Consider the following 72,089-nt stretch of genomic DNA (forward strand, 5'->3'; position numbering starts at 1 on the left):
TAACGAGCTTTCATTACTTAAATAAGACCAGAAATAAGCACATAATCAATAAATTCAGGAAGGGCATCAACCCATTCCCTCAGGCATACAATGTGTGGCCAATATATGCGCCACACTATTCGCGGACCTACGAGTAAACACAATTTGCACAAAATTAAAGTTCTTACACAAAATAAGACAATCTAACACAATAGTATGAAAATAGCTATCTTCTCGCTCTCCTTTGCAAGTATCAACAAGGGTCTTCGAATCTGATTCAAATATGCAATGATCAAAGTTTAAATCTTTGACCCAAAAAAATGCTGATTACAAACTCAGGGCCTCAGCCTCTCGAATCTGCCAATCACCTAACATCTGACCACATCGAGCTTGCATGAATTGGCATGTTGAATCCCGAACAACAACCCCTACACCAATAGAATCATCAGGCAGCATAGCAGCGTCTATATTGATTTTGTTCTAGCCTGCAGGTGGTGTACATCACCTCCATACTCCAGCTTGACTTTGACTCATACTTCGAATATTATTTTCATAGGCCTTTCTCCAATCTGTAATAACCCCAAAATTTTGGATTTTTTGTAACCCTTATGAATAGTGATTTTGCTGATTATGCTGAATAAGAAAACTTTTCATGCCACACTATGTAGGGGTTCTTTTATTGATATTCTGAGATCTTATTAGTTTTCTATGTGGTATATAAGTGTATGTAAAGATCGTCAGAATTCAAATTCGAACACTTTGATTATTCTCGAAAATCCACCAGATACAGAAAGAATTGAGTATAAGGTAACATGATAAAAATGATTTAAATTCAAGGATTTTAAGAGGGGATCATAAAAAGGAATATAAAATATTGAGAAGGGTTTAGAGGAACCCAAGTAATAAGATCCCGGGTATGATCCCTCAAACGATAAACGAGAACGAAAGTTAAGCGAACCGTATAACAGATCAGGGATCATTAGCCAAGTAATTAGGAGTTAATCAAAGAGGTTAGTGGATGATGATGTCATCACACCAACAAGAAGAAGACAAGTGTAAGAAGATGACATAAGCATGGTGACTTAAGCATGACAAATGGAGGGATTGGTTGGTTGATTGTGAGCCATTCATTTTTTACCATGGTAAGAAGTTAATTAACAAACAGAACAATATCAACCAAGCCAAGCAAATCATAACACAAAACTTGACTTTTCATTTCCAAGCAAGCAAGCTCTCGGCCCTTTCTCATTTTCAAAGAAAAGAAAATCAATTTCCAAGATCCAAGCTTTGATAATTTGTGAGGTAATTATCCAAGGTTCCTTAAGCATAAATATAGCTATCCTATGAATTTAAGCTTCCATTTTATTCACAATCTCTTCCAATAATTCATGGAAGAAGAGGGTGAATAGTGTTTTCAAGATCTTGAAAATTTTGATCTTGTGTTTTTGTTTAGATATAGCTTTTGTAAGGATTTTCAAGGGTGGTTCCAAGCTCCTTAGTTACTTCTACTCACCAAGGAAGGTATAATCTCATACCCTAGCCCTACTTTTGAATATTTAGAGTTTTTATGTTTGGTATGGTTCATGAGAAGCATAATTCTTGTATACTTAGAGTGTGGTTGGATTTGTAATGAGTTTGAAGTTGTAAATCTTGATTATTGGTTAATGAACTTAAGTATAGCTTTTAGTTCATGTTTGAGGGTAGTATAAATTGGAAATCTTGAGATGTTGGGGCTGTTGTAGTAAAGTATGGATGGAGTTTGGTTGTAGTAATGATTGTGGGTTGATTTGTGGATTGATTGGAGTGGTATAAATTTGGTAATCGCGTAAACATAGCCGTCGTAATGCCCGATTTACCTTAGACTGTATTTGTTCTTAACTTCAGGACCCGTGAACTCACTGTTAGGTTTTGACCATTGCCATGATTAAATAGTTCATGTTACGAGCCTCGTTTTGATATGTGGTTCGCTTGAATCCGATGTACGGTTTAGGAGAAACGACCGTTTTAAGTAACGGCGTTTCGCGAACGAACCATTACCCCTCGCCTTACTTTAAAACCTTGGTTAAGGCCCTTAAATGACTAATTGGAGTATGAAACAATTATGTAAAGTGGATTAGGCAGTTGGTAGAGTACTCGCGAAAGAATCGCCTTAAAATTCTTAATGGTTAATTTATTAAAAATGGTGGAGTCGAGGGTACTCGAGCGACTTAAGTGAATCGTTAAGGGTATAAGCAACCATAAGAGAACGTTAGAGTCTAAAAGGTTAAAGTCTAGATTCTTAAGCGACTTTGATTTAATTCCGACTTATGTTATTGTTCATAGGTTATCGGATCCACTCTAAGCTTAAGTCTATCCGGGAACACTCAGGCAAGTTTTCTACCCGTTATACTGTTGTTGTGATGTATATATGTATATGCATTATCTTGTGATAAGTGCATGATTGTTATTAGCAAATCTTGCGATATATTGGAGCATGCTGATATGGTATATATGCATGTTTGTTTCGTAATCTTGATATCTAATTGTTGATTCGATTGCTTATAAGTTGGATAATACATATGCTAGAGATAAGCAGTACTTGTGTATACCCTTAGTATAGGGGACCCAAAGGTGAACATATTGCTAAACCGGGAGTCGATGTTCCCGAGTATAATATATCTATATATATTTATATATATATAAATATAGTTTTCAAAACTATTAATCGAATAAGGTTTATTCGATAACTTTATTTTATTTAATGAATATTATTTTGAATATTCATTCGAGGACTTATGACTCCACTTATTCATTAAGTAATATTCTTTATTTTATTAAAGAATAATATTCGATAATCAAACTTATTTTCGATTATTCAAATAAAGATTGTACTTTCGTATAAGTATATCTTTGGTTATTTATTATTCATTTCAAGTATGAGTTTTAAAACTTCTACTTCAATTATTTATATAGAGATTATCCTTTATGGGAATATTATTTAAATAATAATATTCAGATATTTTCTAATATATCGGGACTGATTTATTTCATTAAATCAACATTACTCCAAACATTCTTAAAAATATTTTCGAGTCTTCAAAATGATTTTTAAAAGTTAGAGCGGATCCCAAAACTCATTTTTATATTTAAGATCATCCTTTTAAAGGGGATTTAAATACTCGCTCAAAACCTGAGGGATCCGGCTCTGTGGTGTATTTTATATTTGCAACGAGGTTGTTGTTTTGAGAAAACGTCTTGATTACTTGCCCAACGTTCGTGTTAGGTCCCAATGTGTTTGTAGAAGGGGGGTTGAATACAAACAATACCGAATAATCGAATTTAGTGCGGAATAAAAAATTGAAACAAAATTCAATTTAAATAAGAATATTATTAAACTTGAAAGGTGTTACAACAACGGTATCGATTACAAGGGATTAATCTCAAATAGATTATCACAAATTTAGAATAAATTCGACATGAACCTTTTCTAATTTTTGCAATAAAAAGATTCAAATGCTAAACACAATTTGAGATTAAGTTCTAGGGATTTTGATCCGCTAGATAGTTACACAAGAACAAGATATTGATTTCTAGTGGTTTGGATTCAACTTTTAAAACTAGAAATTGATGATCTTGAATTCAGCAGAGAAGAGATGATATGTTTTTCAGCTTCTGCTTTTCTTTTTGTTCTTGAACTGGTTGACTTCTGTTGTGTGGATCAAAATGAATGTCTGCTGCTTCTGTCTTTTAAATAATAATCAACAGAACTGAAATGAACTGGCATGACAATCCCACAGCTGGTAGAACTTTCGGTGAGACAATCTGTTGTACTACCATGAAAATCGGCATGACAATCTATTGAACTAGTAGAACTTTCGGTATGACAATCATTTGTACTAGCATGAAAATCTGTTGAACTAGTAGAACTTTCGGTATGACAATCTATTTGAGCTGGTATGACTTTCGGTATGACAATCTGATTGTCATACCAGTTCAATTGATTGTCATGCTGAATTAATATTGAATATAAATTCAAAATCAATTCTGAAAATTCCTAATATTAATTCAGAATTAATTAATCAATTAATTCAATTAATAAATAAATTAAGCTTTGTAGATATAATTTATTTTCTTAATTAAACTATATGACTTAATTAATTAATAGAGAATTAATACTACTCTTCAACAGCAACCATTCTTCTGAAAATCTTCTGAAAATCACTATCAACTATGAATCAATTCCACCACTTCAATGTTGACACTCGATGTACTGTCTGGTTCATGAGTGACTAACTTTCGTGACGTTTCTTCATGTCTTGACTTTGATAACTTGATTTTCTTCAGATTAAATCCCTGTAATTATCTGATACCCTGACAAGATCTCTGTCACTTGATTAAATCCACAATCTTGATTTATATCACTGAGGCTTGATCAATTTCTTGAACTTTTTCCAGTGAAGTAATTCCTCAAGTCTGTAGATGAACATTGTTTCTGAATCCTTTGACAGATGTTACTTTGTGAGATCTCTTTGACGGTAGATCCACTATTTACTTGTTACATTCTTATTTGAGTTGAGTTAAATCCTCGAATAAACAAATAGGCTATGACATATGCCTAACAATTCGGGAAGTAAGTCCATCTATTTGAGTCGGCATAAGCAACATGGGCTCAATGGGCGTCCATGAAAGTGTAAGTGGCTCAGTGGGAGTCCATCAATGCGTAAGTGGCTGAGTGGCAGTCCAACATAGGTCCTAATACGGCCAGGGTGATGACTTGTGGGGAATTCGTCCATCTACTAGTAGAAAAGGTTACTTATTGGTATCTTTGCCTGATCAGCAAGATATCAGGTTTATGCTAAGGTTTTCTCCTTTCCAAATTCATTGGATATTGCAACTCTGATTATAATTTTCATAACAGAGGTTTTCAAGGAGTGTATGAAATGTATATATATATAGGTGTATATATATATCGGAACTTAATGAAGTATCTCGTAACTTCATTATTTATAATGATATTTCAAAGATTGAATCTATCCAAGTCTTTTCTTGTAGTCTCATCTATGTGATGAACTTTTAAAACTGATTATACCTTGAACGGTGGTAGTTCAAGTAGTATTCAGAAAAGATATAAGTATATTGGAGTATCTTGGAACTTGATCTTACTTATATCTGGTTAATGATTATCTTATGCATGACAAAGATTTTCACAAAAACGTTGAGACAAGGTTAGATATATGAGATCACCTTACAACGATATTTTTATACAGTTATAAACTGGAACTCTGTGTTTATTATGCATGGAAGAGGACTTCCAAGATTTTGAGAAGTATATGTACATATATACTGAATATTTTGCGACTTGGTCGCGTTAAGATATCAAACTTAGTTCATTTCTTCTTGATCAAGACTTTCATGAGTACTATGAGAATGCTCATATATTGTTAATTATTATACATATTATTTCGGTGGGCTTGTTGCTCACCCTTGATTTCTTCTTTCATCACACAACAATAGATAGAAAAGATGAACAGGTGCAAGCTCCCAATTCACAAGCGGTTAGGAAACGTTCCGCAGTTTTCTGGAGGCGTTGATGCCGCAGTAGCTGAGGTACGAATTACCAACAGGCTAGGCTTTCAACTGTTGATGCACCATACTTATGTATCTCTATAAATTGTAATAATGGTAAGGAAATGTAAATTTATTCAGAAACCCTTTTGTGGTATAATGACTTATAATTGTGGAATAAAATGACTTGTGTTATTTTTGGTATTCATCTCTGAGACTATAACTTGTGGTGTGTGTGTGTGTATATTGTGGGGTCACAGTACGCAGTGGTTGGTTATTTATTAAGATTAAGAGTTGTTAAGGGAATTGGAACTTGTGACAACCCGGATCCCCGACCCCGGATTTGGGGGTGTTACACAATTTGTCAACAAATTCAGGGTAGCAGCTTTTGAAAGGAATATGTCCTAAGTACAATCATGTATGAGGATTTAGGAATAACTTTTATGTAATCTGTTTTGATTTCATTGATATTAATAAAAGACTTGTTTTATTTTTATTACGGGCTCTATCTATTTAAGTGTTTAAATAAGATATACCATAGTTTAGAGTAAAGCTTTTTATGGATTATGATGAGATCATAATAGTGAGACCTAAAAAGATGATAACTCTAAACTTAAATAGTTCCTGGTCATAGGATTACTATCTGGTAATTAATAATCCGCAGAGATCGGTACATACTATGCTTGCTTCATTATGAAGGATGTCTGTTCTCATAGACATTTGTGTGGTGACACTATAGCTAGTATATAAGTGCTTATTATGGAATAAGTTCACTGAACATGACTCGCACAACTGAACAACTGATGGAGTTCACTCACGTGTCAGCAGTTGTTCACATAGTGATAGTTGTACAAGTATCCTTAGACTTGAGGTCATCATAGTCATCTTGTGTACACTGAACTATGCTTTGGTTTAGTTCTTAGTCTCCAGGGACAATTATTAGGGCTCTACTGGGTATAGGAATTTGTACACGAAGATAGTGTATGATCAATATAGGATCTACCCCTTCCAGTGAAGGAAGCGAATGTTCAAGGCTGATCCACTTATGCTAGTTCAGGAATCTCTGGCCAGAGTGAATGAAATTAGAAAGGAGTTTCTAATTTGCATAGAACTACGCATAGTAAATGGTAAGCAAGTGATTGAATTAGATAGGCTTGACACGAGATCCATGCCTTGTATTTAATCGGGACATTGTAGGGTAGAAGGAGTTTATTGTACGATAACTATTCACTGAATAGGTTCTTGGTATTCTAAGCAGTGAATTCATATTATCCGGATAGTCGCGATATGCTAAGAAGTATCCCTCACGATGTTGAATAAATGTGATTAATTAATTAATCATATTTAATAAATTAGAGAATTTATATAAATAATGATAAAATAGTTTTATTATTATTTATTTCTACTTCCGGCTTAATATTGAACCTACAAGGTCACACCATAAAAAAAGAATGATTTAATGGTGGAGGAAATAATTAATAATGGCTAATAATTATTTATTTATAAAATAAATAGTTAATTGGCAAATTTAATAATTGATTAAATGAGATTTAATTGATTATAAATTAATGAAGAAAAGTTCTTAATATTATTAATTAAGGATTTAATTTTTGGAAATTAAATCAAGAGAGAGAATTATTTCTAAAGTGTTTAGAAAAATGATTAATAATTAAAAGGTGTTTTAATTATTAATGAGAATAATAAATGGGATAATAATAGTAATATTTATGGGAAAATTTCAGCTGAAAATTTTGCCTATAAATACACTATTATAGACCCTATTTTTATTCGAACCCAAGAACCCCAAAAACCCAAAAAGTTTGGAAAACCCAATTCTCTCCACCTCCTTCCTCCTCCTTAACATCGTTTTCTTGGTGGATACCGGTGGAGTGCTTCACACTTGAGGAGCAACTGCTAAGGATCTCTGATCGTTGTCTCCGAATTATTTTAAAGGTTAGATTCGATCCCTCGAATTTTTATTCATAATCTGTATGCTTTTATTTGGATTTTATGTGTGTAAAAAGTGTTTTTCCATGCCCCGCTGCGTTTAAAATCTAACAATGGTATCAGAGCATAGGTTGTATGCATATAGATCTGTGGTAAAAATTTCAGAATTTTATGTGCTTGTATGAATTAATTATGATTTTTATAAGTTATATCATGGATTAATTTTGTCTGATGAGAAATCGTTTCTCAGAATAATTTTGAATGTTGATCTGGGTTTCACAAGTGTTGTAGATCGTCTGGGTATTTTTTTCATAATTTTAGGATGTATAGATTTTTTATTATGAATTTTTGAAGTTCTTGTAATTAAATTCGTAATTAAATAAGTATATATATATATGTGTATATTCAGCTGTATATATATATCTTCTATACATCTGTTATTGCATCTGCTTGTCTGCTGTTGCACGGAGAAAAGAATCAAAAGGTACAGGTTCTGTCAGGCTCGTTTTCCGAGAAAAAGGCGGCGGCTGCTGCGAAAAAAAGAAAAAAAAATAGGGGTGTCGCGCATTCCGGGAATGCGTTACACACCTGTGGCGCATTCACGGAATGCGTTACACCTTTTAATTGGTTAAAAGGGTTGTAACGCATCACCGGAATGCATTACAGGGCTTGTAACGCGTTCCTGTAATGCGTTACAGCCCGACTGTTTACATTAAAATTGATTTTCTGGGAGTTTCGTAACTCCTTTTTAGGCGTGCAATATACCGTTGGATTCGTTTTTCCGAGATGAATCTAATGGAGTGATCAATTTTAGTTTATATAAAAGTTTTGAACTGTTTATATTTCTGGAAGTGTTTTAAAGCTGTTTTTAATTATTTTAACTACTTTTAAATGCTTCATGTGATACATAGAGATGTATAATGCTTAGACTAATGTGCTAGATGATATAACATGCCTAACTTGATGTTTATTCATGTTTATATATGTGATATATGCTTAGTTTATCATGCGATGATAGATTTAGGTGAACTTAAATGAACATAAGGCGTTTGTTAGACAATCTAGTATAGTGAAATTGTTTCATAACCTTAATAATAATATTATGAATACAATCATGAGATTCTTGTGTTTATGAAACACGTGATTGAATATGAATTTTCGATATGAGAGAAAGGATGATTCTGTCAACAACAGATTTCTATCTGTAAGAAAGGGTTATTAAGTGACGCCTCTTGACAATGCTCCACCCGATCTGAGAATCATCTGATTATTGATTATTGATTTGAAATATTTAATTTAAAAGGAAGAATCTCTTTATAATATGATTATGATTGTAACGTAATATAATTCCTCTAAAATTAAATAATATCAAGTAGTAATTGGCCAATGATACAACGGGCTTGTGTCGGTCATAGCCTTCCAACATGATAGAAAAGTAGTTCTTATTTTTGAATCATTGCCGGTTCGTGCTACAGCCGAGGGCTTTGATTTTGAAATAAGAAATACTTGTCTATTACATAGAGATGTGTACATTGAATAAGAATCTAAAGGCCGGTACGTGCTACAGCCGTGGGCCTTTGGGGACTGATTCAACTGTACGAAATGTTGGGTTAGACTTGACTTAGAATATTGAGTTTGCCGTGCCACAGCCGTGACTCAATTATTCAAGAGGCTAAAGTTTGATTAGGGAATAACATTAGATGTAATTGACAAGAGTTGTCTGCCTATTGAACATTACATGGCGGTTCGTGCTACAGCCGGGGTTGTGTAATGGAATGTAGGATCCCTATTCCCACTAGCATTATGAATGCTTAATTTTTCACGTAGGGGGTTGAATAAATTAGATAAACTAGTGGGAGCCACTTATGAATAAAGACCCGATTCATATAGTGTTTTAAAATGAAATCGAATATTTGCTAAGTGTTGTTATGTGTTTATCATTTACAGATTTACTTTGTACGTTATATCTTCTGCACTATCACACAGGAGCATACTAGATGCTCACAAATTGACTGGTCCTAATTATGCTGACTGGCTTCGAAACTTGAGAATTGTTCTCAGGATTGAGAAGCTGGAATACGTGATTGACTCACCTAAGCCTACTAAACCTGCTAGTGATGCACATAATGATGAACATGTTGTGTATCGTAAGTGGATAGATGATGCAAATATTGCTCAATGCATCATGCTAGCTTCCATGAACATTGAGCTACAGAAGCAACATGAGCATATGGATGCTCACACTATCCTCATGCATCTACAAGAGTTGTATGATGTGGCGGGGAGGACAGCTCGATATGAGATATCGAAGGAGCTGTTCGGTTGTAGGATGTCTGAGGGATCATCTGTGAATGACCATGTACTTAAGATGATAAATTTGATTGAACGTCTTGGACAACTTGGTTTTGCCATGGATGGGGAGATGAGCCAAGACTTGGTCTTGCAATCGCTTCTGAGTTCGTTCTCGCAGTTTGTTGTGAACTTTCACATGAATAAGTTGGATGTCAGCCTGCCTGAACTCCACAACATGTTGAAGACTGCGGAATCGAATTTCCCCCTAAGAAGAGTTCTGTTCTTCTAATTGGTGAAGGTTCCAATCCTAAGAAAAGGAAGGGGAACCCTTCCAAGAAGAAGAAAGTAGGTGAGAAAACGCCGGTTCCACCAAAAGTTAAAGATCCCGAGAGCAAAGTTGTTTGCTTTCACTGTAACAAGGTGGGGCACTGGAAGAGGAACTGCAAGGTTTACCTTGCAGAATTGAAGAAGAAGGGTAGTGAGACTACCGCTTCTGATTCAGGTATCTTCATGATAGAAGTGAATATGTCATTAAATCAAATTTCTACTTGGGTATTAGATACCGCCTATGGTTCTGACATCTGCAATTCGTTGCAGGGACCAAGGAGAAGTAGGACTCTTGAGGAAGAGGAGGTGATTCTACTGATGTGAAATGGAGCAAGAGTTGCTGCTGAAGATTCAGAATCATTTCATTTACATATGCCTACGGGCAAGACTATTGTTTTAAATAATTGTTATTTTGTTCCCTCGATTGTGAGGAATATTATTCCCATGTTAGACTTGGCTGGATTTTCATTTATTATTGAGAATAATGAATGTTCTATTCTTAGAGATAATATTCTTTATGGACGTGGTACTTTAAATAATGGTCTGTATAAATGTGACATAATTTACTTCAGATTGAACAAACTAATAAAAGAAAAGGGATGATGAAAATCTCACTTCATAGTGGCACTGCAGTCTCCATTTAGTAGACATGGAGAGAGGACTGCAAATTTGCTAGGAATGGTACACACAGATGTATGTGGACCAATGTCTAAGCAAGCCATGGGTGGATTTTCGTACTTCATTACTTTCATAGATGATAGATCTAGATTCGGATATGTGTTTGATGAAACACAAGTCTGAAGCCTTTGAAAAGTTCGAAGAGTATAAGTATGAAGTGGAGAAACAACCAAACATAGTATTATAACTCTTCGATCAGATCGAGGTGGTGAATACTTTAATGGAGTGTTTCTAGATTATCTTAAAGTAAATGGTATAGTCTCCCAGTGGACTCCTCCAGATTGGTATCTGAAAGGAGAAATCGAACTTTGTTAGACATAGTTCGGTCCATGATGAGCTATGCAAATCTTCCAGTATTCCTATGGGGTTATGCATTGGAAACCTCAGCATATTTACTGAATATGGTGCCTTCCAAAATCTGTTCCTCAAACTTCGTATGAGATATGGAAAGAAAGGAAACCGAGTCTTAAACACGTTAAGATTTGGGGATGTCCAACTTATGTCAAGAAAGTTGACCCAGATAAGCTGGAATATCGATCCGTAAAATGTAGTTTTGTGGGATATCCTAAAGAGACTTTAGGGTATTACTTTTACACCGATCATCGGGTGTTTGTATCCAGACATGCTACCTTCTTGGAAAAGGAGTTTATCCTTGAAGGAAACACTGGGAGCAAAATTGAACTTGATGAAGTTCAAGAAGCACAAACTACTACGGTTCAAGTGGAAACACCTGTTCTGACTGAACAACCTTTTGTGGAACAGCCCATTCATAGATCAGGGAGAGTGTCTCGCCAACCTGAGAGGTAATATGGCCTTGTTATTTAGAATGACAATGAGTTGTCGATCATTGATGATGACGACCCTGTGACCTATAATGAGGCTATGAGTAGTGTTGACTCAGAGAAATGGCATAGTGCCATGAAATCCAGAATGGAATCTATGTATACGGTATACAAAAGATAGATTATAGCAGATGGCCAGGTGGAGACCTATAAGGCCAGGCTTATGGAAAAAGGATTCAAACAAAGGCAATGGATTGACTTTGATGAAACTTTTTACCTGTAGCCCTGTTAAAATCAGTTCGGATTTTGCTTGCGATTGCTGCTTACTACGACTATGGGATCTGGCTTATAGCCAGATGGTTTTCTTTCCAAGGGAAATGAAAGCCTAGTGTGTAAGCTACTGCGAACCATATGTGGTTTAAAGCAAGCTTCTCGAAAGATGGAACATTCATTTTGATGAGACAATTAAAGAGTTTGATTTTATCAAAAACGCAGATGAACCATGCGTCTACAAAAGGGTTAGTGGGAGCGCGGTAATATTTCTTGTATTGTATTGAATTAGAGTTGACACACATAACAACATAGCAGACCCACTCACAAAGCTATTTTATGAAAGTCACTTCGATCGTCATAAAGACAAGATGGGTATTAGATACCAGAGTGATTGGATTTAGTACAAGTGGGAGATTGAAAGGAATATGTCCTAACTCCAATCATGTATGAGGATTTATGAATAACTTTTATGTAATCTGTTTTGATTTCATTGATATTAATAAAAGACTTGTTTTGTTTTTATTATGGGCTCTCTCTATTTAAGTGTTTAAATAAGATATACCATAGTTTAGAGTAAAGCTTTTTATGGATTATGATGAGATCATAATAGTGAGACCTAAAAAGATGATAACTCTAAACTTAAATAGTTCCTGGTCATAGGATTACTATCTGGTAATTAATAATCCGCAGAGATCGGTACATACTATGCTTGCTTCATTATGAAGGATGTCTGTTCTCGTAGACATTTGTGTGGTGACACTATAGCTAGTATGTAAGTGCTTATTATGGAATAAGTTCACTGAACATGACTCGCACAGCTGAACAACTGATGGAGTTCACTCACGTGTCAGCAGTTGTTCACATAGTGATAGTTGTACAAGTATCCTTAGACTTGAGGTCATCATAGTCATCTTGTGTACACTGAACTATGCTTTGGTTTAGTTCTTAGTCTCCAGGGACAATTATTAGGGCTCTACTGGATATAGGAATTTGTACACGAAGATAGTGTATGATCAATATAGGATCTACCCCTTCCAGTGAAGGAAGCGAATGTTCAAGGCTGATCCACTTATGCTAGTTCAGGAATCTCTGGCCAGAGTGAATGAAATTAGAAAGGAGTTTCTAATTTGCATAGAGAATTTATATAAATAATGATAAAATAGTTTTATTATTATTTATTTCTACTACCGGCTTAATATTGAACCTACAGGGTCACACCATAAAAAGAGAATGATTTAATGGTGGAGGAAATAATTAATAATGGCTAATAATTATTTATTTATGAAATAAATAATTAATTGGCAAATTTAATAATTGATTAAATGAGATTTAATTGATTATAAATTAATTAAGAAAAGTTCTTAATATTATTAATTAAGGATTTAATTTTTGGAAATTAAATCAAGAGAGAGAATTATTTCTAAAGTGTTTAGAAAAAGGATTAATAATTAAAAGGTGTTTTAATTATTAATGAGAATAATAAATGGGATAATAATAATAATATTTATGGGAAAATTTCAGCTGAAAATTTTGCCTATAAATACACTATTATAGACCCTATTTTTATTCGAACCCAAGAACCCCAAAAACCCAAAAAGTTTGGAAAACCCAATTCTCTCCACCTCCTTCCTCCTCCTTAACATCGTTTTCTTGGTGGATACCGGTGGAGTGCTTCACACTTGAGGAGCAAATGCTAAGGATCTCTGATCGTTGTCTCCGAATTATTTTAAAGGTTAGATTCGATCCCTCAAATTTTTATTCATGATCTGTATGCTTTTGTTTGGATTTTATGTGTGTAAAAAGTGTTTTGCCATGCCCCCGCTGCGTTTAAAATCCAACAGCTTTCACACCATAAGCAGAGCCATTTATTCGATCCCAGATCCCATTATTTCTGCGATTCCACAAGCTCCAACATGTTATACTAATCATAACAGATTGATCACAATTAGCAGACTGGAATACTCGAGCAAAAAAAATCTATGCAAACTTCATTCTACAGCCGAATTATATAACTCTGTAATCATGTCAGTGTCCATAAAGTTTTGGCAAACCCACAATCGAACAAGATATGGAAGTCATTTTCACTTTCACAGTTACATCAGGGGCATCTCGTATCCACTATAACATGTTTCAACACCAAAGCAGTGAGAGTTGGAAAACATCCTTTACAAATATGCCAAATAAGATTAGTTACCTTCCCCAGAATTTTTAGAGACCACAACTTATTCCGAGAGCTAGTGTAACTCGTATCATAAATGCCTTGCAAATGCTGATACACACTTTTAACTGTAAACATACCAATAATATCCCACAACCAAAATTATGTATCTCTCCTTCTTTGACTTGGAATCGGAATTCGCTGAATAAGGCTTTTATCCCGATCATTAAACAGCTCGCTCAATATATCATAATCCCAATGTCCAGTGTTCGTATCAACCAGATTACTAACTGTAATATCTTGCAGCTCAAGTATCATAGGCCTAGTTACATACCCATTAACATGACACGGTAACCAAGGCATCTTCCAAACCTTAGTAGCTTCCCCATCTCCAATTCGTCTACGACAACCCACCTTAATAGCCTTGTTAGATGACATAATAGTACGCCACATATAATTGGGGTTCGCACCAATTTCTGCATTCAAAAAATCTATCCTTGGAAAATATCCAGCTTTAACAAGTTTTGTCACCAATGGATTCTCCTCATTCAAAATTCTCCAGCACTGTTTATCAAACATTTCTGTACTGAAACTTCTAAGATCCTTTACACCTAAACCTCCACCAAATTTTGATACACATAACTTGTCCCATGCCATCCATCGAACACCACTACCATTCGACCCCTGCCCCCAGGAAAAGCCATTCATTTTCCTCTCAATCATATCACATACAGATGTTGGTAATTTTTAGGAATATATGTGCATTAGTTTGATGATATGTTTAACAAAACACTTAAGTAGAAATCTAGTGTTTGTAGCCTCAACGGATAAGACCATTTTGGCTATCCGTTGATGGTGTAGCTTTACTTAGAAATAAGTCTAGTGTTGTAGCACATTTCAGTCTCTGAATTTGAGATATAAATTCTTAAATATTGAGGGAAATTATAAGTCATGTTGACTACTAGAGGATATGCAGATAGGAAGGCCAATTGTAAGTATTTCATGCCTTGTAATTTTGTATAAATGAAATGGTGTCAACGGATAACTTAAAGACCTTCAACGGATGAGAAACAAAGCTTCAACAGATGTCTCTAAAGCTTCAACAGATAACATCCTTCAACGGATGAGTGCATCAACGGATAGAGCTTCAACTGCTAACACATCAACGGATAAAGCCATCAACGGATGAAGGCTTCAACGGATGTTTTGTTAAATAGCAGTTGACAAGTGGTAGTTGTACCTACAAACAGAGGCACATGGGTTGACAGAGACAACTGAGATGTGGTAGCCTATTTCAGGAACATCAGAAAAAGCAGCCGTTCTACTCTAGTATAAAGAGGCAATAGTCAACAATGCACTGGAGTAAAATGGAGAAGAAACAAGTGGAGAACTTATTTTATTATTGTACTTTTTATCTTTATCTTCACTTGTAAACTTGGTGATATATAAACCAAGTAGCAGCTAGTAATTAGAAGAAAAATTTTTCCAGAGCTGTTTAGAAAAATCTTGAGAGAAAAATTATCTAGTTTGTACTAGGACGCAGCTGTGATCAACTTCTTGAATCACAGATTTTCTGAAATACCATCTCTGGTGGAACAAACAATCCACCAGAAAAGTTTTTAAGGTCTGTTGTGTTCTTTACATTAGTGTTTGAATATATATCTGTCAGTATTAGCTTAAAGCAATTCATACACTTGTTTATCTTAAACACATAGCCTTTGAAACTGCTCAAAACTTGAAAAAGTTTTGAGATTTACATTCAACCCCCCTTCTGTAAATCTCATTGTTAGTTCATTAGGAATAAAAATTAATATCAGAGCAGGCTCTTGACACACAAAGAGTTTAAAGATCTTGAAAACTAACAAAGATGAGTAAGAAGGATATTGGAGTAAAAATCCCAGTTCTTGACAAAGACAGTTATCACCATTGGAAGGTGAAAATGCACCTTCATCTACTCTCCCAAGATGAAGGTTATGTAAGCTGCATTGAGAATGGTCCTCACATTCCCCACAAAGTAGCCACAGTTGCTACAGCCACAATTGCTGTTGGTCAATCCATTCCAAAACCTAGAGCAGAATGGACAATGGAAGACACAGAAGAAGTCCACAAGGATAAGAAGGCTATGAACATTTTGTTTAATGGTCTTGACAAGGATATGTTTGATAATGTGATAAATTGCACAACTGCCAAAGAGGTTTGGGACACAATTCAGCTACTGTGTGAAGGTACAGAACAAGTAAAAGAAAACAAAATGCAGCTTCTCATTCAACAGTATGAGTATTTTCATTTTGAAGAAAATGAATCTTTAAATGACACATTCAATAGATTCCAAAAGCTGTTGAATATACTGAAGCTGTATGGTAGAGTGTACCAGGTGAAGGATTCAAATCTTAAATTTTTAAGATCCTTGCCAAAGGAATGGAAACCCATGACTGTCTCCTTGAGAAACTCTCAAGATTATAAGGACTTCACTCTTGAAAGATTATATGGAATCTTGAAGACTTATGAACTAGAGCTGGAACAGGATGAGGTATTGGAGAAGGGAAGAAAGAAAGGAGGTTCGGTTGCCTTGGTAGCTGAAAATGAGAAAGAATGCAGACAAGAAACTGTGAGATCAACATTAAACTCCAAAGATGGCACAAGCAAATCAGAATCAAGCAAGGGTAAGGAGCAAGTTGCTGAGAATGAAGACAACTCCAGCCAAGATGACTTTGATGGTATTGATGAGCATCTTGCATTTCTGTCCAGAAGATTTGCAAAGATGAAATTTAGGAAAAACACTAGAGCCACTAAACCTCATAAGAACATGGTGGACAAATCCAAGTTCAAGTGTTTCAATTGTGGTATAAGTGGACACTTTGCAAGTGAGTGCAGAAAGCCAACTTCTGAAAAGAAGAAATTTGACCAAGTAGATTACAAAAAGAAATATTTTGATCTGCTCAAGCAAAAGGAGAGGGCTTTCATTACTCAAGAAAAAGACTGGGCAGCTGATGGAGAAGAAGAGGATGAAGATGTGGAATATGTCAACTTGGCTCTCATGGCTGATTCTGAGGAAAATGAAGTTAGTTCATCAAGCAACCAGGTAATCACTACTGATTTAACACAGCTTACTAAAGAAGAGTGCAATGATGCTTTTAATGACATGTCTACTGAACTGTATCATTTGCGTGTGTCTCTTAAATCTCTTGCTAAAGAAAATAGTAGGATTAAAGAGAACAATCTGTTTTTAAGTAATAGAAATGCTGTGTTAGAAGATAAATTGATTGACCTAGAGAAAACTAAGCTACATTATATATCTGTTGAAAATGAACTAGCTGAATCTGTTAAGAAAGTAGAAATACTTTCTAATCAATTAGAGAGAGAGCAAGAGGTGATTAAAGCCTGGAAGACATCTAGGGATGTTAGTGCTCAAATTGTCAAGGTCCAAGGAATTGAATCATTTTGTGAGACTGCCTGGGATAAAAACAAAAAGAAAATGGAATTAATTGATGGGCTGTCAACGGATGTGGAATCAACGGATGATGAAAATTATCCGTTGAAGGAAGAAAAGGAGCATCCGTTGAAGGTTCCTCAATTAAAACAGGCAGATGTTTCTAAAAGTGAAAATCTAAAGAAACTCAACAAAAAGTTTGGTTCAACTTCCAAGAACTTTATCAAAGAAGAAGCAAGCACATCCAAAGATTTCAGTAAGGTGAATATAGGACACATGACCTTAGAACAGTTAAAGAATAGGCTCAAAGTGGTTGAGGATAAAAAGGAAACTAAAAGGAAATCTAATAGAAATGGGAAGGTAGGGGTTAACAAACATAACAATTACACACCTGATAAGTATGCTCCTAGAAAAAGCTCTGTGCATTGTAGTAGTGTTAATCATCTATCTGCTAATTGCAAATCTATTAAGAAAACTCCCATACCTGTGCCCTCTTCCATGCCTAATATGTCTGCATCACCTCTGCATGCTATGCCTGTTATGTCTCAACAGAATCCTTATGCACATTTTGCAAACATGCCATATTTTAACAATCCTTATCTTGCTGCATTTAGTATGCCTCAATTGCCATACAATATGCCAATATGGAATAACATGCTTGCACAATCCATGCCTTATCAAATTCCAAATGTGCTAAATGATTCTGTGACTAACCCTACACCTCAACCAACTACATCTAAGATCAAGGTTGACTCAAAGTTACCTAAGTCTAAAGATGCAAGAGGAATGAAGTCTAGGAGAAAGGCTAACAAGAATGGACCCAAGGAAACTTGGGTACCAAAATCAACTTGATTGATTTTATGGTGTGCAGGGAAAAAGAAGAAATCTATGGTACTTGGACAGTGGCTGTTCAAGACACATGACAGGAGATTTCTCCCTGCTCACAGAGTTTAAGGAGAGAGCTGGCCCTAGCATAACCTTTGGAGATGACAACAAAGGGTTTACTATGGGATATGGCTTGATTTCAACAAGGAATGTCATAATTGATGAAGTTGCATTAGTTGATGGTCTCAAGCACAACTTACTGAGCATCAGTCAACTATGTGATAGAGGGAATACAATTTCCTTCAATTCAGAAGCCTGTGTTGTCACCAGTAAGAAAGACAACAAAGTGGTTCTAACTGGAGTTAGAAAAGGAAATGTGTACTTAGCTGACTTCAACTCTACAGATGCAGAATCTATTACTTGTCTCTTCAGCAAAGCAAGTTCAGCTGAAAGTTGGCTATGGCACAAGAAGCTATCCCATTTGAATTTCAAGACAATGAATGATCTAGTCAAAAAGGACTTAGTTAGAGGAATTCCTCTTGTTGAATTCTCAAGGGATGGTTTGTGTGATGCTTGTCAGAAAGGCAAACAAAGGAAAGCATCATTCAAAAAGAAGCTTGAAACAACAATTGATGAACCATTACAGCTGCTACATATGGATTTGTTTGGACCAGTCAATGTATTGTCAATTACAAGAAAAAGATATTGCTTGGTGATTGTAGATGATTTCTCAAAGTTTTCATGGGTCTATTTTCTTGGATCAAAGGATGAAGCAAGTGAAATCATTATCAATCACATCAGGCAAGTCAATAATCATCCTGACTTGAAGGTTAGGAATATCAGGAGTGACAATGGAACTGAGTTCAAGAATTTGACAATGAGGCTGTTCTGTGAAGAAAATGGAATCATGCATGAGTTCTCAGCTCCAAGAACACCTCAGCAAAATGGGGTAGTTGAAAGAAAGAACAGATCTTTAATTGAGGCTGCTAGAACAATGCTTGAAGAATCAAAGTTACCAACATATTTTTGGGCTGAAGCTGTTAATTGTGCCTGCTACACTCAGAATATTTCTTTGATCAATCAAGCTAAAGGCATGACTCCTTATCAGTTGTTCAAGAGAAGAAAACCAACTCTAAACTTTCTTCATGTCTTTGGATGTAAATGCTTTATACTGAGAAATCAATCTGACCATAAAGGGAAGTTTGATGCAATGGCTGATGAAGGGATATTTGTTGGTTACTCAGCTGGAAAATCTTATAGGGTCTACAATCTAAGAACCAACATTGTTATGAAATCTGTGCATGTTGTGTTTGATGAGAAAAAGATTGATGGACTAACAGATGAGGGACACCATGAAAGACTCAAATTTGACAACATTGAGATATATTGTGATGATAGTGAAGAGGAGATTGATGGAGATGACACTTCAAAAGGGATTAAAGATATGCCCTTGGATAATGCACAGAATTCTGCATCCGTTGAAAGAGGCAATGCAGTATCCGTTGAAAGACATAGTGCATCATCCGTTGAAGTACATAATGAAGCATCCGTTGATCATAGTTCATCAACGGATAATCGATTTACATCATCAGTTGATAGAACTCCAAGTTTCCTGCAAAGGACCAACAACTTAGGGGGAGTTTCAACTGATCAACACTCTGTCTCACATCACGACAATACTGAGGCCACCTCATCTAGAGCACATCTTCCACTTCAAAGGAAATGGACCAAGAATCATCCCTTTGAACTGATCATTGGTGATGCATCATCTAAAGTGCAAACAAGAAAAGCTACTCAAAATGAATGTCTGTATAGTAGTTTTCTATCTCAGGAGGAACCTAAGAAAGTGGAAGAAGCCTTAATGGATCCAGATTGGATATTAGCTATGCAGGAAGAGCTGAACCAATTTGAGAGAAACAAAGTTTGGAAGCTGGTACCCAAGCCAAAGAACAAGAGTTCCATTGACACAAAATGGGTATTCAGAAACAAGATGGATGAAAATGGCATTGTCATAAGGAATAAAGCCAGATTGGTTGCTAAAGGCTATTCTCAACAAGAGGGAATAGATTTTGATGAAACATTTGCTCCAGTTGCAAGACTTGAAGCCATCAGAATCTTTCTAGCCTATGCAGCTAATGTCAATTTCAAAGTCTATCAAATGGATGTCAAGAGTGCATTTCTAAATGGGGAATTGGAGGAAGAAGTTTATGTAAGCCAACCTCCAGGTTTTGAAGATCAAAATTTTCCAGACCATGTGTATTATCTGTTGAAAGCACTCTATGGACTAAAGCAAGCACCTAGAGCCTGGTATGAGACTTTGTCAAAGTTCCTTCTAGATAATCATTTCACAAGAGGTACTGTTGACAAAACTCTCTTCTTTAGAAATGTTAATGGCTCTAAGATACTTGTACAAATTTATGTAGATGATATTATATTTGGATCTACAGATGATAAGCTTTGTAAAAAGTTTGCTAAATTAATGCAAAGTAGATATGAAATGAGCATGATGGGAGAGCTAACTTACTTTCTTGGGTTACAAGTAAAACAAGTTAGTAGTGGAATTTTCATTAGTCAAACTAAATATATTTATGATCTTTTAAAGAAGTTTGACTTAATGGATTGTTCACCTGCAAAAACTCCCATGGCCACTGCCACTAAGCTTGAATTAAACAAGGCTGAAAAGTCTGTGGATATTACAAGTTATAGAGGCATGGTTGGCTCACTTTTATATTTAACTGCTAGTAGACCTGATATAATGTTTTCTACATGTCTCTGTGCTAGATTTCAAGCTGACCCTAAAGAATCTCACTTAGTGGCCATTAAAAGAATTTTCAGATATCTCAAGGGGACTCCAAATCTAGGAATTTGGTACCCTAGAGAGTCTGGTTTTGATCTAATTGGCTACTCAGATGCAGATTATGCAGGTTGCAAAATAGACAGGAAAAGCACAACAGGCACCTGTCAATTTCTAGGGAACAAGCTTGTATCATGGTTCAGCAAGAAGCAGAATTCTGTTTCCACATCAACAGCTGAAGCTGAGTACATTACAGCTGGTAGTTGCTGTGCACAAATACTATGGATGAGGAACCAGTTATTTGACTATGGTATGACTGTTGACAAAATTCCAATATTTTGTGACAACACAAGTGCCATTGCCATTACTGAAAATCCAGTGCAGCACTCAAGAACCAAGCACATTGATATCAAGTACCACTTCATTAGGGAACATGTGATGAAAGGTACAGTAGAACTTCATTTTGTTCCAAGTGAACAACAAATTGCAGACATATTTACCAAGCCACTTGATGAATCAACATTCACAAGATTGGTAAGTGAGCTAGGTATGCTTAATTACTCTTAAAATTCATGTCCTTATTGCAATTTGAATTGAAGCCTGAAATGTATTAGCTGCAAGAACAAATTTGATTTTTAACACAGATTATTCCATCAACGGATATTCCCTATCCGTTGAAAGTCAAAATTGTTCTGTCAACGGATGTTCATTATCCGTTGAAAGTCATATACATTTCTGGAATTTTTATCCGTCAACGGATAAAACTGAAGTGCTCTTCAACGGATGACAGTTTACCTTATCCGTTGAAATATCACATCAGTCGATTCAGGTGTTTCACAGCCGTTGATTCTATTGTCTTAACCGTTGATACTCATACATACAGCTGTATGTATTTGTTTTAAAGGTAGTTTTTAGAATACTTACAGTTTATTCTTAAACGGCTGAAATTCACTTACATATATTTATTGTTTAATCTCTTATTTATGCTTTTTAATTTGAGAAAGTATATAAGCCCTTCTGATTTTTCATTTTTTTTACTTTACGCTTTCTTGAAATTTCAAAGCTTTTACCATTTTCTCTCTGCAAAACCTTCAAGTTATTCTCTGCAAATTCTACTCACAACAATGGCACCAGTAGTAAAGATTATATCTCAATCCGGATTCATCTATGAGAAGAACAATTTCATAGCTTTGGTAGAAAAGAATGAAGCCCACTCCGACTATCACAAAATGATGGACTTCATCAAAAACTGTAAACTTAGCTATGCAATGCTGGAAGCCCCAACGATTTACTGTGAAGTAGTTGAGGAGATTTGGACAACTGCTGAGTTCAACTCAATAGATATGACTATCTCCTTCACTCTCAAAGGTAAAAATCATTGTGTTAACTGTGATGATTTACTAGCATGTTTTAAATTACCTGAGAACAATGCCATGACACCACACACTGATAATGATGTATCCAGCATGTTAGATTCCATAGGTTATTCTCTTAACTCTGCTAGTTTAGGGAGTATTAAAAGAAAAGGCCTTAGGAAAGAATGGAGTTTTCTTGGGGATGCCTTTATCAAGGTTTTCTCTGGGAAAATTAGCAATTTTGATGCCATAACTTCATCTCTTGTTAATATGCTCTATATGCTTGTTTCTGATAGGTATTTTAATTTTAGCAACTATGTTATGCTAGAATTGGGTACTAGATTAGGTAACAAAGCTAATAGATCTAATAACATCTATTATGCTAGATTCTTTATGTTATTGGCTAACCATGTTGCTGAAGGTTTGGTCATAACCAATGAGAATAATAAACTCAAGTGTTGGGCACAAGAGAAAAGAGTTCTTGCAGATTTATTGAGAATGGATCTCAACAGCAGTGTGCCATTGGTATATTTACCAATCATGAATGCACCTCAGGTAAGTGAGGTAATTGCTTCTACAACTCCTACTTCTTCCAACCCCTCTATTTCTTTATCTTCTAGTGTGGCCATGGAATCTGTGACAATGCCCCAACAGATTCCTACCAAGGTCACCAAAACTAAACTTTCAAAATCAAAGACAAAGAAAACTACCTCTGTTGTTTCTCAAAAGACAACAGTTGTAACATCTACCATTAACCTTGAAGGGAATGAACAGGGTGTGAGCGGTGAGGGGAGGGGTGAACATCAAAGAAACCCCCAGGATAAGGAAGGAGAGATAAGTGCTTCCCAAGCTAGCCAAGCCACAGTTTCTCAAAAAGCTGTGGTGGTTGAAAGGGTTACTAGCATATCCCTAGCTGCATCCTCCCAAAAGGATGTAACTATTGAAAATAGTTCCCAACCAGGAACACAGAACAAACGAGGGAGGGACACTAAAGCCAAACACTCACCAACAAAAGCCTTTATTAGAAGAAAGAGAGCAAGAACCCAATCTTCTACACAGGGTGCACACACTGCACAGATACATCCATCTGTATCTATGCCTTCTCAAACTCAGTTTGATGTGGCTCCAACAAATGTGGAGTCACAGCCCCATTCTCTCACAATTAACACACATCAATCACCACACACTTCTTCACCATCTCTAGATGTGGATATGTTATTCCCATCAATTCCTGATTCTCCTTCTTTACAACTCAGGGAGGAGCCCCACTCAAATACAGGTGATCATCATCTTTTAGATGATTTGTTGGATCACCCGCAAATTCTTTCAGATGTAATTGAAGGATCTGTGTCACCAAAACTCATATCAATCTACACAGATTCAACAGTTATATCACTTTCAATTTCTACTTCTTTTCCTTCTTCAACGGATATCACTCATCCGTTGACAAGTGGTTGTTCTTCAACGGATAAGCTTAACAGCAGTTATCCGTTGATACCATCAGTTTCACCTTCAACGGCTATTCCTCATCCGTTGATAGTCTCCACACACACAACTGAAACAATTCCAAGTGTAGAAGACTTGATTACTGTACAATCACTTCTAGGACTGAGGGAAGGGAGTGACAATTTGAGTGAGAGGCTGGGTTGCTCCCAGGCAAAAGGAGAGATTGAGAGCTCAAACATGCATGCTATTTTTTCCAGCATGGCAAAAGTAAGTGAGAGGAGTACCAACTTAGTAGGTGAAGGTGAGGGAGTGAGTTGTGTGAGCCAGGGGGAGCCCCTGATGCAAGAACATAGAGAAAATGAGAGAAAGGCAGGTACAGCAGAAATAAGGATGGATCCAGCCATTGCTAGTGAGTCAATGATTGTGAATGATGCTGAAAAGGAAAGACAATTTCAGCAACATTACAAAGCTGTTATTGATAACATTTCCTTGGATGCTGACACTTTTACTCATCCTGTTTCAGCCTATCAATTATTGGCTGCACAAGGCAATGTGGAGGCAGAAAAGACACTACATCTAGTACATACAACAACATCTCTTCAAAGGGACAAAGCTGCTATTAACAAGATGCCTTCAACAGCTGGTGAGTCATTTGAAGAATTTGGAGTAAATTCTGATGATGATGACTTTGTTTCTTCTGATGGAAGCATGAACTTAGGGGGAGATGAAGGCCCTAGTTCTATTCCAAATCTACCTGAATGGGCCTTCACAAAGGAGTCTACAACAGGGCAATTCAATGTCTCCTTAGTCAAACAAATCAGTACTATCAAACAGGCCATTCAGAAAACTTCTCATGCTGGTACAAAGGCTATGCTTACAGCTCACTTGGACTCCCTGCATCTCATGAAGTTGCAGCAAGTAAGACAGAATCTGAGTGTGGATGAACTCAGAAAGGATATTGCTGACTTGAAATCCTACAATTCTGAAAAATTGGATTCAGTCATGCCCTATGGTACAATGCAGGACATTTTGTTGAGATTGAAAAAGGAATCACATACTGAAAAGAGGCTGGCCAAATTGGAAGACAGAGTTCAAGTTATTGAAGATTCTGTGGCCACCATTCTTCACAACCAACAATCTCAAACAAATCTACTTATGCAGCTGGCAAAAGCACAGGGCTTGACCCCTCTCCTTGATGATAACAAAAAGGGGGAGAGTAAAAGGGAAGGGGAAGGAGAGCCATCTACAAAAATCCAAATATCTAAAGTGCTAGTTCCTGCCATCACTACTTCTCCAATCATTCAAATCAAAGGAAAGCCTGATGGAATTGATTTAATCCAGCTAGCAGCAGCTGAAATTCAAGTGAAAGAGCAAAGGAGGAGAATTGATGAAAGGATGCAACAGCTGTTTGGCTCAACACAAGATAAATCAATATCTGTGAAACATAGCACAAAGGTTGAACCAATCAATATGGAGCACAAGCCAGAAAGGAGAAATAAGGTTGGAGAGACTTCTTTCAAGAATCTAAAACCTATGGTTCTCAAGCCCAACACTAGATCCAGCAAGGACTCCACAAAGAACCCTCTAGACTTTGCTCAGATGAAAGAAGTGGACTTTCCTCTTCCAAAGCCTGATGAAGACAAAGTTTTGGGTACTAGCATCATAAAACACAAGGAGACCATGGATGAGGCAGTAAGGAGAAACATGGCTATTATCTTTAGAGAGGGAAAGAGCATATGTGTGATGCAAGGACATCCCAAATTCTCAATAGCCAAGAGGGAAGAAACCAAAAGGTTAAAGAAAGAAGCTGAAAAACTCAAGGCTGACAAAAGAGCACAAGCAAAGCTTGAACAAAAGCTAAAGTCAAGTCTAGTTGAAAATGAGAAAGGAATTGAAGTCAGGGGTGAAGACAAGATTGCAAACTTAGATGAGGTTTTTGGGAGTATATTTGGTGAAAGTATGGAGGAAAAAGAGGAATGGCAGAAGGGAAACAGAAGAAAGGCCAAGGCACATAGAAGGAGTGAAGGCAACACTGAAGAAACTAAATCTCTACCTTCCATACCTGAACCCTTTGTTGCTGATCCCACTATAAACATCCATGGTGAACCAATCATCCCAAAAGAGGAACCTATTGATTGGGACACCATCAATTTGCCTACCTTTTTAACCACTCTTCCACTACCAAAGAAACAGAAAAGAAAATCCAAATCTACACCTCCCCTAAACTCTAAGAAATTCACTCAAAAACATAAACCTAACCCTAAGCCACCCATTTCTAAAGATGATTATGTTCACATCTGTGACATAAAAGAAATTTCAGACATTGAACTCTATCTGGATGAGCTGGAGGATGTAAGGGGAATTGCTGCTTACAGACAGCTACCAGAGAGATTGGTGTTCAGATACAAAGGAGCTGGGGAAAGAACATGGCCTCTCTACAGGATTCTGAATGAAGGTTACTCTAACAAGATTGCCAACATAAGGAAAACTTGGAGGGAGCCCAATGCCTTGCCCAGAACCTTACTCATTCAAGAAAGGGGAACTACAATTCACAAATCACCTCATTGGTTGATGGAATTCAGAGATGATAAAGGAGTCAGAAGATTTTTCAGACTTGAAGACCAACTCAAGATTTCCAGCAATGAAACTCTCAAAGAAATGCAATCTAAGTTGGATATCAGTGATGAAGATGAAGCTGAATTCTTCAGACAACTCCAACTCCAAATTGAGGAAAATGACAAAGGGCTAGGAAAGAAAACCAGGGATCAAAGAAGAAAAAGATGATTTGCTCAGGTTAGAGGAGCATCCTTGGAAATACTGTAAATCTTCAATTACCTTCTAGTACATACACTTTTGCAGCACTTTTGAATTTCTACTTAGTTTTAGTTCATATATTTGTTAAGTGTTTTGTTATCATCAAGTTAACCTTGAATTTATGTCTACAATTCTTATAGACATAAATAGGGGGAGATTGTTAGGAATATATGTGCATTAGTTTGATGATATGTTTAACAAAACACTTAAGTAGAAATCTAGTGTTTGTACCCTCAACGGATAAGACCATTTTGGCTATCCGTTGATGGTGTAGCTTTACTTAGAAATAAGTCTAGTGTTGTAGCACATTTCAGTCTCTGAATTTGAGATATAAATTCTTAAATGTTGAGGGAAATTATAAGTCATGTTGACTACTAGAGGATATGCAGATAGGAAGGCCAATTGTAAGTATTTCATGCCTTGTAATTTTGTATAAATGAAATGGTGTCAACGGATAACTTAAAGACCTTCAACGGATGAGAAACAAAGCTTCAACGGATGTCTCTAAAGCTTCAACGGATAACATCCTTCAACGGATGAGTGCATCAACGGATAGAGCTTCAACTGCTAACACATCAACGGATAAAGCCATCAACGGATGAAGGCTTCAACGGATGTTCTGTTAAATAGCAGTTGACAAGTGGTAGTTGTACCTACAAACAGAGGCACATGGGTTGACAGAGACAACTGAGATGTGGTAGCCTATTTCAGGAACATCAGAAAAAGCAGCCGTTCTACTCTAGTATAAAGAGGCAATAGTCAACAATGCACTGGAGTAAAATGGAGAAGAAACAAGTGGAGAACTTATTTTATTATTGTACCTTTTATCTTTATCTTCACTTGTAAACTTGGTGATATATAAACCAAGTAGCAGCTAGTAATTAGAAGAAAAATTTTTCCAGAGCTGTTTAGAAAAATCTTGAGAGAAAAATTATCTAGTTTGTACTAGGACGCAGTTGTGATCAACTTCTTGAATCACAGATTTTCTGAAATACCATCTCTGGTGGAACAAACAATCCACCAGAAAAGTTTTTAAGGTCTGTTGTGTTATTTACATTAGTGTTTGAATATATATCTGTCAGTATTAGCTTAAAGCAATTCATACACTTGTTTATCTTAAACACATAGCCTTTGAAACTGCTCAAAACTTGAAAAAGTTTTGAGATTTACATTCAACCCCCCTTCTGTAAATCTCATTGTTAGTTCATGAGGAATAACAGTAATAACAACAAATTCATCTAAAAAGTTGGTATTGCTTGCGCTGCGGTCTTGAGAAGAGTAATTTTCCTAGATTTGGACAAGCACGTATTAGTCCACCCCTGTACTTTCTGTCCCACTCGATCAACCAAGAATCCGAACATTTCAATTTTATTCCTCCCCAATCCCAAATACTTTCCAGGCTTATCTATTTCCAGAACTTAAATACTCGCACAAACCTTCTCTCTATCTGCTCTTCCTGTGTTCGGGATAAAAGTAATAGCCGACTTATTATAATTTACTGCTTGTCCAGACACCATCTCACACCTTTGCAAGATTCTCTTCATCGAGCACACTTCAGTTTATAATGCTCGAAAAAAGAAATAACAGTCATCGACAAAAAGTAAATGAGATATAGGTGGTGCTCCTCTAGCAATACTACAATCATGAATCAACCCAGCTTCCTCATTCCTTCTTATAATCGCACTCAAGCCTTCCAAATATAGAATATACAATACGGAGATATAGGATCCCCTTGACGGATTCCCTGTTTAGGCATGACCTCCCCAAAAATGTCACAATCATGCAAAAAGCTATATGACACACTTCTCACACATGTCATAACTAGATGAATCCACTCTCGATGAAACCCAAATCTTCTAAGTATATTTTCAAGAAAACTCCATTCAAGGATATCATAAGCCTTGGATATATCAATTTTAAGCCCTGCAATTCCATACTTCCCCCGTGTCTTCCTGTGGATATAGTGATTGATCTCATAAGCAATAAGAGCATTGTTTGTCAACAGTCGGCTTTCTATGAACGCACTTTGATTGTCAGAAATAATCAAATTCAAACATGGTTTCAATCGATTAGTCATCAATTTTGATAAGATGCGCATGAGGATATTGCACAGCGAAATAGCTCTGAGGTCTGTCATTTTCTTAGGGTACTTGATTTTAGGAATCAAGCATACAAGTGTGCGATTTATTCCCCTTGGTGACGCTCCTGAGCATAAAAATGACTTACAAAATTGAATAACATCACCCCCACAATCGACCAGTATGTTTGGAAAAAAGCAGAATTAAGACCATCCGACCCCGGTGATTTATCGAGGTGCATTGCAAACACAACATCCTTTACCTCCGCATCAGTAACCGGAATTAAGAGAGACTGATTTTGATCATCCGATATGATTTTGATCATCCGATAGGGTTTGGAACATAGACCATCCTTTTGAATTGATCATTGGTGATCCTGACACAGGAGTGAGAAATAGACGTCCACACGGAATGAATGTCACTTTTCAGGATTTCTTTCAGAAATGGAGCCTAAGAAAGTGGATGAGGCACTTGAAGATCCAGTTTAGGTTATTGCTATGCAAGAAGAACTCAATCATTTTGAAGGGCCGAAAGTGTAGAAACTGGTACCCTGACCTAAAGGAAAATCAGTGATTGTCACTAAGTGGGTATTCAGAAATAAATTGGATGAAGATGGCATTGTAACGAGAAATAAAGCCAGACTAGTTGCTAAAGGTTACAATAAAGAAGAGGAAATATATTATGATGAAACATACATTCTGGTAGCTAGACTTGAGGCAATCCGGATGTTTCTGGAATTCGCTGCACATTTAGACTTCAAGGTTTATCAAATGGATGTGAAGAGTGCATTCCTGAATAGGAAGTTAGAAGAAGAAGTGTATGTGGAATAACTTCCAGGATTTGAAGATTCAAATCTGGTGGACTTTGTATACTTTTTATTCAAAGCTCTTTATGGACTCAAGAAAGCACCAAGGATATCATATGACAGTCCCTCATAATTCTTACTTAAAAATGGTTTTACTAGAGGTGTTGTTGATGAAACTCTGTTTCATAAAATGGATAAGACTGATATCATATTAGCTCAAGTATATGTTTACGATATTATATTTGGTTCTACCAATGATGATCCTTGCAAGAGATTTTACAAGTTAATGCAGAGTAAGTATGAAATGAACATGATGGGAGAGTATAATTACTTTCTTGGATTATAAGCGAGTCAAAGGAAATATGAAATATTCATTTGTCAATCCAAGTACATCAGAGAACTTCTTAAGAGGTACAATATGAAAGATTCAACCCCGGAAAATACTCTAATGCCAACATCCACTAAGCTTGATCAGGACAAAACCGGTAGGAAGGTTGATATCACAAGTTATAGAGGTATGATCGGCTCATCCTTATATCTTACAGCAAGTAGGCCAGATATTATATTTGCAACATGCTTATGTGCTAAGTTTATAGTTGTTAAATGGATTTTTAGGTATCTTAAGATAACTCCAAATCTTGGTATTTGGTTCCTTTAAGGGTACATGTTTTGACCTTGTTGGCTATACAGATTCAGGTTTTGCAGGTTGTAAGATTGATCGGAAAAGCACTTCAGGAAGTTGTCAGTTTATTGGAAGAAGATTGGTGTCCTAGCAAAGCAAGAAGCAGCACTCAGTATCCACATCAACAGCTAAAGCTGAATATATAGTTGCTGAAAGTCGTTGAGCTCAAATCTTGTGGATGAGGAACCCACTTCGAAACTACAGGCTGTTGATGTCAAAGATTCCAATATTCTGTGACAACACTAGTACCATAACAATCTCCAACAACCCGGTTCAGCACTCGAGAACCAAGCATATTAATATGAGGTATCACTTTATCAAAGAGCATGTCACAAATGGTACTATGGAATTATATTTTGTACCCATAGAGGATCAAATTGCAGACATCTTCATAAAACTGCTTGATAAATCCACTTTCTCTAAGATGGTTAGTGAACTTGGGATGTTAAATCTTTCTAATTGATCTAATTAATAATCAATAACTGCAACTTGTTTCGAAAAAACTATCTTGTTAATTAGTGTCTATATTTGTAGGACTTGTGAAGTTATTTGCGAATATTCAATTCTCGTATTTCAAATATTTACATGGTTGTATCTAATTGATAAATATTTACGCACATAAATATTTTCAGTCCATTTGAAAGTAATTTAAATTTTAATAATTAAATTATGAGTATAATAATGGCAGCATAATTTTGGTTCATAAAATTATAATATTATTAATTTAATAATAATTGTTGTACCTTTATAAGTAGGATTGTGATATATTAAGTTTGGTTGATTTTAAAATAATTTAATATTTCAAAAAAATCACTAAAATTAGATCAAAAGAGCATAAATGATGTTAATAATTTATTGGCATATATCAATTAATGATATATTTGTTAGTAAATTATAAAATATTATTTATGATATTTTATTATTCTCTCAGATATTTTTGTGGAATAAATTTGAAATTAATTTGATTTTATTTCTAAAAGATAACTAAGATTAATAGTAAAACGAAGTGATCAAGAAAATTTTCCAAGTGTCACTTTAGTCTACCGTAGGCACCACTGTAAGGATCCACAGAACCAAGATTATCACTTGGACAAGTTTTTCTTATAATCACTTGAGGTTGAGGCGCCCCTCGATGATAATTATCAGTCAACAATTTAATTTTACTCATAGATTACTTATTTTAAAAAAATTCAGATACTATCTTTCCTTTCTGTTTAGGGATCACATTTGACTTACTTTTGAGCGGTCGTTAAGTTGACCGAAATTTGTTAATATTTTATAATTAAATATAATGAAAGAATAATATTATTGAAAAATATATTTAATTTATTTTAATATATAATTTTCAGTTTTTTAAAATAATATTGGAGTAATTTTATATCTTTTATTTAAATTGTTCAATTTAATAAATAATACATTTACTATTGCAGTTTGATTTCATTAGTTGTAAAATTAATAGTAGTCAAATAGAGACAGCTCTTGGCTTCTGCATTTATACGTGGATCACTGCTTGAATATGTCGATAAGATCTAGGTCCGGGACCATAAATTTCAGGACATCAAAATTTTAAATTAATTTATATCAATTTGAATTTTACAACCACTGCTCAACATATGTTAAAATTCTGAAAATTTGATACATTTTAAATTTTATTTTAACTTTAAAAGATGATCACATCAGTAATTCGGTATAGTTTTCTACAGGTGGACAAACTTGATATTAATGTAGTCAAGGCTTTACAAAAGAGCAGTATAACTTATGTCGGAGATTGCTTAAATATTACACAGGCTATGGATCTTCACACAAATTATTCTGAACAGTGTTGTTATAACTTATATCAAACATGCAACTACCTTGCAAACTAGCTGGAACTGGAGATGACTGCATAACAGAACAGAGTCAGAACTTCTTGATGAAATTGTAGATGTGTGCGCTGATTTCCTCTGGCCGTTCTTCTTGGAGAAAGTGAGCAACACCTTCCATAATCACTAATTCCTGCAGAAATGGTACATCTCTTCTCAGACCTCCTTTATGTATATATTCCTTGACACCTGGTGTATTATATGTTATGTCCAGGTCTCCAACAATGAACTTCACGGGCACCTTCACTTGCACCCCAGTCCAAGGTGCTGTCAGCTCCCAATTTCTGTGACAGAGTCAAGAAATAAATTGGCATACCTCTAGTATTATGTTCGAGAAACAAATATTCTAACAAATTCCGGATATGTATTGAAGATTGTTCGTAATAAAGAGTTTCTTGATGCAAGACTGACTGACTTCTCTGAAGATGCTATAATATAATGTGAAGCTAGGAGACATTAATTAAGTGTACAAACATAGGTCCCACTCTGTATGAATCAATAAATTTGTTTGTAGTCAAACATGCATGATGCAACCCGTCAAATTAGTATATAGTCATATAGATACGGAGTACTATGGGAATGCTTAAAAAACGTAAATCAGATACAGAAGAAGCTTACTTTATCATGTTATCATCAGTTTTCCCTACAGAAAAGAGCAAATAAAAACTTACAGATCCATAGCTCTGTAGTAGTTTAGTCCACCTGTGAAGCCTGTCTGCTTGAATTTGCTTGCATAAAAATTTACATCCTCCTCAGATAACCAAGAAGGAAGTATAAATTCTTCTTCATTTCCCACCAACCCATCTTTATGTATTCGAAGTAGAGCTGGATCCCGAAGTGTGAGCATTTTTTTTATAATGACTGAAGGATCAACACGGGCAAAGTCTTCTTCTGCCACTCCAGGTTCCTACATAAAAAGTCAGCAAAATGAAATCAATAAGAATGGTGATCAAGAACAAAAAACTACTTGATCTAACAAATTAACATTAAAAAACACAACGAGGAAGCTTACATTAATCCTATCTCATAAAAGAAATATTCAAACTCTAAAGTGCAAAGAAAACAATATAACTACATAATTCCATAAAGATCGCCAAAGTTTTCCAATCGTAACCCACGCTTTTATCATAAACAATTAATGACAGCAACTCTTGTTCTCTACCTGAAGGTCTGTGTTGGTCCATTCATAAGTGTCCTTTTAATGATGTATTGCCACCAGTTCCATTGCCAAACGGCCATATCAGTAAAAAAAAATCCCCATGACTTTGACCTCATTTCAATGTGTGCCTAGATGTTCCTGCTTCTGTATTGTCTTAAGTGTTTATGGACGACATACATATAAAGTAAATGGCGTTGGTGACGGAGGCATAGGTGGAAATATTTGCAAAGAGTAGCGGTAGCTTTATCAATAATTGGAATGTGAGAATTATCAATAACAACAATATTACTAAGAGGATTACAATATTAATAAACCTACATTGTTGGGGGGGGGGGAGGGTTGATCAACTTTCTACATACCATCTTTCTTAAGGAGTTTGGAGATTCAAAAAAAACTGATGCAACATCTCTTGCTTAAAGATCAGAAGCATAAGTTTGTTCCCAGTGTGTGAGAACGAAGCATCACTTGTATACTACCGCGTGACCTATACTACCGCATGGCAATGAGGTAAGGTACAGGCACGGTGGTGTCTGCCATCACCACTGCAACAGTTATTTCGACAATGAGTGGGGTGGAAAGAGTATGTTTTACTGTGGATAAGAAGTTGCCCCAGAATTTGGTTGGCGGTTATGAATTCCACTAATTTGACACGGTTATAATTTCAGCTATTGCTGGAATGTGAGGAGAGGTGGGAAAAGATCCTTGGGGATCTCGAAGGCCGAGAGTTATTAGTTTATTTATTAAACTCATCATGGTTTACACTGCATACTCCCTTCGGAGGACAAAAACAAACTGTAAAACCGTTCAACAGAAATATGGGAAAAATGCTTGAACTTGATTGACAAGAACAATAAGTTGTTTCCACGAGCCATTACGGAGAACAGAAATTCTCTAGTAAGGTGTCAGATAACCGACTTCCCTGGCGAGGCCCTGCTACACTTGTTCTCCTAGAAGATGTCTCTTACGAGGTCCAACTCCAAGTATCAAGAGTCTTGCAGTTAGGTTGTTATCATTTTTTCTTTTCCTTTATTTTGCCAAGTAGAGTTTGGCTGTTTTGATAATAGTGAAGAACAAATCTTATGAGATCGTTTGCAGATCCATCAGTGGATGATCGCATCGACCTCAAAGATGGTCATCAATGTTACTAGGAAGAGGATCTATAATATTAATGTAATTCGGCACAGTGTGCTTCACCTGAGGAAAATATTAAAACTGGAAAATTCCAGGACTGACGTCTTATATTCAATATTATATCAATTATATGGTATCACTTTTTTTATCTGAGGGAATTATGTATGAGACTGAAATATAATATTTTTTATTTAATTTCATTATGTTTTTGTTTTATAAAAATGACAATAGGTGATTTACAGGTTTTAACAAGGATGAATCTTCTATATAATCCTGCGCAAAAAACATAGCCATGGAGTAGTATATCGTGACCTTTCAAAAAGGTTAAGATTAAGATAATCGAATACTTTTTTTATATTAAATTATATATATATATATAATGAACAAATTGTTAACACCAAATGATTAATAAACTCCAAGTATTACTATTAAAGCTCCATTTAAATGTGTATATTTATATTACATAATTGTCCATAACCCTCATGCAACTATCACATATCTATGGTTCGTATAGGTGATTAAATAATTTACATTTAAAAATGGAGCTGAAATAGTAAAACATTGAGCTTATCTACTTAATATTCTATCACATAATAACTTCAACTTAAACACTGCTGACTTGCGAGATTCTCAATGATACACATAACATGTTGAATGCTCGATTGAATCAAAACGATTAGGCAAATTAGATTGAAAGATGTTTTAAGAAATTTAAAGAATGGACAAAATATTTATATAAATCACCCGAAATTTGGACAAGTTAAAATTATCACTGAAAGCAGAACACATAGAATGCAAAGGCTTTTTCTTAGGATTTCTACGCAAAAGCACACGACTCATAAAAACCAAAGCCTTGATTCTAATTGGGTAGGATCCTACAAAAATGCTAGGACCAACCAAAAACACCATCTACATTCAAATAATCCAACAGAGCAACAACCAAGAAGGTCACCGAATATGTGGTGGATGGTGTAGGTGGCAGAAGAAGGCACAGCGTCAACATAATCACTGAGGTCAGGAGCGATGGGATGATAACCAAGGGAAGAAAGACAATATTCGGTGATGCCATGAGTACCAGAGTTTTGGGAAGCCTTGGAGGAAGAGGATGGGTTGGCCTTGGCTGATGCCAGCTATATCTATGTTTATTCAATTACTTGTATTTTCTACATGGTTAGAACTTTTGCATGGGTTTCATGTTTTGAGAAAGGTGATACTTTGGTAATAAAACATATCCTAAAACAGCATCTTCTTCATAATAATAAAAATAAAAATAAAAAGAATCCACCTTAAGATATATTATAAATAAGTTATATGTGTTGGATATGCTTTTAGGATGAATTTTCAAAAAAATAAAATAAAAATGGTTATAATATTTTGTGACTGTAATGGTTAAGAAAATGTTTTTTTTTTATCATAACTATAATTATAATAGTTTTTTTAAATCAAAATAAAAAAGAGTTTGCCGGATTTTACAAGCATGAGATATAATGCACATTCTCACCTTCTACAACAAGAGGTATATGGTTGTGGTCTTGTGGATGTTGATAACAATAAGAGCTGAGGCAGGGAATTGAAAGGTTGTGTTGAATGCAGGCGGATGGTGGTAGTGTGTGTATGGTGGGCAGAAGAGAGGTGAGATTAGTATTAAAGAGTAGAATATTAAGATTGGAATCTTGCTAGGGTGCAGGCGTGCTCCACTGTAAGTTGAATGAAAGGGAAAATCCGAATTGAGAGCAAGATACTGTAGGAATTTTGGATTGATCAAGGACATTAAAAGGATTCATGACTAGTTCTACGTTCAGTGCCCAAACAAGTTTAGGAAGAGTAAACACCAAAAAACATACAGATCAAATGTAGTAGTAGTATTTACACTGTCTAGCACATAAAACTTCAAAATTGCTGACTTAATCCTAACGACCATTCTCATACAATTAAATAGCACGAGTGTACAATCAAAGCAAGAGCCATCAAAATCGAAAGTTTCGAAAAAGACAAATCACCTGAAACCTGCACATGTAATAATCATCGCCAAAAGCAGCACGTAACGACTGCAAAGGCCTCCTATTCGGATTTCTGGGCGAGAACACAACACTCAAACTAACAAAAGCCTTAATCCTATCAGGCCTAAGCCTACAAAACCACCAACCAATAAAAGAACCCCAATCATGGCCCACCAAAAACACCTTATCAATGTTGAAAAAATCCAACAAAGCAACTAAATCACCGACCACATGGTGAACCGTGTAGCTGGTGGGAGAAGGCGGGGAATCAGAGTCGCCGTAGCCACGGAGGTCAGGAGCGATGGCACGGTAACCGAGGGAAGAAAGGGAGAGTAATTGGTGGCGCCAGGAGTACCAGAGTTCAGGGAAGCCGTGGAGGAATAGGATTGGTTGGCCTGAACCTATTTCGGCTATGTGGAGGTTTATGTTGTTGGCTTGGATTGTTCTGTGTTTTATGTTCTCCATCTTTGATGATCAACTGTGTGTTGGATCAGAATCACTGATTAGTGATGCTTTTTTGGGACGAGAAACGAGACTTTGACGCACAAAGCCAAATGGTGGTGTTTGTTTTACTTTTAGTACTGCTATACTTTTCAAGACGATAATGTTTGTTAGAGACTAGGGTGTTGTGTAGCACTGTCGTCTTACTTCGTGGGTCTATTTTTTTGGGACCCCTAACCATTTTCAATAGGTAAATTTAGGTCTATATGAATTTAACCAAACCAGGTTACCATGATCCAGAAAAATTTAAAAAAGTTATTCCTTCTCGGGAACTCGAATCTCTCTTAAATAATTGTATTCCAGCTGAGCTTAGGAAGAAAAAAAATCTTTGGCGCTCCCTTTTTTTTACAACGCTCAAGTGATTTAATTGTGTAGTTAATATTAATATTTTTTTAATTTTAATTTTATAAAAAAATATATAACTAAAATTTTAATTTACGAAAAAAAATTAAAAAATATTAATTTTAGCTATCTAATCAAAACACCAATACACATATGCCAAATATAAGAACATCAATTAATAAAAAATAGAGGGAGTAACGTCCTTAATTTGTTTGAACGATTTGTGGTGTGCTGTCCTGTTGGTACACAAGTGACCCTTTTTTATATGTGTTTACCTTATTAATAATGATATACACTTGTATGTACAAAATTTTTCACCAATAAAAATGAGACAACTCATTAAAAATGTATAAAATTTAGTGTTAAGTATGCCCATCAATACAAGTTAAAATAATCCTCGTTAAAAACTTATCGAACTTGAACTTAAACGAGTTGATATTTCTATTCGTGTATTAAATTATTAAAAAAAAGTATTCACAAACAAATTGTGTATATGTTTCATGAATTTATTAAAAAAATGTTTCATAAATTCTCACTACAGATGACTTAGCTATCACAATTCTTTCGATAACTATGATGAACTTCCATATTATAACATTAGTGTAGACAAATCAAGAGTAGTAAATGTTGTATAAACAAAAAATTAATTCATCTTGTTAATGGAAATTCAAATTAAATAGTGGTTTCACATAAAATGTAGGAAATATTTCTGAAAAGTAGTTTACTTATTTATTAAAACTATTAAATGATTGAGTGAGAAGGATGATTTTTTTTTTGTAAAAATAATGTATCTTTAATTACAATAAACAAATTAAAATACTATTGTATTAAATAAATTGGTTATTAAAAATAGACAAAAAATAAAAATATTTATAAAAATGGTATTTTTTTATTAAAATTAGTAAGTTGAATAGAATTTGAAAATAAAAGGTATTTTTAAAAAGTGTAATTTTAATTAATTTTAAAAAGTATGAAATTATTATTTATAAAAACATTATAACCGGAAAAGCGAGCGGAATATAATATTGCACTACCCCTTGCCAAAATATTGGAAAACACGTTTTGCTCAGTACAAATACTAGCCTGACGCATGAACTTCATTAATATTTTTATATTATTTAAAAGTATATTAAAAAAATAGATCATTATCTTATTAATATTTATAAATAATAATATAAATATTTATTTTTGGCGGGATTCAAAATTGAATATTGGGCGGTGTATAAACAATAATATAAATATTTGTTGTTGGTGGGATTCGAACCTCCGAGTTTTAGTAGTGTATAAATAATAATATAAATATTTGTTGTTGACGGGGTTTGAACTGGAGTTTGATTAGTATATATTCTTTTAGTATTTGAATGTAGCAGTCCTGATTATTTGATAAAAAATACCAAATTATACTCCGTTCTGATTATTACGGTATAATATATGATAGGGAGAAAAATAAAACCTGATTGCGCAATTAATATCGCATTAATTATGCCCGGATTGGGCCGACAATAAAGCCCCTTTATGAAGGCCCAAAACCCTGAATATTAATTATTTTGGTAAATAATAAAAATGGGAAGAATCAGCTTTTGTTAAAAGTCGTAGAAAAGATATGAGTCCTTGTGGATCAACCCCCAAGAGGCCTTATAGGATAAGCAATCAGTTTCCTACTTCCTAGGACTCCAAAGTTCACTCTAATTCTGAGACTTGTCCAAGTCTCCTTACCCTAATCTAATTCAAAGGCATCTCATGCCTATATAAGGGTTTCACCCCACAAATCAGAACTACATTTTTTGATTTGATCATGGGCAAATAGAAAGGTACGTAGGCATCTTGTTAATGTAGATCGAGTTATGAGGTACAAGAGCATTCAAATCGAGCCTCGAATCTCACGAACCCTAGCAATAAATTCGACCTAGTTTTTAATCCATAATATTTGGCGCCGTCGGTGGGAAAGCATAACAACAACCATGGTGAGAATACAGAGCGGAAACACTGCCCCTAAAGGAACATCGGTTGGGACAACCTAACCGATTTCGTCAGTGGTAGAGATACCCCCGCATTCAACCTATGCCTCCACTCAAGGAGGAACTCTGGTGGGGGCAACCGAGGCACAACCTCAAGGGACGGATACTCCTACTCTTCAAGGGACGAATGCCCAATTTCAGCAGTTACAAGCACCTGTGAATCCTCAACCCGTTGGTATGAGTATTCAACAATTGTGACCACTAACCCCCCTTACGGGATGCCCTTATACCCAGAGGTTGGAGGGAGTGGGCACTTCAACCGGAGTGAAGTACAAGGGCAGACGCCCCAATACATACGTGGTTTGATTCCTATTCCGGAAGATCAAGAATTCTCTGGGTCTTATACTGAGAGAGCCTCCGAATTTTCGGATGATGACGTGGCTCCAAGAAAGAGGTGTGCTGGTAATTCTCTGTGCTTGATTTGTTGTACTTCTGTTGGTGTAATTTGAATTGTACTTTTGGATTTCTGGTTTGATGACTGTAACCTTAACTTAGTTTTGAATTTGTTGAACTTAATGGAGTGTATGCACTCCTAATGCTTCGTAATCTTTAAGACAGGTGCATAACTTTGTTCAATTTAATCAGTGAACCACACTTATTGACATGAACACTTTTGTTCTATGTAATATAATCAACATTCTGTTACTTTTGTTGGTGCATACACTATAATATTTGTAATGCAAATTTGCTTTCAAAATTCACTAACCAGTCTATGAAGGAACAAGATGGAATTTATATTTGGACACTCATAATATGATCTGGAACTCATTACAATACATTGTTATTGACTTATTAAGCCTGTTCATTTCTATATTATGCAGAATTTAAGTTAAATTGGTTATTTCAGGAAATTTGAATTGCTGATATACAATATTAAGTCTAAATACTAAGTATAGTAGTTTGTCATGATAATCTCTGTTATTTGGACCTATCTCTTTGCTTCCTATTCTATTGTCCAATTATCAAAATCACTCTATTTAAACTGATTGTTGTGTTAGCTTGGATTTCTGTACTGTTTGATACTCTGCAGGAATGAAGCTCAAATTCACTTTTAAAAATTTAAAAGGGAAATCAGTCAAATTGCAACCCCAAAGCAGATCTACAAGAAACTGCAGAAACAAGACTTCAGGTAAGGAAGATATGAAAATTCATGTGTTTTTCATTTCTTTTTAAACCAACCCCAAAGCATCTATCTTTGGCTGATCTGCTAAGGTAAAAACATGTATAAATTTAACCTTCTATCTATTTAGCATTTGATTCTAGAATAGCAAAGTTAGTATCAGTCAAATCAATTAAAATGTATTAGCATGTTCAATCTGTAAAAATCATGTTGTGAAGACTGACATGTTGTATGCTAGAAGTATAAGAGTGTATGTACACTGAATCAACTAGAATGTATTATCATTTGATCCTGTAATTGGTTAGATGTTGAGATTATTCTGTCAAAATAGATGATGGTATGAATTGTTAGACTGTACAACACTTGAATGTATCAGGTAATGCTGAATGAAAAGTTATGTAGCTTATTGTTTGGCAACTCTTTGTAATTTAAACAAAGATTATTATACACTAATTTTCAGTTAGCTAAAAGACATGCATACGAAACTGGCCTATAAAAGGAAATATATATACAAATTCGAATCATGATTAATTTATGTACTTCCGTTCTTTCTGTAAAAACACCAAAATTGATCCCATACACCTGTTTTAAATTGATTGAATTTTTGATATCACAATCATAGTTTCTGTTAATAAAAAGTCTAGCTCAAAGAGGTTAATCACTTGTCTTGCATAACAATGTGGTTTCTAGTATATCAAGCAACTTAAAGCTTTTCTCAAAATCTTAACTTGTATTAATAAACATTTTTCTTGATCTCAAATAAAATATCATTCGATAAAATACATATTGTTGTTCAGCTAATCTTATCTGATTAACTCATTTAAACTCACAAGTATGATCTCTAAAAACTCTTGCATGTCTTCTTATATTGAGTTTTGATCAAATAAGATGTAAAATGAAAAATGGATGCACGTATGGTGTGATCACACTCTAAATTAAACATAACTTGACTACTTACAGTCACTTTAACAAATCCGAATGCATACTTGCTAATATATTGAGTAATCAAACATCCAAATTTGTATTATACTCTTTGATCTTTCAAGTATATTTGATCAAAAATAATATCTAACCATGCATGTATGCTACAATATTTGTACTTACTATGTATCAAATCAATACTACTAATAATATTTGAGCCATGCATATATTGATAATGCTTTTTGGATATTTTCCAAACAAAAGGGGAAGAGAGACCCCCCAAAATTTTCAAATATTTAACTTTTGTTAGATAATCATTGTGCTTCTATATTTATGAAAAATCTAACAAAGTTTTTGCAGGAATTATCCTAAGAGAGGAATCAAGCTAAGTCCCACAAACTGTATGTGCAAAAATATTTTTAAACTCATGCATACACCAAGGGGAACCACACACTTGAAAATTTTAAATTTTATGTTTGTTTGCAAATACCAAAAAGGGGAAGATTGAAAAAATATCTTCGATATATTATTTATTTTGGTATTTGTACGATTAAACATAAAATTTAATTACACGTAGATCCTCTCCATTAGGACATGATTTTAATTGATCCAAACCAAAGTCAAATGGTGAGACTAGTAAAATTATTTTCAAGTATATTCATATAAAAGAGATATTCCATTATTCTAAAACATCAAAATTATATCGTTATGAAATATATATCTAAGACAATATGATCAAAGAAGAAATATCAAGACATGATATTTCTCAAATCTTAGTTGCAACATCAATAAGGCAACAAACTCGAAAAATGGATATATCAGAAATATTCCTTAGAAGACTCATGCTATATCATAAATATTTTACTCTTCGCTTCAAAATATATTTTTATATTCATAAAAAGAGTTTTTATCCAAATTTAATTAATATTCATGATTGAAATATTAATATCCATTTTTATAACTCATTCCATGTATACGTGAAGTAATTTTCTCTCTTTTCGTAAAATCAGCATTTCTCGGAGAAAATTATTTAAAAATACTCTAAAATATTTCCTACCATCCAAATATATTTTATATATTAGGAAATATATTTTAAGTATTTATTCAAGTCAAAACTTTGGTCAAAAGAACCATATATTTAATTTCAAGACCAATGGTATTTTTACTCGGAAGAAAAGGCTGACAGAATAGTCTATATTTTAAATAAAATACTTCCACTCACTATAATGACTTGAAATTTGGTATGGATCATTTAAATGGTATTTTCTATGCATGGTAAAAATTTCATTACATTTCGATAATTTTTGTCCGGGCACACGTTTCGAGGCAGTTGGTCCAATAGTTGACCACATTTGACCTAGTTACCATTGACCAAAGTTGACCAAAACTTTCAGGACATCATTTTATAATATTTAGGTAATTATTATATTTTTTATGGTATTTATTTGAGAGTTTTTAGGGTGGTCATATTTAATGGTGCTTAATGCTTAATAAAAATGATTAAACAATGATTAAAAGAAAAGGAAAATATATATTTATTCAAATATATCAGCTGAGTTTTTGAACCCATAAAGTTGTTTTTCTTATATGGCTATGTCAAATAAACACAACCTACTTGCCAAGTCATCAATCCATGTGACATACAACATCCACCATCCATATTCTTCAATTCTCCGCCATTCAATCCACCTAATTTCTCCTATAAATAAACCCCCACCCCAACTCATTTCAACCAAGCTAAAGAGCCACAAAGTTGCTGGGATTTTTTTAAGAAGTGCTTCTCTTCATCTCTTTCAAATTCTATACACACACGTCTTCTCAAAAATCTTCTCTATCTTAAATATATATACATATATACAAGATTTTTGAAACTCAAGCTTAACTTCACCCAACCAAGCTTGTTCGCACCAAGTGAGCTTATCCACTACCACTCTCCGGCCTCCAGAAGGGCTTCCCAAGTTCGTTCATAGTGCCAAAATCCGGCCGAACCTCCGGCGAATTTTTCTAGTGAACTTTTCCGACCGTTTTTCAAAAGTGGTAAATTTTAGCTTCTTCTTTGAGTTTCCTTTATTTGAGCTCTGTGTTAGAAAAAATGGATCTTAAATCATAATTTTTATTATATTCTTGATGATAATCCTAAAATCTAATGATTGAAAGTTGTTACATGATATGTGAACTTAAACTTTTATATATGGATCTAAGTATTTTCTTAGTGAAATCCATAGAGAAATAAAGTTGAAACTAGTAGCTTGTAAAAGCTTTAAATGGAGAATGTGTCATTTGCCCCACATTGAAAATAAATAAAGTGAGGATTTTATTTATTTGTGATTTAATTTTTTAATTAGAATTAATTTATCAGTCGGGATGGGCTATTGTTTCTGTTGGGTTTGGTCACTTTGTAAGTGGGCTGAGTCAGATTCAATGAATCTGGACATGTAACTGATAATATATATTCATAACTTAAAATATTAAAACTGATTTAATGTGTGGATTAAATATAAAAGCTGTTACATTTTATTTAAATTCAAAATCAGCAGTTTTAATTTATGTATTAAATGAGCAGTTTTGATTTCTGATATTAAAGTCTATTAATGTCAGGGTGGTCAGTTACACTTAGTCTCTATTATAAATAGAGGCCTAAGTTGTTGATGAAAAAACACCACACCCTGCATTCTCTTCTCTCCCAAACACAATTCTGAAGTGCTGGTTTTTTCCGGCTACTGAGGTGCTAGTCGGAGTTGCATTTGTTGTTGCTGTGAACATCAAGTCCGGAGCTGTTTTATCCTGGAGGAGGCATTACAAGCAACCCAACGCAGCAGGTGGGGGAAATTATCTCTTCAAGAGCAGTCAGGGCTTCGAGCAAGGCCTGGCGACTCAGCTATTTTTTTTGTTTCTTGTTGCATTGTACATGTTGGCTACCACTGCTTTTCTGCTTGTTTATCACCGTGTTAAAGTTTTGATTACTGGTACGCTTTCGTTTCTTTCTTTTTTCTTTCAGTTACCGATATGCATGATGTTTACCTACATGTTTTATTTCGTTAACTGTTATCTTGGCCTTGGCTTGCTAAATACGTTATATAAATGCCTCTATGTTACTGTAATAGTTAGTATTATTTCCAACATTCTTGAAGAGATAAATAGTTATATATTATTTAACATAATGGTTAGTGAAACTGAGGTTCCCGTAGGTGGTGGTAGTTCTGGTGCAACTGCTGGGGTCATTGATTGGACCACTTATAGTTTTCCACAAGTTGTTAAATTTACCGGTTTACCGGAGAAATTCAATGGTGGCATCGGCTTTTTTCGATGACAGAAAATGATGAAATTGTGGTTGACTATAAAGGGTTTGTGGCCGGTTGTGGAGTATGAGATGCTAGTTGTAGATCAAGAAAAATGCTGACATGGTTAAGGCTTTTGCGAAGTGGGCTGAGAAGGATGGGGTGGCTAGGGCGGCCATTTTGGCTGCTCTAACAAATACTTTGTTTGATGTCTATTCTTCTGATGCCTACTCCACAAAACTCTTATGGGAGAAGCTGGACCAGACACATAATACTGACTCACAAGGTCTGGAAAAGTATTCTGTGGCTAGGTTCCTTGAATTCAAGGTGGTGGACAACAAGTCCATGACTGAGCAAGTACATGAGTTCGAGATGATAGTGCATGCTTTGAAGGAGTCTGTAATGGACCTCCCTGAGAATTTCAAGGTTATGAGCGTGATTGAAAAGCTCCCGAAGTCTTGGGAAGAGTTATCTCTCTCCCTGAAAAGATAGAAAGGAGATATCACCTGGACCAACCTTATGTTGGACATCTCGGTCCAAGAACAACAGAAGTCCAAACAGGGACATGTGATGCCAACTGAGCACGGTACCTCGAAGGTAAATGTAGCAACTGTAGGACAAAAAATGAAGACTGTTGCTAAGAAAGTTAATAGTAATAAACTTAAGAGTGACAAGGACAAGTCCAAGAAACCCAAGGCAAACAAACCATGTTGGTCTTGTGTTCAGGTTGGGCACTGGAGTAAGGACTGCCCTACGAAGAAAGCGAAGAAAACCGAGGTGGTAGCGCAAGCGAATGCTGTGCTTGGAACCGCAAGTGGGCCCGTAGTGAACATGGTTGTTGGTGAGGCTATGACTTCTAAAACCAACGATGACTGGTATGTATCCTACAACCCTTCAATATTTTCTACCTATCTATCAAATGAATGGTTGATAGATACTGGAGCTAATGTGCATATTTGTGCTGATATTAGTTTATTTATATCTTATCAACAGAGTCATAGCTTGACTGTGAAGATGGGGAATGCTAGTACCGCTCAAGTACTTGTAATAGGAAACGTGGATCTGAAGTTCCCTTAAGAACATATACTATCTCTAACTAGAGTGCATCATGTTCCCGGCATGCATAAAAATATAATAAGTGGAAGCTGTTTAGTTTCTAGTGGTTTTGAAATTTCTTTCAAGTGTAATAAAGTAGTTCTTATTCATACTGGTACATTTTATGGCAAGGGTTACTTGTCAAATGGTTTATTTGTTATAAATGCTGAACCCGATTTGGGGAATTTGAATAATAATATTATTCCTTCTGTTAATTGTGTTGAATCCTCGGATATATGGCATGCTAGACTAGGTCACTTAAACTTTGGTGCTCTTAAGAATATGATGAACTTAGAGTTGATTCCAAAATATACCATAGAAAAGAATTCTAAATGTCAAGTATGTGTGTCTGCTAAACAAATAAGGAAACCTTTTCATAACATTGTTTGTTAGATTTAGTACACACTGATATTTGTGAATTTGGTGGTGTGTTGACCAAGGACCAGTTTAGATACTTCATTACTTTTATAGATGATAGTAGTAGATATTGTTATGTTTATTTACTTAGACATAAGGATGAAGCACTTAGTAAATTCATTATATATAAAATTGAAGTAGAAAAACAAACTAGTAAGTTACTTAAACGATTGAGATCTGATAGAGGTGGTGAGTATACGAGTAACGCTTTTAATGAATTTTGTGCAAATAATGGTATAGTTCATGACGTTACTCCACCATACACACTTGAGTCTAAAGGGGTTCTGAGCGAAAGAACAGAACATTTAAAGATATGATTAATAATATGCTGATTAACTTTGGGTTGCCTAAATACATGTGGGGATAGGCTCTAAATACGGCGTGCCATATTTTGAATAGAGTCCCTCTGAAATACGTGGAAAAGACACCCTTGGAGTTATGGAAAGGCAGGATGACTAGTCTTATGTTGGATATATTTGAGATGTCATGTCTAATATGTTTCGTATTTAGTTTTCAGATCTTAGCTAACAGGAAATATCAGTTCTTACTGGAATCGGGACTTACTGGAAGTCAGGACTTAATGATATCAGGACTTAGATTATCAGAAGATAATATCAGAAGATGGATATCAGAACTTAAGTACTGGAGGACTAACAGTTAAGGAAGGAAGCTGATTTACAGGAAAGAAGATCGAGACTAATACAAGAAGAAGATATGCATGGAAAGAGTTAGAGGACTAGAAGAATTATATAAGATATCTGGTTGATATATTTTAGGAGACAGAATTATATTTCATATCAATTAGAAGTTATATTGTAACTGTGTGTCTATATAAACACACACATAGGTTTACTCTATAAGAGTTATGATCATCAAGAAGATCATACAATTATAACCTAGCAGCTCTCGTGATATTTGTTCTTCACTGAGAGAGAACAGTTCCATTGTAACAGAGTTTATTATATCGAATACATCTGTTTTCTGTTACTTGTGCTTTAAATCGATTTGATTGTATTCTACACTTTATTCAACTCCCTTCTACAGTGTTGTGTGACCTAAAAAGTGGTATCAGAGCCTCTCTGTTAACATACATACAGTAAAGATCCAAAAAAATCATGTCTGAAGAAGCAGAAAATCCAACCAAGCCCGCCAAAACTGAAGAAACTCCAAAGTCTCAAACCCATAGTCGATATGAGACTATCAGGGTTCCCATGTTGAGACCTTCTGAGTATCCCATATAGAAAGTGAAGGTGGCTATGTTTTTGGAAGCTACAGATCCAGAATACCTTGACAGAATTTATGAAGGACCACATAAGCCAACCAAGCTTTCTGTTGTAGTTGCAGATCATCCAGCAATAACCATACCAAAGGATAAAAGTGAATACACAACTGAAGATATCTCATCTATTGCCAAGGATGCAAAGGTAAGGCATTTGCTGCATAGTGCCATTGATAATGTCGTGTCAAATAGGGTAATTCAATGCAAGACTGGAAAGGAGATATGGGATGCTTTGGAAACAAGGTGTCAGGGAACTGATGCAATCAAGAAAAACAGGAGGACTATACTCACTCAATAGTATGACTCAAAAAGTGATGAGTCTTTAACGGACTTATATGACAGGTTTGTTAAACTCTTGAATGATCTGTCACTGGTGGACAAGGAATATGATATTGAAGATTCAAATCTAAAATTCCTTTTAGCTCTTCCTGAAAGTTTGGATTTGAAAGCTACTATTATAAGAGATAACTATGCTCTTGATGAAACTACTCTTGATGAAATTTATGAAATGCTCAAGACTTATGAACTTGAGATAGATCAAAGAAGCAAGAGACATGGGAGAAAGTCAAGAACAGTTGCTCTTAATGCTGAGAAGGAATCCCCCAAAGTGGTTGTCTCAAAGAAAGGAAAAGGAAAAGCTCTCATCATAAAGTTTGATTCAGAATCATCAAGTTCTGATGATGATGATTCAAAAACTGAAAGTCTACCTGAAGTAGATGTTGATGAAGAGATGATGAAGCTGTGTGCTCTTATAGTGAAGGGTATAACAAAGATAGCCTACAGGAAATTTAGAAGGGAAAAGAAGTTTTCAAGGAAAGGTACAAGTTCTGATAAGAAGGGCTTCAGAAAATCTGAAGGCAAAGGAGAAAGTCTGACAGAGGAGATTACTCAAATGTCAAATGCTACAACTGTGGTGAGAAAGGCCACATATCTCCTGATTGCAAGAAAGGAAAGAGTGACAAAGGCAAGGTTCTTGTCACAAAGAAGAAAAGCTGGACAGACACTTTAGATTCTGAAAATGAGGAGAACTATGCCTTGATGGCAAATGTTGATAGCAGTTCTGATGCTGCTAAGTTAAAGGGAAACAGGAAGAACATCCTAGTTCTGGACAGTGGATGTTCAGAATATATGACTGGAAATAAAGCCCTGCTATCAGATTTTGTGGAGAAAGATGGCCCAGAAGTTTTTTATGGAGATGGCAACATTGGAAAAACTCTGGGATATGGCAAGATCAATCTTGGGAATGTTATCATTGAAACAGTATCTCTTGTCTCAGGACTTAAACATAATCTGTTGAGTATAAGTCAAATCTGTGACAGAGGTTATCTTGTGGATTTCTTTGAAGAACACTGTGAAGTTATAAGTAATTCAACAGGCAAAGTGGTTCTGAAAGGATACAGGCATGGTAACATTTATGAAGCCAGACTTTCAACAAGTACTGATGGTTCTGCAATCTGTCTGTTGAGTAGAGCATCAATTGAAGAAAGCTGGAATTGGCACAAGAAACTCTCTCATTTAAATTTCAACAATATAAATGAGCTTGTAAAGAAAGATCTTGTGAGAGGACTTCCAAAAACAGTATTTGCTTCTGATGGCCTTTGTGATTCATGTCAGAAGGCAAAACAAAGAAAATCTTCTTTCAAGAGCAAAACTGAGTCATCAATTCTTGAGCCTTATCACCTACTGCATGTTGATCTATTTGGTCCAGTCAATGTCATGTCTATTGCAAAGAAGAAATATGATATGGTTATAGCGGATGAGTTTACAAGATACACTTGGGTGTATTTCTTGCACAGGAAGACTGAAACAACATCTACTCTAATCGATCATGTCAAACAACTGGATAAATTGATCAAAGATTCTGTTAAAATAATAAGGAGTGATAATGGCACTGAGTTCAAGAATTCAATCATGGAAGAGTTCTGCAAAGATCATGGAATCAAATAGGAATTTTCTGCACCTGGAACTCCACAGCAAAATGGAGTTGTAGAAAGAAAGAACAGGACTCTGACTGAAGATGCATGAACAATGCTTGATGAAGCAAAGCTGCCAACCTATTTTTGGGCTGAAGCTGTGCAGACTGCTTGTTTTACACAAAATGCTACACTCATAAACAAGCATGGAAAACACCATATGAGATGGTGAAGAAAAAGAAGCCAAATCTGAAATACTTTCATGTATTTGGTTGCAAGTGTTTTGTTCTTAAGACTCATCCTGAACAGCTGTCAAAATTTGATCTAAAAGCTGATGAAGGAATCTTTGTTGGATATCCACTTTCCACAAAAGCCTTCAGAGTCTACAATTTAAGAACAAGAGTAGTCATGGAATCTATTAGTGTATCTTTTGATGATAAGAAGATTACTGGACTTGAAGATTTCGATGATCATGATCAGCTGAGATTTGAGAATGAAGATTTAAATTCTGATTCTGGAAATTCTGATGACTTAAATCCTGATCCTGTAAGTTCTGATGGATTAAGTTCTGATATCGTTGAAACTGTGGTAATAAATCCAAAGGAAAATATACCTGTCCAGGGGGAGCAAGCTGAAAAACCTACCATATCTCAAGACTCTCGAGAAGCATCGAAACCTGTCACTAGCTCTTCAAGTTCAGATTCATCTAGTTCTGATGAGCCAAATTCTGATAATTTTGGAAGCTCTGATTCTTCAACTCCTGAAAATCAAATTCAAATTCTAAAGTCTCAGAGAGTATAACTACATGGGGAGCATCAGAAAATGTTGATGGAGACAGCATGGATCATGGGGAGGATCCAGTTCTAGAGATCAACTTCCATCTGCAAGGAAGTGGACTAAAGCACATACACTTGATTTAATCATTGGAGATCCTGAAGCAGGTGTCAGAACTAGAACTGCAACTTCAAATGAGTGTCTCTATCATTCTTTTTTATCTCAGAATGAACCAAAGAAAGTGGAAGAAGCTCTTCAAGATGCTGATTGGGTGCAAGCAATTCAGGAAGAGTTAAATGAATTTGAAAGAAATACAGTCTGAACCCTAGTGCCAAGACCAAAGAATAGATCAGTTGTTGGTACAAAATGGGTGTTCAGAAACAAAATTGACAGTGATGGCATAATTACAAGGAATAAAGCAAGACTGGTTGCTAAAGGCTACTCTCAATAGGAGAGTATTGATTATGATGAAACATTTGGACCAGTTGCTAGATTAGAATCCATAAGGATCTTTTTGGCTTATGCTACTTACAAGAAGTTTAAAGTCTTTCAAATGGATGTCAAAAGTGTTTTTCTCAATGGAGAATTGGAAGAAGAGGTATATGTTGAACAACCTCCAGGCTTTGTAGATCCTAAATTTCCCAATCATGTCTACAGGCTTGACAAAGCACTTTATGGCCTTAAGCAAGCTCCAAGAGCATGGTATGAGACTTTAGCTCAATTCCTTCTGGAAAGTGGATTTCACAGAGGCACAATTGACAAGACTTTATTCTACCTCAATCATGGAAAGGACTTACTTTTGGTACAGATATATGTTGATGATATCATATTTGATTCTACTAATTCCAAAATGTGTGAGAAGTTTGCAAAGCTAATGCAATCAAGATATCAAATGAGTATGATGGGAGAACTCAGCTATTTTCTGGGCCTTCAAGTCAAGCAAACTGCAGAAGGCACTTTTATCTGTCAATCCAAGTATAACAGAAATTTACTGAAGAAATTTTGAATGCAAGATTGTTCAACTGCATCCACTCCCATTGCCACTGCAACCAAGTTAGATAAGGATACTGGTAAATCAGTAGATATTATTAATTACAAAGGTATGATTGGCTCCTTACTCTATCTAACTGCAAGTAGACCTGATATCATGTATGCTACCTGTCTTTGTGCAAGATTTCAGGCTGATACAAGAGAACCTCACTTATTAGCTGTGAAAAGAATTTTTAAGTACCTTAAGGGTACAGCTGATCTAGGATTGTGGTATCCTAGGGAATCAGATTTTAAGCTAATTGGTTACTCAGATGCAGATTTTGCAGGATGCAAAATAGACAGGAAAAGCACTAGTGGAAGCTGCCAATTTCTTGGAGGCAGATTGTTTTCTTGGTTTAGCAAGAAATAAAAGTTAATTTCCACATCAACTGCAGAAGCAGAATATATTGCTGCAGGAAGCTGTTGTGCACAGATTCTTTGGATGAAGAATCAGTTACTGGATTATGGGTTAGAATTTTCTAAAATCCCTATTTACTGTGATAATCAAAGTGCTATTGCTATGACAGGTAATCCAGTTCAACACTCAATGACAAAGCACATCAGCATTAGGTACCATTTCATAAGGGAACATGTGGATGAAGGTACAGTGGAATTGCATTTTGTTCCAACAGATCAACAACTAGCAGATATCTTCACAAAACCACTATGTGAAGCTACTTTTATAATATTGGTAAATGAACTTGGAATGGTTTCAGGTTCTTTTTCTAAATCTGCTTAGTTTTTGTTCTCATACATCAGACTTTATGATCAGTGTTTACAGATTGTATTATCTATATGTAATCTGTGCTTAATTTGAAAATTCATTAAATGCTGATTGTTATCTGATGTGGATTTATATACTCTGATAAGTGTTTTGAATGTTCCGTGGCTATTCAATCCAATGAGGATAACTGTGCTAGATGTTGACCTAGTAGTCTTTAACATACTAGAAATCCCATGTTTTAATTAGTTGTTTATGTGGAAACTAATTAACACAAGCAGATTCTGATATTGAGCTTAGTCAAGTTTACTTTGTGTAACTTATTACAAAGTCACAAACTAGATTCTTGTTTCTTATCTTTCAAATTCTGATGTCAGTAAATCTTAAGAATGAACTAAGTGCTGATAAACCTCACTTATCAAAGGAAAAGAAAAGAAAAGAAAAGAATAAAAGTCAAGTACTCCTTTGAGATCTAGAGTAAAAATGTGGAATGGAAGACCCAAGTGCATTGCTGGTATTAAGATATGCATTAGAAAAGCAAAAATTTTCTTGGTGACTTTTCACACTCTATGATTACTGGAGAAATACTCTGATAACTGTAACACCCCCAAATCCGGGGTCGGGGATTCGGGTTGTCACGAGTTCCATTTCCCTTATCAATACTTAATCTTAACAGTCAACCAACTACTGCGTACTGTGACCCCACAATACACACACACACACCATAAGTTATAGTATAAGAGATGAATACCAAAAATAACACAAGTCATTTTATTCCACAATTATAAACCATTTCACCTTAAAAAGGGTTTCTGAATAATTTACATATTCCTTGCCATTATTACAATTCATAAATATACATAAGTCTGGTATATCAAAAGTTGAAAGCCTAGCTTATTGGTAGATCCTACCTCAGCTACAACGACATCAACGCCTACAGGAAACTGTAGAACATTTCCTATCCGCTCGCGAATTGGGAGCTTGATCCTGTTCATCTTGTCTATCTGTTGTTGTGTGATGAAAGAAGAAAGCAAGGGTGAGCAACAAGCCCACCGAAATAATATGTATAATAATTAATAATATATGAGCATTCTCATAGTACTCATGAAAGTCTTGGTCAAGAAGAAATGAACCAAGTTTGACCTCTTAATGCGACCAAGTCGCAAAATATTTAGTATATATGTATATATACTTTTCAAAATCTTTGAAATCCTCTGCCATGCATAATATACGCAGAGTTCCAGTTTATAACTGTATAAAAATATCGTTGCAAGGTGATCTCATATATCTAACCTTGTCTCAACGTTTTTCTGAAAATCTTTGTCATATATAAGATAATCATTAACTAGATATAAGTTGAAAAGGTGAAGTTACGAGATACTCCAATATACTTATATCTTTTACGAATACTACTTGAACTACCACCGTTCAAGGTATAATCCGTTTCAAAAGTTCACCACATAGATGAGACTACAAGATAATATTTGAATAGATTCAATCCTTGAAATATCATTATAAATAATGAAGTTACGAGATACTTCATTAAGTCCCGATATATATATATACACCTATATACATATATATTTCATACACTCCTTGAAAACATCTGTTATGAAAATTATAAACAGAGTTGTAATATCCAATGAATTTGGAAAGGAGAAAACCTTGGCATAAAACTTATATCTTGCTGATCAGACAAAGCTACCAATAAGTAACTTTTTCTACTAGTAGATGGACGAATTCCCCACTGGTCATCACCCTGGCCGTAATGGGACCTTATGCTGGACTGCCACTCAGTCACTTACGTATTTGATGGACTCCCACTGAGCCACTTACACTTTCATGGACGCCCGCTGAGCCCATGTTGCTTATGCCGACTCAAATAGATGAACTTACTTCCCGAACGATGGGCAAGTAATCAAGATGTTTTCTCAAAACAGCAACCTCGTTATGAATGTAAAATACACCACTGAGCCGGATCCCTCAGGTTTTGAGCGAGTATTTAAATCCCCTTCGAAAGGAAGATCTTAAATATAAAAATGAGTTTTGGGATCCGCTCTAACTTTTAAAAATCATTTTGAATACTCGAAAACATTTTTAAGAATGTTTGGAGTAATACTAATTTAATGAAATAAATCAGTCCCGATATATTAGAAAATATCTGAATATTATTATTTAAATAATATTCCCAAAAGGATAATCCTTATAAAAATAATTGAAGTAGAAGTTTTAAAACTTATACTTGAAATGAATAATAAATAACCAAAGATATACGATCTTTATTTAAATAATCAAAAATAAGTTTGATTATCGAAACATTATTCTTTAATAAAATAAAGAATATTATTTAATAAAATAAGCGGAGTCATAAGTCCTCGAATGAATGTTCAAAATAATATTCATTAAATTAAATAAACGGAGTCATAAGTCCTCGAATGAATATTCAAACTAATATTCATTAATTAAAATAAAGTTATCGAATAAACCTTATTCGATTAATGGTTTTGAAAACTATTCATATATATATATAAATATATATATATATATATATATATATATATATATATATATATATTATACTCGGGAACATCGACTCCCGGTTTAGAAAAATGTTCACCTTTGGGTCCCCTATACTAAGGGTATACGCAACTACTGCTTATCTCTGGCATTGGTATTATGCAACTTATAAGCAATTGAATCAACAATTAGATATCAAGATTACGAAACAGACATGCATATATACCATATCAGCATGCTCCAATATATCACAAAATTTGCTAATAACAATCATGCACTTATCACAAGATAATGTATATACATATATTTACATTACAACAACAGTATAATGGGTAGAAAACTTGCCTGAGTGTTCCCGAATAGACTTAAGCTTAGAGTGGGTCCGGTAACCTATGAACAACAACATAAGCCGGAATTAAACCACGGTCGCTTAAGAAACTAGAATTTAACCAAATGAACCCTAATGTTTGCTTATGGTCATTTCTACGCTTAACAAATCACATAAGTCGTTCGAGTACCCTCGGCTGCACCATTTTTAATAAATTAAATGTTATGAATTTTAAGGCGACGCTTTCGCGAATACCCTACCAACTGCCTAGTCCACTTTACATAATTGTTTCATACTCCAATTAGTCATTTAAGGGCCTTAACCAAGGTTTCAAAGTAAGGCGAGGGGTAATGGTTCGTTCGCGAAACGCCGTTACTTAAAACGGTCGTTTCTCCTAAACCGTACATCGGATTCAAGTGAAACACATATCAAAACGAAGCTCGTAACATGAACTCTCTAAACATGGTAATGGTCAGTTCATGGCAGCGATTGTTCGGGTGCAAAAGTTAAGTACAAAACAGTCTAAGGAAAATTGGGTATTACGATGGCTATAACTTAGAAATTCCAAATTTTTTACCAAATCAATTCAACATCAAACCACCACCAATCAACACCATTCCACCATCATTCAACCACAATACAAGATCATTTAACTATAACTCAAGATCTCAACTTATTCCTCTAAACCAAGTCAAAATGTGACCAAGAACATCAAATCCAACAAGTATCACTCCTAACTCCAAAATCAACAAAACCACTTACTAAACAAAGCTCTAAACATGAGTACACACCCATTACACTAACCCATCATCTAAACATTATGAAATCCAAACCAACAAAACTTAAGACTAAGGGTTTGAGAAGTTATACCTTCCTTGGAGAGTGGAGAATCACTTAGGAAGCCTTAAATAACCACTAACTATCTCTACTAAGCTTGGATCTTGAAGAAAACATAAGTAAACACAAAGTTAGTTTCTTGAAAACACTATTCACCAAGAACTTTGATGAATTGATTAGCTATGTTAAACATGGAATCTTGAGCTTAAACTTATGGCTCATCTAAGTTATGAATTATGGAAGCTAAAGAAACAAACCTCTTGAATTATGATTAAGTGGAGCTTGGGTTTTGGAATTTTCTTCCTTGCTTTTCTTCAAAAAGCCGAGGCAAAAAGATGGGGGAAGAAGAAAATGTGTTTGTTTTGGTTGCTTTTGATTTTTGTGATTAATTGAATTGTTACCATGGTAAATTTTGTGTGGCTTATAATCAACCAACAATTCCTTCCCATTGTGTCATGCTTATGTCATCCTCTTATGTCATCTTCCCACACTTGTCTTCTTTTGTTGGTGTGATGACATCATCATCATTAACCTCTTTGATTAACTCCTAATTACTTGGCTAATGATCGCTGATCTGTTATACGGTTCGGTTAACTTTCATTCTCGTTTATCGTTTGATGGATCATACCCGGGATCTTATTACTTGGGTTCCCTTAAACTTTCTCAATACATTATATTCCTTTTATGATCCCCTCTTATAATCCTTGAATTTAAATCCTTTTTATCCTGTTACCTTATACTCAATTCTTTCGGTATCTGGTGGATTTTCGGGAAAAATCAAAGTGTTCGAATTTGGATTCTGACGATCTTTACATACACTTATATACCATATATAGTACTAATAAGATCTCAGAATAACAATAAAAGAACCACTACAAAGTGAGGCATGAAAAGTTTTCTTATTCAGCGTAATCACTATTCATAAGGGTTACAAAATGTTCAAATTTTTTGGGGTTATTACAATAACAGCATAAATTCTGATAAGCAGTCGTAACTCACTTACACTGAGAAGCCACTGTAAAAAGGAATTTCAAAAGATGCATAAAATGAGCACAAATAGTTGAGGTGGACTCTTGCATAAATTTGTTCTATAGTAGACATCACGACTGATGACATATTTTAAGCATTTTTCTTAGTTATGCCTTAGTTCTAAGATGTACTGAAGTTGATCAGACTTTAATCTTTATCTGATATTTTGCTGAATGCACACACTTTCACTCCATATGAATGATGAAAATTACTGTGGTGATTAAGTTGTTTTTGACAAACAGTTAAGTGACATTTGCATAAATTCTGAGGACAAGTTCTGATGGAAGTTCTGATGATTAAACTCTGAAGAAAACAAGTCAGTATTTGTATGAAGAATCACAGAAAAAGATATTCACTTTTTGAGTACCGAAGCCATGTTCTGATGACTTTTAAAATCTGGTATAAGTTAAGTTCTTATATTAAATCCTGATGGAATCTTTCATGCTTACGTGGAATTTTTCTTTACTTGACTTATTTGTGGTAAAATCTGAAACAGTCATATTTAAATCAGAATAAATTTGGGTGAGATAAAAACAGTCATAATCATTATGGGTTAGTGGTTAACGTGTATGTCTTGGAAAACTGCATGTGCACAGTAATTGTTAATTATTTCCCGTGCCCATTAACTCTTGCTTTACATCTTTTACTGACTGTTATTATTACACATCATTCTAGGGAGTCGAGGGATCATTATTTTTACTTGTAATTGTTAAACAGTCCTCGCGTCCCTTGGTATTCTATTGGCTATTTAAATCGACTATACATCCCAGCCAAAACATCTTTCATTATCTCACAACCTCAATCTCTTTTTTATTCTCATCAACAAAGATGGTTCGTTTCAACTTGTTTCTGAACTATGAAACTTTCAACATTGAGTTGAGTTGTGATGATTGACAACAGGAGTGGCATGTTACCGCCATTCCTGGAAAGCTCTGGAATGCAGTTCCACAAGAGGTTCACACAGACCTCTTGTTCTTTTCGATGGAATACCACCTCCATCTTGATCGGTTGGAAGAGGAAAGGAGAGAAGCTCTCCGTCAGCAAGAACGGATCATCCGTCTTGCAGTGCTCTTCGTCAGCAGCAGAAGGAGCTAGTCGATAGGTCTTCTTAGACTAGGACTAAGGCTGTTGATGTTAAGAATCTTAGAATAGGACTATCTTGTAATTTTTACATGTAATTGATAAATTTCATGAAATGTACTCATCTGATATATTAATGAAATTTCCTTTAAATTGCAAGATTTGGTCTTTGTTTCTCAAATTATGTGACTGTGCATGTTTTAATTGCAATTTTTTAATCTTTAAATCATCATTTTTTTTAACTTTATCCTATGATGAATGTTTTGATTCAATAATGGTCAATAATAAATTTTGATGATTTGAGGAAATAATTGAAGCACGAGTTCATGCATCTGAACCTGTGATAATTGAAGCTGAGAATGTTACTTCTCAGAAAGAGAAAGCAGCTCAAAGTTCTAATATTGTGAAAAGGAAATCTGTAAATTCTGATGCTGCTGACGCAACTCCTTCATTGGCAAGGAGATTGAAGAAAATGAAGGCTAGGTGGTATTTGGCTAAGGCTATATCAGAAGATACTGAAAAAGCTGAGGAAGAGGATCAGGAATCTCTGATCTCACAAGAACCAATTATCATTGAAGCCCTTCCAGCTCAAGCCAAAGACATTGCTAATGATACAGTTGTTACCCCTTATGTCTCTCCTATTAAAGTTATAGATGATGTTAAAGAACAAACTGATAATTCTGAAATAGATATTCATAATTTGAATATACCTGAAGTTCTTTATCTGGAAGCTCCATCTACATCAAAAACACCAGCTCTGGAGATAAATTCTGCTGATCAGAATTTAGATGATGTTATTCCTGAATCTCTAGTTGCTTCACACACTGTTGAGCTATCAGAACAGAATGAGTCTTCCTCAAGTTCTGATGACAGTGTTTCTGTTGAGACTCCAGTACCTACTCTGGGCAAGGAAGAATTAGTGAAGAAATTTGTTGAAAAGGAAGCACCTATTCCTTGGGAGGATACTCACAGAGGTGTTGAGTGGACCAAGAAGTGGAATGAATCAGATTTTATTCCATGTTCTAAAATTCTGACAGAACATATTGCAAAAGCTGATGAGTTGCTCACAAATGCTGATTTCAAGACACAACTCAAGATCACAGCTCTGTCTACAAAACATTTTCAAGGTCTACATAGTTCCACTCATGAAAAGGTTGATACACCCAGGGAAGAAGCTGATAAGTTCAATCTACAGATCAAGCTTGACAAGAACATGTATATCAGACCTATTTCTGAAAAGGTTGCAACCATTGAGAAAACTCAAGAGAAGCAACATGCCCAAATTGCTGAGGTTCTGGCTAATCAAGCTTCTCAGAAAGCTCAATTGGATGAAATCCAATCTTCAGTTGAACTTCTTCTTTCTCTCTTACTTCCTGATGATGCCAAAAAGGGGGAGAAGGTAGTTAAGTCCAAATGCTCATCTACTCAAGAACTGAAGAAAAAGGATGATAAAGGTGATGACGATCAGGGAAACTCTGAAAAGAGCAGAGGTCAAAGAAAAGTTCTAGGAAAATCTTCTATTCAGAACAAGTCAAGTTCTGATGCTGTGAATGCTCAAAGATTGAAGTCAAGTGGTGATAAGCAAAGTCTGATGTCAAGTTCTGATATTCTGATTCAGTCAGGATCTGAAGACTCTCAGAAGTTTTTGCAAACTCTGAAGTTAAAGGGGAAGCAGACTATTGTTTATTACAAAGATCCTAAAATCCAGACACTTTATGAGGAGATATCAAGAAGATTATTTCTAAAACAAAATCCAGGAATGGATTTAGAAACTCTCAAGGAGGAAGAAGCTAGATTTGCTGCTGAGAAGACAAATCCTATGTCTAAAGCTTCTGATGCAAAGAAACCTCCAAGGCCTAAGGAAAAAGGCATTGTGATCAAGGAAAAGTCAAATTCTGAAACTTCAAAGTTCAAGACTAGATCACAGACTGAGAGTGATCCCAAAGACAAAGGGAAAGGAAAAATTTATGAACCAACCAAGTCACTGGACTTGAAAACTTCTCAAGATCTAATAAATCCAGTATGTAAAATGGTTCAAGTATTTGATGATAATCTTATTGAAGATGAAACTGTTCAAATTCTGAAAAGAAGAAAAATAATTGAAGATTCTAAAACAACCTCTGACACTGCTCAAGTTGTTATTCAGAATAAAGGACATGAAGGTACAGAAGAAATAGCAAATTATGATCAAGCTATCAAGACATCAAGTACTAACAATGCTCAAGTTGATTTGGATAAAATGACAATTGCTGATAAGAAGAAGCTGTTATCGAAGAAAGCTACTCCAGTTGAACCAAAATCCAATCTCATGATTAATCAACTTGCTACATTTGGGTTGAAAGCTAAGCAACCTAGAGATAGAGCTGGATTAGGTTCTGACGAAGAGAAGATTCAAACAGGAGTAGAGGTTAATCTAAGAGATCCTTTCATATTGGCAGACAAACCAATTGAATAAATTAAACAAAGGCACCTTGACAAGGTATTGTCTGCTCAAGTTGTGATAGATGCTCATGATAAGGAGAATCTAAAAGAGAAATTGATCTTATTTTTCAATGATGGAAGGACTTATAGATTAGCTGATACTGATGTATTAAAGAAGTCTATCAGAGAACTTCAACATATTAACTATCTTCTGGAAGTAAAATCTGATGTTACAAGAAGATGGTCAGAATACATTTTGAAGGCTATAAGAGATCTATTCAGAATCTCTGGTACAAAGACTTCTCATTACAGTCCAATGATTACTGAAGGTGATGGAAGAGAAATTCCTATGCTGAAGAATTCTGCTAAGGTGGATATAACGACTCGTATATTTATTATTTAAATGTGGAATTGTTAAATAATTAATAAATAAAATATGTGTATTGGTAGTGTCAACAGTGTATCGTGTGTTACTATTTTTATGTGTGACTGTGGTTGTATGGGGATTATTTGTGTAATAAATAGTGAGTGGTATTGTTCTGTTCCACTTTAAAAAAGTGGATTTAATTGCAGATTTATTTCCATAAATATTTGGATGATCTCTAAAATTGGTTTTATAATTTTATAATTACAATAATTATTTTTGGGGCCTAATAAAATTGAGAAATCAATATTTCATTAATTATTTATCTTTAAATGATTTTCTGAGTGTGTTTAAAGGTAAAATCCATATTTAATTATGGAAATCTTCAAAAATTATGAAACTTATATTTTATTAAGTTCGTATTATTCTGAGAATTTTAAAATTATTTTGGGAATTTTCGGAGTTAGTTTCACCCGCGCGTCGATTCGTTTAGTTGAGAAAAGCGGGTATAAATTGCATTTCAAAAAAATTATTTTAAAATTACGAAATTTACGTTTTTATTTACTCCGGGATATTTGTAACATTTTAAGACTATTTTTGTAATTTTCTGAATTTGTTTTAAGTGCAGCTCGATTCACTAATTGTGTAATGCAGGTACGAGTTGCGTTTCAAAAATGCTTTAAAAATTAGAGAAATTTTATTTTATTAACTTCGGGATTTTTAGAAAATTTTAAAACTATTTTTGTGCTTTTCCGAGTTTATTTTAATCGCGACTCGGTTCGTTTAATTTCGAGTTTCTAGTCAAAACAACCCATTAAACCTTCGTATTTATCTCAAACTCCACGTGTCAGTTTGTTATAGTTTAAGGGGACAAGTGTTTTGCTACCCTGTTGTGGCAATTCAACTGCATTTTTGTTATTAAAAACAAAAACAACATCAATCTCTCTGACCTCTCTCATCCAATCTCTCTTGGTCAATCCCTCTCTTCACTCTTTCATTCCCACGACTCTCTATTTTTCTGTTTTGTTCCTCTGATTTCCGGTAAGCACTGTTTCCTTCTTTTCTGGTCAGTCGTCGGCCTATCTCCGGCGCACTTGCCACCCCTTTTCTTCTCCGGTTCTGTGTTCTGTTCCGGCCATAAGGTCTTGGTTCAGACAAGGAATCGATTTATACATATATACAGGCATACGCGTGTATATTATAGTTGGGTTGTGTCTGTTGCCTTGGTGATTGTTGTTTCGGTTACTACCTCTCGGAATTTCCGAGAGGTGTGGTGGCCTTGTGTAGCGCGTAGGCACGTGATTCTGTGATGTTGGTTTTGTTACTTTGTTCTATTGTTCTTGATGTTATTTTTTTCTATTTTAATAATTTTCTGCAGGATTTATTTGACTAAAGTTTCGTCAAAATAAATGATGTTTGCGTGCGGGAAATTAGTTGTATCGGTGAAATTTATTTGGAAACCCGAAAATATCGGGCACCGATAAATTTTGCCGCCGTCCGCGATGAATTTTGACGAGCGGACGGTGGACGGTGATGATATAATTCTGAGTCCTAATATTTGAAAATAAATAAAACACGAATAATAATAATAATTAGTGAATTTAAATCGGCGGTTGGGAAATTGTTAAATGTGGATTGGATGGATTGATTGATTTACCGTCAATTTTTGACTCGACGGGTAGACCGATAAACAGTGGAGGTGCTGCCCGAATTTTTGGAAATTAAATTCAGAAATTCGAAATATACCCTTTAATTATCGGAGCGTCGAACGAGTGTAAATAAGTATATACATATATCTTGTGCGTAACCTGATTGTATGTTGTGGTGAATGTTCGGTCAAAATCCAGTAACCCTAATTTCGTAAAATGACGAGTATACGTGTTTTCTGAAAATGAACACCAAACCGATTTCTCGAGAACGTGAACCCTGATTGTTGAATGTGTTATTATAATGTATATAATTACGAGTCGGATTTGAATATCGTTGGGTAGAATTGGTGTTGAGGATATGTCAAGCATACCTAGACGTCTAACGCAGGGTATTTCGGCTCTGTAGGTTTTAGTCAAAGGACTCAAGAAGTGATATCGAACTAAGATAATCTAGTGATCAGTCGGGAAGTGCCTCGAGGTTCCCAAGCAAAGGACCCTGAGAGTCCTGGATACTATCTTGAGATAGATTGTTGCGAAGCAGGGATGTCTTCTAGTGAGACAGTCATTTTTCCATGAGAGCCTGAACGTTCAAGTCTATCAAAATCAGTTAGTGATAGTCGTAAAGCTCTGCAAGGCAAGTACCCCTGACCATTCTTTTATGGTTCAGTGCATATGAATAGCTAAATGTTTTATTCTCGTAATGGAACATAAACGTTTTAAGTTACGTATTCCCTGTAGTCATAAATTACTGTTTTCAAATTATTTTGGGGAAAAGTAACTTCGAAAGGTACCTATCTCGAATTAAATGATTTGCGAAACGGATTTTATATGTGTGCTGGTTAAATAAATGATTTTGAAAATGAGATAGGTACAAGTGTTTTGAAAACTGGATAAAACGGTCAGATATGGGATACATTGGGGCCAGAGTAGGCCTATTGAGGTGGCATAAGAGGCTAATTCGGTTGCGCGCACTATAAAACCGATTAGTCCAGCAGGTCAGAGACCTAGCTAGTCTCTGAGTTCCGGAACAGATAAATGGGATGGCAGTTAGAGCCGTCTAGTGTTGATAGCCTGATCAGCTGTCTTCACATATCCGCTACGTATCTGATTTGGCTTTGTGTGATTCCCATAAGGGCATGAGTAGTTGATATAGCGGATTTGGAAATGAAAATGGCATGCTAGAATTATTCTCTGATATTTATTCACAGCACACTACTGATGTTGTTGTTTTTACAGAGTATGCTAGTTTTGATATCCAGTTTATACCTGTTTTACACGTTTCTGGCAAGATATGAATTATGTTCCTATAACTGCTTTACTTTAACTGTTTTACTTGTTATTCATATAGTGGTGCTGCTGAGCAAGCAATTGTTCACCCTTGCAGAATATTTTATATGTATTGCAGATGCCTAGGTGATTATTGCGCGATAGTCAGGGCAGAGTTCCAGCTACTTTCGAGTCAGACTCCTCTGAGGTAGTTGTGTTCAGACCAGATGAGGTCTGTTGAGTTGTTGCATTAAATTAGTGGTCAGGATTGTGTAAGGTAATTTGAGTTGTGTTAGTTGTAACCTAAGTCATACTTAAACCTGGAAAAGGTCTTGTTAAAGGGGTCATAGTTATGTATTATTAATGATTTAGATTAAAATATGATTGTTATTATTATTGTTGATGACGTCAACTTCTGACCCCGGGGTTGAGGCCGTCACAGTTGGTATCAGAGCTACAGGTTTGAGTCCCTGATTTAGGTTAAGAGTGGAGTTAAAAGAGCACGGGATGGTTTATATGTAGGTGTGAGTCAGCAACTCAATCAGAGGAGCGAGTCTATGAGTTTAGTCAAGGGTTTCAGAAGCGTAACCCTGACGTTGGTTGAGGATTGACTGGACCTGCCCTAGTTTAGAGTACATCTCCTTCGTATATGTATTATAAGTAATGTCCGATAGAGATTCCCAGTTTTCCTTTCGAGAATTCGAGTCTGATTGAGAAAAGTTGGCTTCTGAGCATGCCATGATGTGTCAGCTAAAGAGACGCCCCCGTTATTTTTTTATATATCGCATTTTCTGTGTTAAGGAATGTTATTGGACTAATTATGTGATCTTGGTAAGTTTGGATAGCGTGATAATAGTTAGGGGCTATTATGACGACTAAGTTTGGTAGTGAATGTGGATCAGAATGGGAGGTGACATCTTTGAACTCTTTTATTTCTTCCTTGAACTGTATTTTATATCCAGAATAATTTTTTCCTATTCCATAAGTTGTTTATCTTTCCTGTGAGAAAGTTGTGAACCCGAGATAAGCTACTTAGGGTTCTGTTGATCTTCTTACAAACCAGATTCTTTCTTTTCTATTAGTGAATCTCTTATCTGAATATTGTTTCTTCTCTCGGAAATTTTATTGGTTGATTGGGGCAAACAATGCATATGAATTGACCATTTGTCTGTGTGGTAAAAGGGTCTGGTGGGACGCCACCGAATTATGTGTTGTGACCGTATGGTATTAAGGCTGTCCATCTCATATACTTGTATGGTTGCTCTCAGTCATACCTACATTTTCTTCTTCATTGTTTCTTCTTATTCGATTTCCTTGAGCCGGAAATTTCATTGGACATTCTATGGAAATGAATTTTTGCGATTAGATGGTTCTCGTTATTGAAAGCAAGTAAGAGGGACTGTTGAGAAAACGAGAATCCTATATCAGAATATTATTTAAAATAATGTTAACTGCGAGAGTTTAGGACTTAATGATGGAGTTATAGCCTTGGGAGAGTAAATCAGTGGTTGAGGGAATTATTTGTGAGTAAGAAGAAATCCTCCTTAGAAGAATGATTGGTTGGAATTGGACTATGGTGCCTAGAAGAGTATAGTGTTCCTTAAGCCGACCTGATATACCAGTTGATCTATGCAATTGGTGGCTGATATAGCCAGCCAAGTTCCATAGTGTAGCAGATTAGTGTTGAGGTGGTAATAGAGCAATGACCGGAAGTTAGTCCGTTGTTGTTGTATTGAGGAGTCATGCTATGATATTCAGTTTTTTTGTATTGTAGTCCCCTGAACTATTGTTGATTCTGCTACTGTCATTGTTGATGTCATTGCTAGTGCTATTAATCTAGATTTCTTTGGTAAATGGGCCCCGGTATTAAAGAGATAGGTATTTTATTAGGCAGCATTTTCCTGATACAGGTGCACCGTTTAAACGGTGATATCTTTTGCTAAACATTTTGCTATGTTTTGAATAAATTCATTTATATATTCCAGGAAAATGCCATCCAAGAAATTACCCAGTCTAAAGAAAATAGTAGTGGTTTTGTAGAGGGTCCAATTATAAATGAAATCCTAGACTTGTTGCGCAAGCAGCAGCAACAACAGTTGCAGCTAATCCAACAGGTTCAGCAACAGCAACTACTGTCGCAGTAGCAACAAGGAGTGAACCCAAGTGTTTATTTCAAATCTTATTGGAGTGTTAACCTCTTTGAGTTTAAAAGTGAAGCTAATCCAGTAACTGCTGGAGCATGGTTAAGAGAAATGGAGGAAGTTTTCAACCTCGTGCAAGTAAGTGATAACCATAAGACCGATTATGTAAGTTATTTGTTGAAAAATGAAGTGAATTATTAGTGGGAATCAACCAGAGCGTTAGAAGGATAATGCCCTATTTCATGAGCTAGGTTTACTGAGTTGTTTTTAGAAAGGTATTTCCCAGATTGTGTGCGAAGTCAAATGAAAAAAATTAAGTTTCTAGAACTGGAACAAAGTGAAAGAAGTGTGTTAGAATTTGAGGCCAAGTTTACAGAATTGGCCTGATTAGTTCCTAAGTATGTAAGTATGGAGATTCAGACAAGTAAGGAGGTTCCAATAAGGTTTGAAACCTGGAATTCGCAGAGGAGTTGTAGCATTGCAACCTACGACATACTCCTCTATGGTTCAGGTCGCCCTGGTAATGGAAGGTGACCAGAAGTTGGTTGTTAAGGAAGAGAATGATAAGAAAAGGAAGTCTGGTGGTGCTAGGGATAAGGCAGATCAAGAAGAATGTGTGATGTTTCAGGCTTAGACATAAGGGTCATTATGCATCGGAATGTAATTCAGAAATCCAGGAATATGTATCGTACTTATGGAAAGAGTGGCCATATTGCAAGAAGTCGTAGAACGGTTATTCAAGATATTACATCTCAAGGGCCAACATTCAGCTCAGCTGTAGATAGAACTTTCAAAAGAACCGAGAAATCAAGCGGTTAGAAGTTGGACATAGTTGCAGTTAATCTGACCCCTCTAAGCTAGAGGGGTTTGGTGTGATTTTAAGATTGAGTTGGTTGCCCTGTAGTAAGGTAAGGAGCGGTTTTTAGAAGAAGTAAAGTATAAAGTGTACATAAGCCAATAATAAGGTAAATTTCTGGATACATAAGCAATATAATAAATTCTTCCAATCATGCAAGAAAAGAAGTGATAAGCTAAGGACATAAAGTAGATCCACCATCTGTAAAGATACGAAGAAGAGAATACTTAAGCTGGAGGAATTTTGAATAATAAATAAATGTCCTGGAATGTCTGAAGGTCAGTGAAATGAAATACTTAGTGCGATAATTGTGAAAGTGATTGAAAGGAAAGTGAGTGTAATAGATAGAGACCCTGAAATGCACCAGTGATGTTGCTGGCAAGAAGAATGAAATTATGAGATTGTATACTAATTATCGGGAGTTTAACATAATGATAAATAAGAGTAGGTAACCTCTGTAAAGGATTGGTTACTTATGTGACCTAATTCAAGGAGTGTGTGATTTCTACGGGATTGATTTAAGATACAGCCTAAGGGCATGTTCAAGATTGTAATTAGGATGGGTTATGAGCGTTGCAAGGCTGGTGATATCATGTGGAGTGCCAAGTGCATGAGTCGTCTATAAGGATTTAAAGAACATAGTGTATAAAGAGTACTTGGATAAGCAAATCGTATTTATTGATAACATCCTCACCCATCTAAGGGTTAAGGAAGACTAAGTTGAACATTTAAAGAAATGTCTGCGAAAGGTTGAAAAGTAGCAATCGAATACTAAGCTTCAAAAGTATGAGAATTTGATCAAAATTGATTATGAGCCATGGTTGTTAGAGTGACTCCCCACCAAAAAGGATCCTTTCAGGGATAAATGTCTTGAGTAGAAAAGAAAATTGAATATTATTAAGATTATTGAAGAGTTAGCGGGAGAACGAAAGAAGTTAGGAATTGAAGATTCAGGTACACGGAAGTAATGGAGAGTAAGTGTATGAGATCACTTTTCAATCAGAAGGAATGGGAAGAATCAAGCAGTGTTAAAAAAAGAAGAAGTTGTGAATCAAGAATTGAACATGACTAAGATTCCGAGGAAATTGAAAAGAGTAAAAGTTAGAGTTTGAATACCGAAAGGTGATAAAATTTGAATATATGAATTTACTATCTAGCTAGACGAATGAGAATGAGTAATAAGTGCTTGGATGTTGGAATTAAATTGAAAATCAGTATTACCTCTCATCTTTAGATGAAGGGTTAAAATAAGAAGGTGATTCGGATAATATAAGATATGTGGAGAGTATGTATGATGGGTTTAAAAAAGGGAACTGCGGTAATTACCTACCCTAGATTGAATTTTTTTATGATAATAGTTACCCTGTTAGTAATAAAATACTACTTTGCGAAGTGTTGTGTGGACACAAGCATGATTCCTTCCTCTATTGAGAGAAAGTGGGAGTAGAGATATTGTTAAGTCCTAGATTAATTCAGTAATTCATAGTGTGGTGGTGTTAACTCAGGAAAGAGTTGAAACAACTCAGGATATACAAAGAGAGAAAGCGGATTTGCATCGAAAGAATAAGAATATATAGAATGAGGATTGTGGTATAGGCCAAAGTTTTACCTTGAAAGAGATTGATTAAGTTTGAATAGAAAGGACAAGTAGAGTCCTAAATGTATTAAACCGTTCGAGGTATAAAGAAATATAGGTAGAGTTGTTTATGAGTTGGTATTACCGCCATAGTTGCAGTATATATATATATAAATAATATGTTATACGTGTCAATGTTAATGCGATATGTACCTGATTCGAACCAAGTTGTTGATTGGGAGCCAAGGGGCTCTCATCCGAATTTGTTTTACGTGAAATGAGCGATCTGAATTCTAGTTCGTTAAAAGCGAATCCCTAGGAATGAGTTTATGTCTATAGTAAGTATAGTTTGAATAGATCCTTGAGTAGAAGAGTCTACCTGGAAGTTAGAGTCAGATTGCTTGACAAATATCCTCACTTATTTAGTTAAGTTAAATTCTGAGGACAAAATCTTTTTAAGGGGGGAAGGATATAACGACTCGTATATTTATTATTTAAATGTGGAATTGTTAAATAATTAATAAATAAAATATGTGTATTGGTAGTGTCAGCAGTGTATTGTGTGTTACTATTTTTATGTGTGACTGTGGTTGTATGGGGATTATTTGTGTAATAAATAGTGAGTGGTATTGTTCTGTTCCACTTTAATAAGTGGATTTAATTGCAGATTTATTTCCATAAATATTTGGATGATCTCTAAAATTGGTTTTATAATTTTATAATTACAATAATTATTTTTGGGGCCTTATAAAATTGAGAAATCAATATTTCATTAATTATTTATCTTTAAATGATTTTCTGAGTGTGTTTAAAGGTAAAATCCATATTTAATTATGGAAATCTTCAAAAATTATGAAACTTATATTTTATTAAGTTCGTATTATTCTGAGAATTTTAAAATTATTTTGGGAATTTTCGGAGTTAGTTTCACCCGCGCGTCGATTCGTTTAGTTGAGAAAAGCGGGTATAAATTGCATTTCAAAAAAAATTGTTTTAAAATTACGAAATTTACATTTTTATTTACTTCGGGATATTTGTAACATTTTAAGACTATTTTTGTAATTTTCTGAATTTGTTTTAAGTGCAGCTCGATTCACTAATTGTGTAATGCGGGTACGAGTTGCGTTTCAAAAATGCTTTAAAAATTAGAGAAATTTTATTTTATTAACTTCGGGATTTTTAGAAAATTTTAAAACTATTTTTGTGCTTTTCCGAGTTTATTTTAATCGCGACTCGGTTCGTTTAATTTCGAGTTTCAGGTCAGAACAGCCCATTAAACCTTCGTATTTATCTCAAACTCCACGTGTCAGTTTGTTATAGTTTAAGGGGACACATGTTTTGCTACCCTGTTGTGGCAATTCAACTGCATTTTTGTTATTAGAAACAAAAACAACATCAATCTCTCTGACCTCTCTCATCCAATCTCTCTTGGTCAATCCCTCTCTTCACTCTTTCTTTCCCACGACTCTCTATTTTTCTGTTTTGTTCCTCTGATTTTCGGTAAGCACTATTTCCTTCTTTTCCGGTCAGTCGTCGGCCTATCTCCGGCGCACTTGCCGCCCCTTTTATTCTACGGTTCTGTGTTCTGTCCCGGCCATAAGGTCTTGGTTCAGACAAGGAATCGATTTATACATATATACTGGCATACGCGTGTATATTATAGTTGGGTTGTGTCTGTTGCCTTGGTTATTGTTGTTTCGGTTACTACCTCTCAGAATTTCGAGAGGTGTGGTGGCCTTGTGCAGCGCGTAGGCGCGTGATTCTGTGATGTTGGTGTTGTTACTTTGGTTCTATTGTTCCTGATGTTATTTTTTTTCTATTTTAATAATTTTCTGCAGGATTTATTTGACTAAAGTTTTGTGAAATAAATGATGTTTGCGTGCGGGAAATTAGTTGTATCGGTGAAATTTATTTGGAAACTCGAATATATCGGGCACCGATAAATTTTGCCGCCGTTCGCGATGAATTTTGACGAGCGGACAGTGGACAGTGATGATATAATTCTGAGTCCTAATATTTTAAAATAAATAAAACATGAATAATAATAATAATTAGTGAATTTAAATCGTCGGTTGGGAAATTGTTAAATGTGGATTGGATGGATTGATTGATTTGACGTCGATTTTTGATTCGACGGGTAGACCGATAAACAGTGGAGGTGCTGCCCGAATTTTTGGAAATTAAATTCAGAAATTCGGAACATATCCTGTAATTATCGGAGCGTCGAACGAGTGTAAATAAGTATATACATATATCTTGTGCGTAACCTGATTGTATGTTGTGGTGAATGTTCGGTCAAAATCCAGTAACCCTAATTTCGTAAAATGACGAGTATACGTGTTTTCTGAAAACGAACACCAAACCGATTTCTCGAGAACGTGAACCCTGATTGTTGATTGTGTTATTATAATGTATATAATTACGAGTCGGCTTTGAATATCGTTGGGTAGAATTGGTGTTGAGTATATGTCCAGCATACCTAGACGTCTAACGTAGGGTATTTCGGCTCTGTAGGTTTTAGTCAAAGGACTCAAGAAGTGATATCGAACTAAGATAATCTAGTGATCAGTCATGAAGTGCCTCGAGGTTCCCAAGCAAAGAACCCTGAGAAAGCTGGATACTATCTTGAGATAGATTGTTGCGAAGCAGGGATGTCTTCTAGTGAGACAGTCATTTTTCCATGAGAGCCTGAACGTTTAAGTCTATCAAAATCAGTTAGTGATAGTCGTAAAGCTCTGCAAGGCAAGTACCCCTGACCATTCTTTTATGGTTCAGTGCATATGAATAGCTAAATGTTTTATTCTCGTAATGGAACAGAAACGTTTTAAGTTACGTATTCCCTGTAGTCATAAATTACTGTTTTCAAATTGTTTTGGGGAAAAGTAACTTCGAAAGGTACCTATCTCGAATTAAATGATTTGCGAAACGGATTTTATATGTGTGCTGGTTAAATAAATGATTTTGAAAATGAGATAGGTACAAGTGTTTTGAAAACTGAATAAAACGGTCAGATATGGGATACATTGGGGCCAGAGTAGGCCTATTGAGGTGGCATAAGAGGCTAATTTGGTTGCGCGCACTATAAAACCGATTAGTCCAGCAGGTCAGAGACCTAGCTAGTCTCTGATTTCCGGAACAGATAAATGGGATGGCAGTTAGAGCCTTCTGGTGTTGATAGCCTGATCAGCTGTCTTCACATATCCGCTACGTATCTGATTTGGCTTTGTGTGATTCCCATAAGGGCATGAGTAGTTGATATAGCGGATTTGGAAATGAAAATGGCATGTTAGAATTATTCTCTGATATTTATTCACAGCACACTACTGATGTTGTTTTTCAAAGCATGCTAGTTTTGATATCCAGTTTATACCTGTTTTACACGTTTCTGGAAAGATATGAATTATGTTCCTATAATTGCTTTACTTTAACTATTTTACTTGTTATTCATATAGTGGTGCTGCTGAGCAAGCAATTGCTCACCCTTACAGAATATTTTATATGTATTGCAGATGCCTAGGTGATTATTGCGCGATAGTCAGGGCAGAGTTCCAGCTCCTTTCGAGTCAGACTCCTCTGAGGTAGTTGTGTTCAGACCAGATGAGGTCTGTTGAGTTGCTGCATTAAATTAGTGGTCAGGATTGTGTAAGGTAATTTGAGTTGTGTTAGTTGTAACCTAAGTCATACTTAAACCTGGAAAAGGTCTTGTTAAAGGGGTTGTAGTTATTTATTATTAATGATTTAGATTAAAATATGATTGTTATTATTGTTGTTGATGACGTTAACTCCTGACCCCGGGGTTGAGGCCGTCACAGTTGGTATCAGAGCTACAGGTTTGAGTCCCTGATTTAGGTTAAGAGTGGAGTTAAAAGAGTGCAGGATGGTTTATATGTAGGTGTGAGTCAGCAACTCAATCAGAGGAGCGAGTCTATGACTTTAGTCAAGGGTTTCAGAAGCGTAACCCTGACGTTGGTTGAGGATTGACTGGAACTGCCCTAGTTTAGAGTACATCTCCTTTGTATATGTATTATAAGTAATGTCCGATAGAGATTCCCAGTTTTCCTTTCGAGAATTCGAGTCTGATTGAGAAAAGTTGGCTTCTGAGCATGCCGTGATGTGTCAGCTAAAGAGACGCCCCCGTTATTTTTTTAAATATCGCATTTTCTGTGTTAAGGAATGTTATTGGACTGATTATGTGATCTTGGTAAGTTTGGATAGCGTGATAATAGTTAGGGGTTGTTATGACGACTAAGTTTGGT

At 35.3% G+C, this 72,089-nt stretch overlaps 1 protein-coding gene across 1 annotated transcript; it reads right to left on the bottom strand.

Moving 5' to 3' along the window:
- Positions 1-31,885: 31,885 nt before the first annotated feature.
- LOC141708613 (epoxide hydrolase 1-like) lies at positions 31,886-36,971 on the bottom strand. Its single transcript, XM_074512323.1, has 3 exons — positions 36,362-36,971; positions 32,743-32,978; positions 31,886-32,355 (listed from the first exon to the last, which is right to left on the bottom strand). Exons 1-3 carry the CDS (start codon positions 36,824-36,826, stop codon positions 32,109-32,111), a joined length of 948 nt encoding a protein of 315 aa, XP_074368424.1. The 5' UTR covers positions 36,827-36,971; the 3' UTR covers positions 31,886-32,108.
- Between the last annotated feature and the right edge of the window lie 35,118 nt (positions 36,972-72,089).

This window comes from Apium graveolens, chromosome 2, assembly GCF_009905375.1.
Source record: "Apium graveolens cultivar Ventura chromosome 2, ASM990537v1, whole genome shotgun sequence".
NCBI classification, from domain to species: domain Eukaryota; kingdom Viridiplantae; phylum Streptophyta; class Magnoliopsida; order Apiales; family Apiaceae; genus Apium; species Apium graveolens.

Coding starts and splice junctions, on each gene's coding strand:
- LOC141708613 (XM_074512323.1), bottom strand. CDS start 36,826: ATGGAGAACATAAAACACAGAACAATCCAAGCCAACAACATAAACCTC. Junction 32,979..36,361: donor ATTACATGTGCAGGTTTCAG/GTGATTTGTCTT, acceptor CTTTTTATGTAG/GAACCTGGAGTGGCAGAAGA. Junction 32,356..32,742: donor TACTACAGAGCTATGGATCT/GTAAGTTTTTAT, acceptor ACTCTGTCACAG/AAATTGGGAGCTGACAGCAC.